At 42.6% G+C, this 71,637-nt stretch overlaps 5 protein-coding genes across 5 annotated transcripts; all 5 read right to left on the reverse strand.

Moving 5' to 3' along the window:
• Nucleotides 1-10,160: 10,160 nt before the first annotated feature.
• Nucleotides 10,161-11,048, reverse strand: LOC311180654 (olfactory receptor 7A5-like; the record flags this gene model as incomplete). Its single annotated transcript, XM_084248568.1, has 1 exon — nucleotides 10,161-11,048. One exon carries the CDS (start codon nucleotides 11,046-11,048, stop codon nucleotides 10,161-10,163), a length of 888 nt encoding a protein of 295 aa, XP_084104694.1.
• Nucleotides 11,049-23,128: 12,080 nt separating this feature from the next.
• Nucleotides 23,129-24,004, reverse strand: LOC311182562 (olfactory receptor 7A10-like; the record flags this gene model as incomplete). The annotated part of the gene is made up of 1 exon (XM_084251431.1): nucleotides 23,129-24,004. The coding sequence occupies exon 1, from the start codon at nucleotides 23,948-23,950 to the stop codon at nucleotides 23,129-23,131; it is 822 nt and encodes a 273-aa protein (XP_084107557.1). The 5' UTR covers nucleotides 23,951-24,004.
• Nucleotides 24,005-37,789: 13,785 nt separating this feature from the next.
• Nucleotides 37,790-38,626, reverse strand: LOC311180655 (olfactory receptor 7C1-like; the record flags this gene model as incomplete). Its single annotated transcript, XM_084248569.1, has 1 exon — nucleotides 37,790-38,626. The coding sequence occupies one exon, from the start codon at nucleotides 38,624-38,626 to the stop codon at nucleotides 37,790-37,792; it is 837 nt and encodes a 278-aa protein (XP_084104695.1).
• Nucleotides 38,627-53,429: 14,803 nt separating this feature from the next.
• LOC311182551 (olfactory receptor 7A10-like) lies at nucleotides 53,430-54,200 on the reverse strand (the record flags this gene model as incomplete). Its single annotated transcript, XM_084251421.1, has 1 exon — nucleotides 53,430-54,200. One exon carries the CDS (start codon nucleotides 54,198-54,200, stop codon nucleotides 53,430-53,432), a length of 771 nt encoding a protein of 256 aa, XP_084107547.1.
• Nucleotides 54,201-66,231: 12,031 nt separating this feature from the next.
• LOC311180656 (olfactory receptor 7A10-like) lies at nucleotides 66,232-67,429 on the reverse strand (the record flags this gene model as incomplete). Its single annotated transcript, XM_084248570.1, has 1 exon — nucleotides 66,232-67,429. The coding sequence occupies exon 1, from the start codon at nucleotides 67,069-67,071 to the stop codon at nucleotides 66,232-66,234; it is 840 nt and encodes a 279-aa protein (XP_084104696.1). The 5' UTR covers nucleotides 67,072-67,429.
• Nucleotides 67,430-71,637: the final 4,208 nt, after the last annotated feature.

Consider the following 71,637-nt stretch of genomic DNA (forward strand, 5'->3'; position numbering starts at 1 on the left):
TGGTGCAGCAGACCTCTCCTTTTCACCAACTGCTCCCCTACAGTGTATTTCAGTAGATCTGACTGTCCTGCTCCACGCTATGTATCCTGTGAGTCCTCTTAACCCCACACCTCTGGCCTGTACCCCAGTTGTTCTATGCATACATAAATAAATAAATCCTTTAAAAAAAAAAAAAGAAAAAGAAAAATCCTAGCCCCAAACATGTTTTCTTCTTAGTATATATGTGGTCTTGGTAAATAATATTTCATATGGTGATTATTTTGTTAAGTAAAGTAATGCAGTTGGACAAAGAGGTGGATTCTAGAGGAAACGTGATAATCACTTCCTATTATGAGTCTTTGAACAAAATTTTGAAGTCAACAGGATCTTTTTATATAAAGGAGCCATCTTGTGGTAACAATATATGCATGAGGACATTGGGCTTGGGGACATAGCCAGTGTTCCTGGCATAGTTACAGAACCAGAAGTAGGGGTGTGACAGGAGGGGCACTCCAGGTAGGGGGTGAGATGAGAGGTTGGCAGGAGGCCCTAACATCCTGTTGCTGTGCAAGTTCCTGCCTGTCACATTGTACATTTGCTGATCTTCTAGTGTGTAGGTTGTGTTACATGTGCTGTGCCAAACTGTAATGTCTTTCCCTCACATTTCATCTAAATTCCAAATGCTGGATTGTAGAAGACAGCTTCATTGGAACAGATGTCCAATCTGTGCTTCCTTTACCTGTAATAAGGATTATTTCCCTTATTTCAGCCACACACACACTTTCTGATCCACTTTTAGGGCATTTTGTCCTGTGCACTGAAGCACAGCTGAGAATTGTAAATCAAATCACTGAGGACAACGAAAATAGGAAGTGTTTACTTTTCAAAGAATCAGCCTTCCAGAAATGTTGTAAAGAAAGTTGTTATTTACCTCTGCATTTTAACACACTGGATACCTAAACACACGGAAACTCGCCCTGTATCCTTATTTATTTATTCATTTACTTTTTGTAACTGAGGTAGTATTGGGGAACCCCCACCAGGTATTGCCACCATAGTGCACCCACCCCCACTCACCCATGTTCCACCACTGCAGACCATTGTGCTTCTATCTCTCTTTGTTCTTCCCCTTCCCCCAGTATCACCCCTTTGTGTCTCAGCTCTGTAGTCAGCCAACAAGGGTTAGTTTTTCACATTGTATTAATCTGTTAATTTATTTACTTTATATTCCACATATTAGTCACACCATCTTTTGCTTTTTCATGACTTATTTCACCTAACATTATTATTTCAAGCTCCATTCATGTTGCCACAAGTGGCATGGTTCATCTTTCAAGTTTCTTTCCAATTAGTTTTTTGAATATTGTAGACAGATGCCTAGGAGTGGAATGACTGGGTCAAAAAGCAGATCCATGTTTACTGTGTGAGATGCGTCCTCACTGCTCTCTGTGAGGGTTGGGCCAGGCTGTACTCCCACCAGTGAGTGTGGCCACTGCCCTGCATGTGAACAGCGTCCCGTCAGGGTCAGTTCCTTTGCACCATCTGCTTCTTGGCAGGCCCCAGTTACCCTCAACTCTGACTGGACTAAGCTGATTGGGAGATAAATGAATAGATGATGAATGCAGGTAGAGTTTAATAGTGACAGGGTCTCCCAATAAGTTTGGTGATGTATCAGAAATCTGCCATAGGAAATTTAATTCTTGTTTATATCCATGAACTTTATGATAAAATTGGTTTTGTGATATATCATTTCTCTTAAAGTGGCAGTTTCCAGGAATATATCCATGATATTAAGTGAGAAATTAATGTTTTAACTGTACTCTGACACCTCACCCTGATTTCCTTTAGTTGGGAATAGTAGATAAATAAATACATATTGCATGAGCTAGGTGAACAATATGGTCTCACAAAAATAATGACAAGTTGAGAAAGACAGACAGGGAAATGCTAAAATAGTTTGGAGAACACGCAAGAGGAATTTTCATATCCTGAGACTCACCTCCATTAGGGGGTCAGACTGGGTTTACATGAATGAAGTAGAATAGAACAAGTAAAGCTCGTAGGGAAATGTGTGAGTGCATTGTCTGAACACACTGTGGCCATTGATTAATAGTTCTCGTCCATCAGTTGTGTGTACCTGTGTACGTGTGTGTGTCATTTCTGTATGTATGTGTGGGTAGGTAAGCTTCATCACAGAGTAAAGACAGGTCTGACTGTAGGCCACAGTAAGAAGACTCTGGCATCCATTGCATACAGGAGACAATATTTGAAAGCTCATTTCTTGCTAATGAGGAAAGACCATGTGAGTGAGGCCCCAACTGAAGAGCCAGGCCGTGTGGAGTACAGTTACCTTGGACACCAGGGCCCCCAGGCCGACTGACCCCCTGTAACTCCACTCACTTGTAATGGGGTTGCTTTTTCATGTTGCAAGGAAGTCATTGCCTATGCTAATACCAGAGAGCTCCTAAATACGTGTTTTCCAGAGGAGACACCTAGAATGATCAGCAAGCGCATGAGGAAGAGCTCAGGATCACTCACCAGAGAAATGCAAATCCAAACCAGGAGCTGTCACCTCACAGCTGCTGACAGAGCTCCCAGGGAGATGACCAAAGGTCAGCACTGGGGTGGGGCGCAGAGAGCCTGGGGTGCTGTCAGTGGCTAATTCACCGCTGCAGCCAAGGAGGAAAAGAGAACAGTGGAGCCTCAAAATAGCAAAGTTAGGCCCCCCTGTTACAAAAGCCATGAAAACAGGACATCATAAAGCTCTCGACATCCCCTTGTTTATTGAGCCAAAATTTAGAAGTAACTTGCGAGTCCATCAGTGGACGAATATAACAAACAATGTGTACACGTCTAGATATAAAATATATAGACCTTCTATTCATATAGGATGGCCCTTAATTGTCCAAATAAATATACATGGATTATGTAAAACATATAATGTGTAATACACACTCAGGATATTGTTTTACTATAATACACATTCTATATAATAACATATCTATATAATAAACTATCCCGTCAAGAGAAGGAAGGACACCCTGCCTTGTGTGACAACCTGAGCATCTAAGAATGTCCTGCTCTGTGACAGAAATCAGAGAACTAGACATACTGCATATCACTTCTGTGTGCGCTCCTAAAACAGATTTATATTTGTTACCTGAAGCGGGGGATTTTGGAAGAAGTTGTTTCTGGATACAAACTTGAAGCTGGAGGATGAATAAGGTTCTGGAATCTCCTGCATTGTGACAGAGTCAACAGTACTTTCTTACAACTTTCTAAGTTGTCGAGAGATTATTGCTGAATCATTTTGTGACAAAAGTAAATATGCATTGTGTGTGTGGATGGAGGTGTTCGCTAGTGCTACAGTGATAATCGTATTGCAAAATGTAAATATATCAAATCAACATGTTTTTCTCCAACTTACACACTGTTTTAAATCAACTAAATCCCAGTGAAAATACGACAGATGACATCACAAAAGTGAGGAGACAGAGTAGGAGGAAAAGCAGATGTGACATGAACACAAGGTGTATGATAGGTTATTACTACTAAGAATGCAAGAAAACAGCTGATGTTTAAAATACATAGTGGGACACAATAGGATCACCGAGCCCCACACAAAATTGAAAACCTTCAACATTTTGTCCAACAATCTCCACATATGTGGGGGAATTGAGTGCAAAACACCTATTTTGAAAAACTCCAATTCTGTTTGAATATTTGAATCACAAACCAGAATAATCAGGACCTGTACATCAATGAACACTAAGAATGAGCACAATTTATGATTGAAAAAAGCAAAATTATAACAAGCAAAACTGTGAAGATTGGCCAGTGCTAGAGTGGTTGCAAAGTCAAACTCTTTAGTCTCCCCCAACTGACATTCAAGAAAAAGGATGACTTCTGTGAGCACCTGCTGTGAGGGACACTACACACTGTTCCTCTCCTCAGATGCCCTGTGAGGTTGTCCGGCCCCATTACTCTGGATCTCTCCAACACAGAGGCCCTGCTCATCACCCCGTCACCCCATCATCCCCTTCCCATTAAACACTTTATTTCCTGCTGCCTCAACTCCAGACCTTCCTGATTCTGTTCTAACTTTGCTGGAACCACGTTAAGCCCCCCACTCCCTCTTCAGTCTCATCCTAACAGATTTTCCTTCCTGTCTCTTCACTGTCAGCACCATCTCTGTATTGTTGAGAGCAGTGGGCAGTTTTGAGTCACAAATTAAGTAAATTAATTATAAATTGATGAACAGTCAAGCAAGAGAACAAGGGAACCTCTTGTGCCTGGGCCTGGTTTGATCTCTGTGACCTGAGGCAGAACTTCTCAGTTTGCATTTTCCCTGGATCTGTCCCAAGTGCCTGCTGGGCTCTGAGACTCACCTGGGTGGGGGCTGTGAGGGGGGCTTCTCCATGTAGCCGTCTGAGTCCCTCCTGGACGCTTGAGGATAGATCTGGGCTGTGTCACAGACAGGATCTCAGGAGGGCGCCAAGGTGTGGTCCCTGGGCAGAGGTCGGGCTCCACAGACAGGAATCATGTCCTCTCCGGTCCCGGGTTGGACAGTCTGAGGGACCGAGGGAGACAGGGTATTTACCGCCCTCCACGCGGTCTCATTAGCCACACCTCACTCTCCTGCTACAAGCTCTGAGCTCATAATTTCCCTGTGGACATTGGACTGGACAAAAGGAAACTTCCTTAATGATTCTCTGATCCCAAGGGACTAGATTAGATGTCAAGTGAATCCTATTTTGGTTACTCCTTTATCATGAACTCCTGCACCTTCCTGAGCTGTAGCAACCCAGCACCTTATTCTCACTCTGTGTTCAAGTTTTCCAAATGTCTGTGCCTAAGGAACCCATCTTGACTTGATGCCCTGGATCATCAAGGCACAAATATTTGGGGGCACAGACTCCCCCCATATGTGCAATAGTGCTATTCCACTCTAAGCAGAGAACTGAGTTTCTTTATATAAAACCTTAGACACCACACTCCTTGTTTTCATGGCACTTTTGCAAAAGCAAGTGGGAATTTTTTGTTTTTGTTTTTATTGTGAAGTGACTGTAGCAGCCTTATGTTTGAAACTCCAGAAGGAAATGCCTGTGTTCCTAAACAGCTAATATGCAGGGCCAAAGAGCAAAGATTTTTGTAACTGCCAACTCACTCTGAAGCCCGTGCACCTCATCAGCCCCCCAAATAGTAAGCAGGTGTCCTGCTTAGCAGCACAGGGAAGGGCTAAATGCTGTACTGCTGGCAACAGGGTGCACTGCCCACTCCTGACACTGGGCATCACCGTCCTCACAGGTCACTATCGTCATCCCGAGCAGCCGTTGTCTGAGCAACCTGTAAATTGGGCCCAGACTTCACTGCCAGAGCATGTTCCGTGACAGCTCAGTGGGCAGGAGCAGGCGTGACAACGAACTCCATGACAACGAACTCCAAGTGAGGGTCTCCAGTTGCTTTTCTAGCAGCCAGAGGAAGGGCTTGTAGTGAACTTTGACGGACTCGTCTCAGTACTGAAAATTATTCTTTTGGAGATGATCGATTTTTCTTCACTTTCTTGTCCTTAATGTCCACTTCACTGCCACACAACTCAACAGGGATATTTTCGCACTCAGTACCTGGTCTCTATGCAAGTTAGGCAGGTTCTGGGAAATAACTCGATGTTACATCAAACAATCTAATGGCACATGGGTTTGCACCAATAGCCTCTCTCCGTCCACCAGATGTGTCCTAACCAGCGGGTCACCTCATGTTGAGCTTGGCACGTCTCTGTGGGTGTGGAACAGGAGAGGATGGACCTCAACACCCAGGTTCTTTATGTGTCTTTATTTGTCAGAATTATGCTGTGCAAATACATCCTCCCTTCAGTAGTCTGAGTGAGTGTTACCCTGCTGTTTTCATGAACCATAACACAGCATTTTGGTTGATATAGTCCCAATTATTTATGTTCTCCTTTGTTTCCTTTGCTGCTGGGGAGGATCCCACAAACACATCTGAAATTTATATTCTAGAGTGTTTTGCCCAAATTTTCTTCTATGGGTGCTCTAGTTGGAGGTCTTACATCAAAGACTTTTATTTATTTTGAATTGATTTTTGTGTGTTTTGAGATAGAGAAATCTAGTTTCATTCTTTTGCTCGTGCGCCCAGTTTTCCCAATATCATTTCCTGACGAGGCTTTCCTTGCTCCAGTGTACATTCTTGGCTCAAATTTGTAGATTAAATGTTCCTATAAGTCTGGTTTTGTTCTAGGGTCTTGTTTCTATCCCACTGGTCTCTGTGTCTGATAAAATTCCCGTATCATTTTAATTATGCAGTATTTTAATTATTACAACTTTATAATACAGTTTGAAGTCTGGTATTGTAATAATGAAGTTATCCCTTTTTTGTCAGAATTTCTTTGCTTTCCAGGGTCTTTTGTGGTTCTGTATAAATTTCGGTCATGTATATTTTATATTTTAAAGTGTGTCATTGATAATTCCAGGTGATTGTGTTGACGCTGTGTACTGATTTGTGGAGGATGGTCATTGTGGCCACGTTGATTCTTCCAGTCCGTGAGCAAGAAATAAATTTCCATTTCTTTGTGTCTTTTTGTATCTCTTTTGACAGAGTCTTATAGTTTCTTTATTCAGGCCCTTTTCATTCTTTGTTAAGTTTACTAACTAGGTATTTAACTTTTATTTATTTTGGTGTGATTGTAAGAGGGATCATTTTCTTGATTTTTTTCTCACCTAACTCATTGTTTATATAGGAAGGCAGCTGATTTTTTTTAAGATTTATGTATTTATTTATACAAGCACTGGGTATAGTCAGAATCACGGGAGGATGAGAGGATTCACCAGAGCCAGAAAGGGGAGCAGAACAGGCAGACTGACAAAATACACTGCTGAGGGGAGCAGCGGGAGCTACAGGAGAGGTCTGCGACGCCATGTGGGACCCTCTCGGGCTGGCCGGGGATCAAACGGGTGCTGCAGAGGCTGAGGGCAGCTTGATAGCCCAGCACTCAACTGCTGCGGAAAAGCAGCTGATTTTGTTTGTGTTTATATCTTCCCACTTAAACTGCACTGGTTTATTGTTTCAGTTAGATCCAACCAACATCCATGTAGCCTGAAAACCCTAAAAGCTGGACATAAATGAAACTCATCCTAAAATAATAAACACTATTTCAGACACTTATTTCTTAAAACATCCATCTGAATATTGGTTTATTATTCCCACAATATTATACACAAGAAAACAGACTTCGGACTATCTTTTTTAAAAATAATTTAAGAAAGCCGTTGAAGCTTGTGTAATCTTTTGTGTTTTATGTATAAAATACCATACAGTATGGATGCCTAATTTCTTATAGCTCCTCTCATTCACTATTTATACATTTTATTTTATACTATAAGTTTATTATTCACTTTGAAACATAAGTTAATTTTAATGCAAAGCTATTTATTAAATGAGACACTCCCATTAAATTCTTTTCCATTTCCTTTGAGTTTGGATTTTAATTTTTTAAATTGAAGTAACCTTGCATTATAACATTATATAAATATCAGATATGCATGATTATTCATCAACAGGTTTATGCGGCATTATTCACTGCTAAAATTTCCAATTTATCTTTCATTATACCATTTCCCTCTGATTCTGATTTAAACCCCCATTCCCACATGTTTCTGTGAGCCACTAATTGTTCTTACATAGTCCAAAAGTATATTTTGTTTTATTGACATGACTTGCTTATTTGTTTTCTTTATCACATATGAGTGAAATCATATGTCATTTGGCTTTCTCTGTTTGGCTTATTTCAGTAAGGATCATTCTGTTGTTATCCTCTGTTGCTGCAAATGGTGCAATTTCATCTTTTAATACCTAAATTGTATTTCATTATCTACATATACCACCTCTTGTGTCCATTTGTCCATCAGTGGACACTTGGATAGTTTTTGCCTCTTGACTATTGTAAATTCCACTGCAGTGAACATGGGTGGTGCACACCTCTTTGAATTAGTGGTTTTTGTGTGTATTTTACAATGACATACTCAGAAGTGAGACAATTGGATCATAGGGAACTTATATTCTTCAGTTTTTGAGGAATTTCCATACTGCTTCCAGAACAGATGCACAAGTTTACATTCCACCAACATTACATAAGTGTTTCCTCTTCTGGTCTGAGACCCTGTGAGCTCAGTGACCAGTCCAGGAATGGGAATCCCCAGCCTCTACCAGAGTTAAGAAATCAGAGTTTTCAGGCAGAGTCCAGATGGCTTCATAATGGATCCCAGAGCAGAGGAAGGACAGTGGGACAGAGAACACAGCACTCCTTTGTAAAGTATCAAGCAGACTTGCAGCATTTGCAACGCGGGTCACTCAGTGGACAGCAGGGCTAGTGGTTGTGGTGTCATGGCCTGTGGAAAGTGCCTGTGCCAAGCTGTGCAATGGGCAAACAGCCCACAAAGGTGCCCCCTTCATAGCCAGGCCAGCTGAGTCCAGAGATGGAACCCTGTGCATTAGACCCAACTTCAGTCACCAGGAGACTCAATCCATGGCAGGAACGACCAGAGGGAGGTGGGTGGAAGGTTCCGACAACTGAAGACCAATTGGACCTTGCCGTGGAGAGAGAGGGGAGGAGGTGGAGGTGACAGAGTTCACTTCTCAACAAACTTAGACAACACTTCAGCCCCAGACTCCCCACCGCCCACCTCACCCCAAGGTAAACTAGAAGAGAAACAATCAAACTGACCCCCAGCACCTTAGCTGTACACCTGGAAATGAGGTGACATCAATACTTAGAAACCAAGGAACATCTGAGTGCAGGAAGGAAAAACAGGAGCAGAACAGAAGTTCTGGCTCATAAATACAGGAGAGAGAAGCAGAGGAGTCTCAGCGACGTGGAGCAACAACATTAAATACACCCGTGAGTTATGGGAGGTGACTCAGGGCAGACAGGCAGCTGCGAGACCTGAGAAAGTAGATAAAAGAAACGGAGGGTCTTCACCAAAGAGATGGACAATGTTAAGACACACAAAAGTGTCTGAATGTAAATGAACCCAAATATAGAAAATGTTTTAAGTAGAATTAAACTGGCAAACAAAATAACTTGAGAAATAGAGGATCCAAATGTATAAATCACCCAATAAGAAAAACAGAAATGAGAATTAGACACAGGAAAAATAAGGCAACACTACAAACAATGTCAAACTCCATTAGAAGTGGAAACATAGGGATAGTGGATGAAGGGAGAAGGGAGGAGTTTTGCCTTTCAAAAAAATCGTAGCTGAGAGTTTTCCAAACCTAGAGATTGAAATAACCGTGAATATTCTGGAAGTAGAGATAACGCCCAAACTTCAAAGTGAAAATGACCTACCCTTGACACCCCACTATTTAAATGTTAAAAATCAGAAAAAAAGGAAAAAGTTTTACAGGATGCATGAATAAAAGAGGATTTGCAAAGGCATCCAAGGGAGGCTTCCTCAGATTTTTCCCCAGTCACCCTCCAGGACAGGAGAGGAAGGAAGAGCTCATGATCCTAAACACAAGGACTTCCCGCCAAGAATCCTCCACCCTGCAGAATTATTCAAATATAAATGTGAATAAAAGCTTCCCCAGGCAGAGAAGTCAATGGATTTTATCACTGTCAGATCTGCCTGCCTGACACTAAGCTGACAAGAGTTCTTCCACAAGAAAGAAAAAAATGAAAAAAAAAAAAACCTGAGCAAAATGACATGAACAGGAATATTATGGGTCAACAACAAAGCATCAAAAGGAAGAAAGTAAAGGACAGAATTAGGTACAACGGAGTATTAGCCCTGGACACTCATGGATACTTTGATATGACAAGATCTTTCTCTAGATAATTCATAAGTTGCTTGTTTTTACCTGAAACAGATGTACATATTTTTCCTTCATATCTTGTAAGGACCCAATTGATTATTATTGTAAGTACCCAATGTTTTGTACTTATTTTGTAAGTACCCAATTTTCTGTTTTAAACGTTTGACTAAAGGAAACTTCATTGAGACGATGCTTTACTTAATACTGAGCCCAGTTTTCAGACCAGTTAAACATAATTAAGGAAATACAGAAAACATATTTATAATGCAAAAAACACAGATATAAGCTCAATACATAAGACAAACAGATTATCTCTGACTGAGTGATGACAGGATCATGACTTAGTCCGTGGATCATGAGCCCTGCTGCTCCCGACCAGACAATCTGAGGATGCGGCTCCCGTCACATTGGGCTGCTCTGCAGCTGAAGAGCCTCCCCAGGGCCTGCTTTATGTCCTTGTTTCTGAGACTGTAGATGAAGGGGTTCAGCATGGGGGTGACCACCGTGTATATCACCGAGGCGATTGCTCTGTCCCTGGAGTCTTCTGTAGCAGCAGAGCTAAGGTACACGCCGAACCCCGTCCCGTAGAACAGGGAGACCACAGAGAGGTGAGACCCGCAGGTGGAGAAGGCTTTGTACCTGCCGCTCGCTGAGGAGATTTTCAAAACAGAGGACACAATCTTAGAGTACGAGAAAAGGATGCCACTGAGAGGAATCATTGCCACAACCCCCGCTGCTAAATATATCACCAGCTCATTGAGGAAGGTGTCAGAACAGGCAAGCTGGACCACCTGGTTCAGTTCGCAGAAGAAGTGAGAGATTTGCAGCTGTGAGCAAAAGGACAATCGCAAAACCAGTAAGCTGTGTAATAGAGAATATAGAAGACTTAACACCCAGGATGCAAGGAGCAGGAGGCTGCAGAACTGGGGGTTCATGATGACCATGTAGTGCAGGGGATGGCAGATGGCCACAAACCGGTCATAGGCCATGGCTGTCAAGAGGAAGGTGTCCACTCCTGCAAAGAATATGTAGAAAAACACCTGGCTGAGGCAGCCCGCGTAGGTGATGGCTTTGTTCTGTGTCTGAATGTTCAGCAGCATCTTGGGGACGGTGGTGGAGGTGAAGCCGATGTCCGAAAAGGACAGGTTGGCGAGGAAGAAGTACATGGGGGTGTGCAGGTGAGGGTCCGTGACGATGGCCAGGATGATGAGGAGATTCCCAGTGACCGTGACCAAGTACATGGCCAAGAATGCCCAGAAGAGGAGGGGCTGCAGCGAGGCCTCTTCTGAGAGCCCCAGGAGGGTGAACGCTGTGGGGTGGGTTTGGTTTCCTGGCGCCAGGTCGCTGGTGAGCCTGGGGGATGGAGACAGAAGTGATGTCAACTTAACCACAGCAGAGCAGTCAAGCAATGAGTTTAAATGGGGTGATTTCATTTTAAATACATTCAGTGAATCAATTCCATGTTACTGAGCTAGTGCCTGTTCCCTGTTGCTGAAAATAATGAGCCATGGGTACATCTAAAAAAACATTTTTCCAAGTCGAAATTTTCTTTGAAAATTTCCTGAGTTCTTCTTTTCAATATGTTTGACCAATTATATTATCCAAATATTGCTGGAATCATGGAGGAAAAGCAGTGAGATCGACTTTGAAATATCCTAGCTCTGGGGCCCCCCTGATGGCCTAGGGGTTATGTCTCACGGCTTCCCCCGGGACAGTCTGTGTTTGATCCCCGGCCAGGGAGCTGACCCCGGCGCAGACCTCTCCTGATTTGCCAACTGCTTCCCTCAGGAGTGTCCTTCAGTAGATCGGCCTGTCCTGCTTCCCACTCATGTCTCTAGCGAGTCTTCTCACTCCCTGCACCTCTAGCCTGCACTCCAGTTCTATGCGCACGGAATTAGTTTACAAATTTTTTTTCCAGGAAAGAAGAAAAAGGAAAATCCTAGCCCCAAACAAGTTTTCTTCTAAGTATGTGTGTGGTCTCGGTAAATGATATTTCATCTGGTGATTATTATTGTTAAGTAAAAGAATGCAGTTGGATGAAGAGGTGGATTCTAGAGGAAACTTGATAATCACTTCTGATTATGAGACTTTGAACAAAAAAATCTGACGTCAATGGAATTTTTTATATAAACGTCATATCACGTGGCAACTATATATCCACGAGAAGAACATTCGGGTTTGGGGAAATAGCCAGGAAAAGATGTCAGTACAGGAGCCTTCCTGGCACAGTTACAGAACCAGAAGTAGGGGTGTGACAGGAGGGGGCGCTCCAGGTTGAGGTGAGATGAGAGAGGTTGGCAGGACGTCCCGACTTCCTGAGGCCTTGGAAGTTCCCGCACATGACATTGTACATTTGCTGATCTTCTAATGTGTAGATTGTGTTACATGTGCTGTGCCTAAGTGTGTGTATTATGTATCACATATATAAATTATCTGTAATTGAATCCCTCAATAAACTATAATTTGTTTCTCTCCCATTTCATCTAAATTCTGAATGCTAGATTAGAGAGGACATCTTTCACTTTGGGATAGATGTCTACTCTGTGCTTCCTCTACCTCTCCTCAGGATTATTTTCCTTCTTTCTGCCGCACACACTTTCTGATCCACACTTAGGGCATTTTGTCCTGTGCCTTGAGGCAGAGCTGACAACTGGAAATGGCTATGGACAGCGAAAATGGGGAGTGTTTTACTTTGCAAAGAATCAGCTGTGCAGAATTGTTGTGAAGAAAGTTGCTATTTCTTCTGCATTTTAAAACACTGGATACCAAAACAAACAGAACCTTGGCTGTTGTCTCCTTATTTATTTATTCATTTTTTTTTTTTTTGTATCCCAGGGAATATCGGGGATCCCCCCAGCAGGTATTGCCACCATAGTGCGCCCACACCCACTCACCCATATTCACCACTGCAGGCCATTGTGCTTCCCCCCCCCCCGCCTTGTTCTTCCCCTTCCCCCAGCCTCCCCCTTTGGTGTCTCAGCTCTGTAGTCAACTGTCAAGGGTTAAGCCCAGCTTGTCTTAATCTGTTAATTTAGTTACTTTATATTCCACATTATCAGTCACACCATCTGATATTTATCTTTCCCATGACTTAGTTCAGCTAGCTTCATGATTTCAAGCTCCATCCATGTGCCACAAATGGCATAGGTTTGTCTTTTTGATTGCTGAGTAGTATTCCATTGTGTCTATATACTACATCTTCTTGATCGACTCATATGTTAGGATATTTCAACAATAATAAATAGTGCTGCAATAAATATGAGAGTGCAAGTTTTTTTCAAATTAGTTTTTTGAATTTTTTGAACAGATGCCAAGGAATGGAATGACTGGGTCCAATGGCAGATCCATGTTTACTGTGTGAGACGCGTCCTCACTGCTCTCTGTAAGGGCTGGACCAGGCTGCACTCCCACCCGCGGTGAGTGTGGCCCACTGCCCTGCATGTGAACAGCATCCTGTCAGCGTCAGTTCCTTTGTACCATCTGCTTCTTGGCAGGCCCCAGTTACCCTCAACGCTGACTGGAATAAGCTGATTGGGAGATAAATGAGTAGATGATGAATGCAGGTAGAGTTTAATAGTAACAGTGACGGGGTCTTCACAACAAGTTTGGTGATGTATCAGTGACCATAAATCTGCCATAGGAAATTTAATTCGTGTTTATATTGATGAACTTTATGATAAAATTGGTTTTGTGATATATCATTTCTCTTAAAGTTGCAGTTTCCAGGAATATATCCATGATAGTAAGTGAGAAATTAATGTATTCACTATACTCTGACACCTCACCCTGATTTCCTTTAGTTGGGAATAGCAGATAAATAAATGCATATTGCATGAGCTAGATGAAGAATATGGTCTCACCAAAAATAATGACAAGTTGAGAAAGACAGACAGGGAAATGCTAAAATAGTTTGGAGAACACACAAGAGGAATTTTCATATCCTGAGACTCACATCCATTACGGGGTCAGACCTGGGTTTACATGAATGAAGTAGAATAAAACAAGTAAAGCCCGCAGGAAAATGTCTGACTGCATTGTCTGAACACACCGTGGCCATTGATTAACAGTTCTCGTCCATCAGTTGTGTGTACCTGTGTACGTGTGTGTGTCATTTCTCTATGTATGTATGGGTAGGTAAACTTCATCACAGAGTAAAGACAGGTCTGACTTTAGGCCACAGTAAGAAGAATCTGGCATCATCGCATACAGGAGAGAAGTATTTGAAAGGTCAGTTCTTGCTAATGAGGGAAAGACCATGTGAGTGAGGCCCCAACTGAAGGGCCAGGCTGGGTAGAGAACAGTTACCTTGGACACCAGGGGCCCCAGGCCGACTAACCCGCTGTCACTCCACTCGCCTGTGGTGGGGTTGACAGTGGGATCCTGATCTGAGTGTTGTTTTTGTACCTGTTCCCACTTATGTGACCACACACTGTGACATGATGCAGTAGTGAGTGAGATTGTCCCTTCTCTGGTTTTTCATTTTTGTAGAATTGATTCTTTTCTTTTTCTTGGGCTTTTATATGCATACAAGAGCTGAGGTACAGGCCAGGTTTGGGGGGAGAGAGGATTCACCAGAGACACAACAGCTAGATGTACTGAAATACACTGCTGAGGGGAGGAGCAGCAGGAGAGACAGAAGAGGTCTGCCACGCCATGTGGGTTTCTCCCTGGCCAGCCGGGAATTGAACTTGGGAATCAAACTCATGCTGCAGAGGCTGCAGATTGCTTCATAGTGTGGTGCTTAACCCCTTGCGCCACCAGGGAGACCCTTAGACTTTGGGTTTTGATCTCTCTTTGACACAGATAAACTGGTCCTTGTTTTGCTCCTCGTCCAACAAGCAGTGTCCTCCCCAGACAATATTCCATAAAATCCTGCTCATGCCCCAACAGTCTGTCCCTTTCCTCCGTGTTGTTTATTCCTGAGACCATCATATCCCACATGCGCTATTTCCTTGTGCTCAACCCTCTCTAGCATAATGAAACATCCACATGAGCAGGGATGTCAGCTAGTTTCTCCACTTTTGTTATTTGATTGTATAGAGACTATGTCAAGGAATTTAATTCATAAAATAAATGAAACAGCAGGAAAAATAAAGTCTGGTTAAATATAGCAGATCAGCATGAATGCATTAAGCACAATGGAGCACAAGACCTTGTGAAGAAAAGATATTAACAAGACTTAATCACACCCACTGGTTCTCTAAAACATAAATTGGCAAAGACTTAAAATGAAAAATAGTAAATCACACTCTTTCCAAGCAGTGAAAAATGCAGATCCAAGATTATTTCTACCTAGATAAACAAAAATGGATTCCAATATGCTTGAGGAAAATATCATTTGTCATTTGAATACAGAAGAATGTGATCCAGGAGATGGAAGGTGGGGGCTGTTTTTATGAACAAATTGTCTACCCCTTTGTCCCTTTGTCTCTCTTGTCTGCAGAAGCTTTTCAGTTTATGTAGCACCACCTGTGGCTTCCTGATTTTTCAAGTTACTCAGGAAGTCATTGCCTATGCAAATACCAGAGAGCGCCTACATATGTGTTTTCCAGAGAAGACACCTAGATGGGCAGCAAGCATGTGAGGGGATTCTCAGGATCGCTCACCAGGGAAATGCAAATCCGAACCAGGAGCTGTCACCACACAGCTGCTGACGGAGCTCCCAGGGAGATGACCAAAGATCAGCACTGGAAGTGGGGTGCAGAGAACCCTGGGGTGCTGTTGGTGGCTAATACACCCCTTCAGCCATGGTGGAAAAGAGAATAGAGGTGCCTCAAATAGCAAAGTTAGACCCCCCCATGTTCTGTTCATACATGTACAAAGGCGATGAAAACATGACACCAAAAGCTATCCACACCCCTTGTTTATTGAGCCAAAATTTAGAAATAACCTATGAGGCCATCAGTGGATAAATAAAGAAAATAATGTGTACACATATAGATATAAAATATATATATGGGGTCTCTCTCTATATATATATATATAAATATATGTAATATTGATCTTAATTTTCCACATAAATATACATAGATTTTGTAAAACTTATAATGTGTAATACACACACAGGATTTTGTGTGGTTATAACACACATTCTTTGTAATAATATATGAGCTACTACTATTCAGTCAAGAAAAAGGACACCCTGTCTTTTGCGACAACACAAGCACCTAAGAACATTCTGCTCCATGACAGAAGCCAGAGAGCTACCAATTCTGGATGTCACTTCTGCGTGTGGTCCTTACACAGACTTGAATTGGTTACGTGGATGGTGATGGGGAATTTGGTAGGAGTTGTTTCAGGATACACACTTGAAGCTGCTGGATGAATACGGTTCTGGAATCTACTGCATAGTGCCATCATCAACAGTACTTTCTTATAACCCTCCAAGGGGCCGAGAGATTATTTCTGAATTGTTTTGTGACAAAAATGAATATGAAACGCATGTAGTGATGGAGGGGTAGCAAGTCCTACAGTGGTAATCATATTGCAATATAGAAATATATCAAATCAAAATTTTTTTCTCAACTTGCATACTGTTTCGTTTCAATTAAATCTCAATGAAAATACATCAGATCAAATCAAAATGTGAGATGTAGTAATGAGGAAAAGCAGATGTGACATGAACACAAGGTGTATAATAGGTTATTACTACTAGGAATGCAAGAAAACAGCTGATGTTTAAAATACATAATGGGACACAATAGGATCTATCGAGCCCCACACAAAATTGAAAACCTTCAACATTTTGTCCAACAATCTCCACGTATGTGGGGGAATTGAGTGCAAAACACTTATTTTGAAAAACTCCAATTCTGTTTGAATATTTGAATCACAAACCAGAATAAAAAATCAGAACCTGTACATCAATGAACACTAAGAATGAGCACAAATTGAAGTTGAAAAAAGCAAAATTCTAACAAGAAAAACTGCAGATTTGCCAGTGCTAGAGTGGTTGCAGAGTAAAACTCTTAGTCTCCCCCAACTGACATTCAAGAAAAAGGATGACTTCTGTGAGCACCTGCTGTGAGGGAACACTACACACTGTTCCTCTCCTCAGCTGCCCTGTGAGGCCATCCGCCCCCATTACCCTGGATCTCTCCAACACAGAGGCCCTGCTCATCACCCCGCCACCCCGTCATCCCCTTCGTATTTAATACTTTCTTTCCTGCTGCCTCAACTCCACACCTTCTTGGCTGTGTCCTAACTTTACTGGAACCACGTTAAGCCTCCCTCTCTTCCTTCAGTCTCATCCTAACAGATTTTCCTTCCTGTCTCTTCACTGTCAGCAACATCTCTGTATTGTTGAGAGCAGTGGACAGTTCTGAATCACAAAATAATTAATTATAAATTGGTGAGTCAGTCAAGCAAGAGAACAAGGGAACCTCTTGTGCCTGGGCCTGGTTTGATCTCCGTGACCTGAGGCAGAACTTCTCAGTTTGCATTTTCTCTGTATCTGTCACAAGAGCCTGCTGGGCTCTGAGACTCACCTGGGTGGGGGCTGTGAGGGGGGCTTCTCCATGTAGCCGTGTGAGACCCTCCTGGACGCTTGAGGATGGATCTGGGCTGTGTCACAGGCAGGATTTCAGGAGGGCGCCAAGGGCTGGTCCCTGGGCAGAGGTCAGGCTCCACAGACAGGAATCATGTCCTCTCCGGGCCCGGGTTGGACAGTCTGAGGGACCGAGGGAGACAGGGTATTTACCGCCCTCCACGCGGTCTCATTAGCCACACCTCACTCTCCTGCTCCAAGCTCTGAGCTCATGATTTCCCTGTGGACACTGGACTGAACAAAAGGAAAGTTCCTTAATGATTCTCTGATCCCAAGAGACTAGATTAGATGTCAAGTGCATCCAGTTTTTGTTACTCTTTTTCATGAACTCCCGCACCTTCCAGTTCTGTGACCATCCAGCACCTTATTCTCACTCTGTGTTCAAGTTTTCCGAATGTCTGTGCCTGAGGAGCCTGTCTTGACTTGATGCCCTGGATCATCAAGGCACAAATGCGGTACAAGCACAGACCCCTGAGTATGTCCAATAGTGCTGTTCCTCTCTCATAAAACAGAGAATTGAGTTCCTCTATATAAAGCTTCAGCAACCACACTCCTTGTTGTCATGGCACTTTTGCAAAAGCAAATAGGAATTTCTTTTTTGTTTTTATTGTGATGTGACTGCAGCAGCCTTATGTTTGAAACTCCAGAAGGAAAGGACTGTGTTCCTAACCAGCTGATATGCAGGTCTAAAGAGCAAAGATTTTTGTAGCGGCCACACTCACTCTGAAGCCCGTGGACCTCCTCAGCGCCCCAAAGAGTAGGCAGGGGTCCTGCTTAGCAGCACAGGGAAGTGCTAACGTGCTGTGCCACTGCCAGCACTGGGGGCTGCCCACAAATTCCACTCCTCACAGTGGGCGTCACCATCCTCACAGGTCACCATCCTCATCCCCAGCAGCAGTTGTCTGAGCAACCTCTAAATCATGCCCAGGCTTCCCTGCCAATGCAGGGTCCATGACAGCCCCTGGTGAGGCAGGAGCAGGCATGACCGCGAACTCCAGTGAGGGTCTCCCTTTGCTTTTCCAGCAGCCAGAGGAACGGCTTGTAGTTCCTTTTGATGGACTCCTGTCAGTACTGAAAGTTCTTCTTTTGGAGACAATCAATTTTCCTTAACTTTTCTCTCCTTAATGTCCACTTTATTGCCACAAAACACAGTAGGGATGTTTTTATACCCCGTACCAGGGCTCTGTGCAAGTCAGGCACGCTTTTGAAAATAACTTGTTACGTCTGACAAACTAACGGCACACTCGCTTGGACTAACAGCCTCTCTCCGTCCACCAGACGTCTCCCAACCAGCTGGGTAGCTCTTGTTGAACTTGACACGTCTCTGTGGGTGTGGAACAGGAGAGGATGGACCTCAACACCCCAGGTCCTTTGTATGACTTAGTCAGAATTGTGCTGTGCAAATATATCCTCCATTTAGGAGGCTGTCTCAGTGTTGTAGTGATGTTTTCTTTTACTGTACAGAATCATTTTGGTAGATATTGTCCCAATTATTTATATTTGCTTTTATTTCCCTTGCTGCTGCAGATGAATCTACAAAACCATCTGAAATTTATATTGTACAGTGTTTTGTCCATGTTTTCTTCTATGTGTGTTATGGTTTGGAGTCTTACATGAAAGACTTTTATATTCATTTTGAATTGATTTTTGTGTGTGTGGGGATGGAGTCATCTAGTTTCATGCTTCTGCATGTGTGTCCAGTTTTCCCAATACCATTTCCTGAAGAGGCTTCTTGCTCCAGTGTATGTTCTTGGCTCCTATTTTTTGAGTAACTGTTCCTATAAGTCTGGTTTGCTTCTGGGTCTTGATTCTATCCCATTGTTCCAGACCATTTTAATCATCCAGTATTGTTTTTCTTATTAAACCTTTATAGCATAGTTTGAAGTCTGGTATCAGTCTGGTTTAATAATGACGTTTTCCCTTTTTTGGTCAGATTTGCTTTGCTGTCCAGGGTGTTTTGTGGTTCTATATGAATTTCAGTAATGTATGTTTTATTCCTTAAAGTGTGTCACTGATAATTCCATGTGACTGTGTTGACTCTGTGTAGTGCTTTGTGGAGGATGTTCATTGTGGCCACATTGATTCTTCCAATCCATGAACAAGAAATAACTTTACATTTCTTTCTGTCTTTTTGTATCTCTTTTGACAGTCTTATAGTTTTCTTTATACAGGCCCTCCCCATCCTTTCTTAAGTTTACTAACTTAAGAATACTTTAAGAATACTAATTTAAGAATACCTTAAATACTTAAGGTATTTAACTTTTATTTATTTTGGTTTGATTGTAAGTGGGATCACTTTCTTGATTTTTTTCTCACCTAACTCATTGTTTATATATAGGAAGGGAGCTGATTTTGTGTTTATATCTTGCCACCTTAACTGAACTGGTTTAATATATCGTTAGATCCAAATCCAGGTATGCTGAAAACCCTAAAATCTGGACATAAATGGAACTCATCCTAAAATACTAACCACTATTTACAAGCACTTGTCTCAAAATATCCATATGAATATTGGTTTATTATTCCCACACTATTAGATAAGAGAAAACTGACTTAGGGCCATCTTTTAAAAAAATAATTTAAGAAAGATATTCAATCTTGTGTAACCTTATGTGTATTATGTATAAAGGGACCCATGTAGTATGTGTGCCTAATTTTTTATGGCTATTCCAATTCAGTAATTTCACATTTTATTTTATACTGCAAAACAACTTTATTATTCACTTTGAAACATAAGTTAATTTTAATATAAAGCTATTTATTAAAGGAGACACTCCCATTGAATTCTTTCCATTTCCTTTGAGTTTAGCTTTCAACTTATTACGCTGAAGTAACCTTGCATTATAACATTATATACATTTCAGATATGCATGATTATTAATCAACATAGGTATATGCGACATTTAGTTCACTGCTAAAAGTTCAAATTTGGGCCTCTCCTGGTGGCGCAGGTGGTTGAGCACAGCGCTGTGAAGCTGACTGCAGCCTGGCAGTGCCGGTTTGATCCCGCCTGGCCAGCGAGGGACCCACATGGTGCAGCAGACCTCTCCTGTCTCTCCCGCTGCTCCCCTCAGCAGTGTCTGTCATCAGTCTGCCTGTTCTGTTCCCTGATTTGTCTCTGGTGAATCCCCTCACCCTCCCGCGCATCTGGCCTGTACCCCGGTTCTTGTATAAATAAATTTAAAAAAATAAAGAAAAATATTTTTTTTAAAAAGTTCAAATTTATCTTTCATTACACCATTGTCCTCAGTTTCTGATTTAAACACATCCCTTACCCCATCTTTCTGTTAGCCACTCATTGTTCTTATTTTGTTTTATTCTTATCATCTGTTTATTTGTTTCCTTTATCACACATGAGTGAAATCATAGTATTTGACTTTCTCAGCTTGGCTTATTTCAGTAAGGATAATTCTGTTGTTTCCCTTCTGTTGTTGCAAATGGCACACTGTCATCTTTTTAATATCTAAATAAATAAATAGTTTTCCATTATCTACACATACCACATCATTATTGCCATTTGTCGATCAGTGGATTCTTGGATAGTTTCTGCCTCTTGACTATTGTAAATTCCACTGCAGTGAACATGGGTGACACACACCTCTTTGAATTAGGAGTTTTTGTGTATATTTTCCAGCTACATACTCAGAAGTAGGCAACTGGATTATAGGGAACTCATATTCCTCCATTGTTGAGGAATTTCCATACAGCTTCCAGAACAGATGCACAAGTTTCCCTTCCATCAACATTACAGAAGTGTTCCCTCTTCCGGCGGGGACCCTGTGAGCTCAGTGACCAGCACAGGAAAGGAAATCTGCACACTCTACCAGAATGAGGAAATCACAGTTTTTAGGCAGAGCCCAGATGGCTTCATAATGGATCCCAGAGCAGAAAAAGGAACAGAGCACTTCTTTACAAAGTAGCAAGCTGACTTGCAGCATTTGCAAACTGGGTCCCTCAATGGACGGCAGGGCTGGTGGCTGTGTTGTGGCCACAGCTGTGCAATGGGCACACACCCACGTAGGTGCCCCCTTCATGTCCAGGCCAGCCGAGTCCAAAGATTGAACCCTGTGGACTAGACCCAGCTCCAGTCACCAGGAGACTCAATCCACGGCAGGAACAACTATAGGGAGGTGGGGAGAGAAGTTACGACAACTGAAGACAAATTGGAGCTTCTGTGGACAGAGGGGAGGATGTGGAGGTGACAGAGTTCACTTCTCAACAAACTGATACAAATCTTAAGTCCCAGAGTCCCCACTGCCCACCTCACCCCAAGGTGAGCTAGAAGAGAAACAATCAAACTGACCCCCAGGACCCCAGCTGTACACCTGGAAATGAGGTGACATCAATACATAGAAATCAAGGAACATCCGAGCACAAGAAGGGAAAAAAGTAGCAGAACAGAAGTTCTCTTTCCTAAATACAGGAGAGAGAAGCAGAGGAGTCTCAGTGACATGGAACAACAACATTAAATACACCCATGAGCTATGGGAGGTGACTCAGGGCAGACAGGCAGCTGTGAGACCTTGGAAAGTAGATAAAAGAACCGGAGGGTCTTCACCAAAGAGATGGACAATATTAAGACACACAAAAGTATCTGAATGTAAATAAACATGATACAGAAAATGTTTTAAATAGAATTAAACTGGCAAACAAATTAACTTCAGAAATAGAGGATCCAAATATATAAATCACCCAGTTAACAAAACAGAGAGAAATGATACAAGGACACAGGAAAAATAAGGAAATGCTACAAACAATGTCAGAAGCAATTAGAAGTGGAAAAGTAAGGATCGTGGATAATCCAGAAGATGAAGAAAGAAGCGAGGCGGGAGGCTTTTCCAAAAAATCACAGCTGAGAATTATCCAACCTAAAGAATGAAATAAGCAGGAATGTCCAGGATGTAGAGATGACACCCGAATTTCAAATTGAAAATGACCTGCACCTGACACCGCAATGTTAAGTTATAAAAAATCGCCAAAAAGAGAAGAATTTACAGGCGGCCTGAGTAAAAGATAATTTGCAAAGGCCCCAAAAGAGGCTCTCCTCTGATTTTCCCCTGTCCATCTCCAGGAAAGAAGAGGAATGAATGCCAGGGCTTCCAGCCAAGAATACTCTATCCTGCAGAATTATTCAAATGTAAATGTCAATAAAAGCTTCCTGGACAGAGAAGCCCTTGGAGTTTATCACTGTCTGGGCTGCCTGCCTGACAATAAAAGCTGACAAGAGTTCTTCTGTAAGGAAGGAAAACTGAGCCTTAGCTCACAAAGCCCTGAGCAAAATGACATGAACAGAAATATTACGGGTCTACACAAAATCACCGAAGGAATGGAAGTAAAGGACAGAAATCAGGGACAGCTGAATATTAATGCTGAACACGCCTGGATACTGTGATAAGACAGGATTTTTCTGGAAATCATCAGTAATTTGCTCGTTTTTACCTGACACAGTTGTACATATTTTTCCTCCATTTGTTTATATTATTAGGTAAATGCCAACTTTTTGTTTTACACATTTTCCTGAAGAAAAATTCAAGTACACTATGCTTTTCTTAGTACTGACTCCAGTATTCAGAGCAGTTAAAAATAATTAAGGAAATACAGAAAGCATATTTATAACGTATAAAAAAACTGATATCAAACTCTGTACATAAGACAAACACAGATTATCTCTGACTAACTGATGACAGGCTCATGACTTAATCCATGGAATGTGAGCCCTGCTGCTCTCGACCAGACAATCTGAGGGCAGAAACACCATCACGTTGGGGCTGCTCTTCAGCTGAAGAGTCTCCCCAGGGCCTGCTTTATGTCCTTGTTTCTGAGACTGTAGATGAAGGGGTTCAGCATGGGGGTGACCACCGTGTACATCACCGAAGCGATTGCACTGTCCCTGGAGTCGTGTGTAGCAGCAGAGCTGAGGTACACGCCGAGCGCCGTCCCGTAGAACAGGGAGACCACGGAGACATGAGACCCGCAGGTGGAGAAGGCTTTGTACCTGCCGCTCGCTGATGAAATTTTCAAAACAGAGGACACAATCTTAGAGTAAGAGTAAAGGATGCCACTGAGAGGAATGGCCCCCAGAACCCCCGCTGCTAAATATATCACCAGCTCATTGAGGAAGGTGTCAGAACAGGCAAGCTGGATCACCTGGTCCAGGTCACAGAAGAAGTGAGGGATTTGCAGCTGTGAGCAAAAGGACAGTCGCAAAACTAGTAAGCTGTGTAACAGAGATTGCAGAAGACTTAACACCCAGGATGCAAGAAGCAGGAGGCCGCAGAACTGGGGGTTCATGATGACCATGTAGTGCAGGGGGTGGCAGATGGCCACAAACCGGTCATAGGCCATCGCTGTCAAGAGGAAAGTGTCCCCTCCTACAAAGAGTAAGAAGAAAAACGTCTGGCTGAGACAGCCCGCATAGGTTATGGCTTTGTTCTGTGTCTGAATGTTCAGCAGCATCTTGGGGACGGTGGTGGAGGTGAAGCAGATGTCGGCAAAGGACAGGTTGGCGAGGAAGAAGTACATGGGGGTGTGCAGGCGGGGGTCCGTGACGATGGCCAGGATGATGAGGAGATTCCCAGTGACCGTGACCAAGTACATGGCCAAGAAGGCCCAGAAGAGGAGGGGCTGCAGCGAGGCCTCTTCTGAGAGCCCCAGGAGGGTGAAGGCTGTGGGGTGGGTTTGGTTTCCTGGCGCCAGGTCGCTGGTGAGCCTGGGGGATGGGAACAGAAGTGATAAACTTAACCACAGCAGAGCAATCATGAAATGAGTTTAAATGGTGTGAATTTATTTTAAATACAATCAGTTAATAAATTTCATGTTATGGAGCTTGTGCCTTTTACCTGAAATTTTCAAGGCTGTTAATGACCCAACTTCTCTTGATGCTGAAAATAATTAGCCATTCTTACATCTAAGGCAAACATATTCCAAGTCCAAATTTTCTTTAAAAATTTCCTGAGATTTTCATTTTTCTTTTTAAAAAGAACAGGCAGATTGACTGAAACACACTGCTGAGGGGAGCAGCGGGGAGACAGGAGAAGTCTGCTGCGCCATATGAGTGGGTAGCTCCCTGGCCAGGGATCAAACTCGTGCTGCAATGGCTGTGGTTAGCTTCTTAAGTTACATGTTAACCCCTTGCGCCATCATGGAGGCCGTGAGATTTTCTTTTTTTTTTTTTTTTAATTTTTTTTTTTTATTAAGGCATGTTTTATTTATTTATTTATGTGTTTGTTTGTTTGTTTGTTTTATACATGCACTGGGTACAGTCAGAAGTGCAGGAGGGTGAGAGAATTCACCAGAGCCAGAGCGGGGAGCAGAGCAGGCAGAAGGACCGAAGGACACTGCTGAGGGGAGCAGCGGGCGGCAGGAGAGGTCTGCGCGCCATGTGGGACCCTCCTCCGGTGGCCGGGGAGCAGCTGGGGATCAAACTGGCACCGCAGAGGCCGCGGGCAGCTTCGCAACCCAGCGCTCAACCGCTGCGCCACCGGGGAGGCCCTGAGATTTTCTTTTAAATACGTTCGACCAGTTATGTTATCCAAATATTGTTGGAATCATGCAGAAAAAGCAGTGAGACCAACTTTGAAAAATCCTAGCTGTGGGTCCTCCCTGATGGCCTAGGGGTTATGTCTCAGGGCTTCCACCCAGACAGCCTGTATTCCATCCCCGGCCAGGTTTCTGACCCACATGGTGTAACAGACCTCTCCCGTTTTGCCAGGTGCTCCCCTCAGCAGTGTATCTCAGTTGATCTGCTGTCCAGCTCCCCAACTTTGTCTCTGGTGAGTCCTCTCATCCTCTGCACCTCTGGCCTACACGCCAGAATTCTATGCATAAATAATAAAAAAATAAATCTTTTTTTAAAAGAAATAAAATCCTATTCCCAAACAAGTTTTCTTTAAATATGTGTGTGGTTTCCATAAATAATATTTAGTATGGTGATTATTATTGTTAAGTAAAATAATGCAGTTGGATGAAGAGGTAGAATCTAGAGGAAACTTGTATAACCATTTCCAATTAGGAGACTTTGAACAAAAAATATGAAGTCATCGGGATTTTTTATGAAGGGGATATCACATGGTAACAATATATGCATGAGAAAAACATTTGGGTTTGGGGAAATAGCCAGAAAAAGATGTCAGTACAGGAGTGTTCCTGGCACATTTACAGATCCCAGAAGTATGCTGTGACAAGAGGGGGCGCTCCAGGTTGGGGGTGAGATGAGAGAGTGGGCAGGAGGCCTGGACATCCTGCTGCCTCATGACATTGTACATTTGCTGATCTTCTGGTGTGTAGATTGTGTTACCTGCGCTGTGCCTAAGTGTGAGCAGTAGTCCTACATGTATAAATTATCTGTAATTCAAATCCCTCTGTAAACTATCATTTCTATCTCTCACATTTAATCTAAATTCTGATTGTTTGATTACAGAAGACAGCTTCGACTTGGGATAGATGTCCAATCTGCGTCTCTTTACCTGTAATAAGGCCTATTCCCCTTATTTTAGCCACACACACACATTTTCGGATCCACACTTAGGGCATTTTGTCCTGTGCACTGAGGCAGAGCTGAGAATTGGAAATCAAATCACTAAGGTCAAGGAAAATAGGAAGTGGTTTGCCTTTCAAAGAATCAGCTGTCCAGAAATGTTGTAAAGAAAGTTGCTATTTTCTTCTGCATTTTGTTAAAGATTTATTTTATTTATATAAGAGCCAGGGTACAGGCCAGATGTGCAGGAGGGTGAGAGGATTCACCAGAGACAGAGCAGGGAACAGAACAGGCAGAATGATGAAATACACAGTGCTGAGTGAGCAGCGGTGAGACAGGAGAGGTCTGCTCACCATGTGGCTTGCTCTGAGGCCGGTGGGAATCGAGCCAGCACTGCAGAGGCTGCGGACAGCTTCACAGCGCTGCGCTCAACCGCCTGCGCCACCAGGGAGGCCCTTCTGCATTTTAAGACCCTGGATACCTAAAAACGAAGAACCTTGGTTTTTGTGTCCTTATTTATTCATTTATTGTTTTGTAACTGAGGTAGTACCAGGGAAACCCCAGCAGGTATTGCCACCATAGTGCACCCACACCCTCTCACCCATGTTCCACCACTGCAGACCATTGTGCTTCACTCCCAATCGTTCTTCCCCTTCCCCCAGCCTCCCCTGTTGTTGTCTCAGCTCTATAGTCAGTTAGCAAGTGTTAGTTTCTAACCTTGTCTTAATCTGTTAATTTAGTTTCTTTATATTCCACACATCAGTCACACCGTCAGATATCTATCTTTCTCGTGACTTATTTCAGCTAGCTTCATGATTTCAAGCTCCGTCCATGTGCCACAAATGGCTAAAGTTTGTCTTTTTGATTGCTGAGTAGTATTCCATGGTGTGCATATACTACATCTTCTTGATCTGCTCATATGTCAGGATGTGTCAGCTATAATGTATAAGGCTGCAATAAACAAGGCAGTGCAAGTTTTCTTTGCAGTTAGCTTTTTGAATATGGTAGACAGATGCCTAGGAGTGGAATGACTGGGTCCAATGGCAGATCCATGTTTACTGTTTGAGACACGTCCTCACTGCTTTCTGTGAGGGCTGGACCAGGCTGCATTCCTACCCGCAGTGAGTGTGGCCCACTGCCCTGCATGTGAACAGCATCCTGTCAGGGTCTGTTCCTTTGTACCATCTGCTTCTTGGCAGGACCCAGTTACCCTCAACTCTGACTGGAAAAAGCTAATTGGGAGATAAACCTAGATAAACAAAATGGATTCCAATATGCTTGAGGAAAATATCAATTGTCACTTGAATACAGAAGAATGTGATCCAGGAGAGGGAAGGTGGGGGCTGTTTTTAGGAACAAATTGGCCGCCCAGTGTCCCTTTTGTCTCTCTTGTATGCAGAAGCTTTTCAGTTTTGTAGCACCACATGTGGCTTCTTGCTTTTTCATGTCACAAGGAAGTCATGGCTATGCAAATACCATTGCCTAATATGTCATTGCCTAAATATGTGTTTTCCAGAGGAGACACCTAGATGGTCAGCAAACACATGAGGGGGTGCTCAGGATCACTCACCAGGGAAATGCAAATCCAAACCAGGAGCTGTCACCCCACAGCTGCTGACAGAGCTCCCAGGGAGATGACCAAAGGTCAGCAGTAGGAGTGGGGTTCAGTAACCCTGGGGTGCTGTCGGTGGGATTTTAAACCATGTTAGCCACAGTGGATAAGCAAACAGAGGTGCCTCAAAATAGCAAAGATAGACTCCCCCGTGATGTGTTCATACATGTACAAAGGCAATGAAAACAGGACTTGGAATAGCTATCCGCACCCCATGTTTGTTGAGCCAAAATCTAGAAATAAACTATGAGTCCATCAGTGGATAAATAAATAAAATAATGTGTACATGTATAGATATAAAGTATATATGTGCTATATATATATATATATATATGTCTATAGTATTGCTCTTAATTGTCCAAATCAATATACATGGATTAGGTAAAACATATAATGTGTAATACATGCACAGGATATTGTGTTATTATAATACACATTCTATATAATAAAATATCAAATAATATTAGTCAAGAGAAAGAAGGACACACTGCCTTTTGTGACAACATGAGCACCTCAGAACATCCTGCTCCTTGATAGAAGTCAGAGAAATACAAATACTGGATATCACTTGTGTGTGCGCATCTAAACAGACTGAAATTGCTTACACGGACTAGGGTGGGAAATTGGGAAGAGGTTGTTTGAGGATACACACTTGAAGCTGCTGGATGAATAAGGTTCTGGAATCTACTACAGTGTGACATAGTCAACAGTCATTCCTTGTAACCTTCAAAATTGCCGAGAGATTATTTCTGAATCATTTTGTTTCAAAAATAAATATCGATTGTGTGTATTGATAGAGTGTTACCTGTGCTAACTGGAATCATACTGCAATATAAATATATCGAATCAACATGTTTTTCTCCAACGTACACACTGTTTCATATCAGTGAAATCTCAATGAAAATACAACAGATCACATCACAGTGTGAGGAGACACAGTAATGACTAAAAACAGATGTGACACATGAACACAGTATGTACAATAGCTTATCACTGCTAAGAATGCAAGAAAACAGCCGATGTTTAAAATCCATGGTGGGACACAATAGAACCAAATGAGGATCAAACAAAATTTAAAACTTTAGAACATTTTGCTCAACAATCTATACATATGTGGGAGAATGGAGTGCAAAACATTTATCTTGAGAACTTCCAAATCTGTTTGAGTATTTGAATCACACACCAGAATAAATACTGAGCCCTAGTAAGTAAGTAAACTGTAAGAATGAGCACAATTATAATTTTTTTTCAAATAACCAGTCCTGTATTTTAAAATAAAAGATTTATTTATTTATGCATACAAGAGCTGGGGTGTAGGCCAGAGGTGTGTGCCATGTGGGTTAGTTCCCTGGCCGGGAATCAAACTTGGGCTGCAGTAGCTGCGAATTGCTTCATAGTGCCGTGCTTAATCACTTGCACCACTAGGAAGGCCCAGAAATCCTCTTTCAGCCACATCTAATTTGCTGTTAACCCAAACCATCCATGGGATCTATGGATGCAAGCATCGTAGAGGTCTAAAGGCCCACTGCTTCTGGTAAGAATCTTAAAAGTTGGGTAGCTATCCACCCACATCCTGCATTGCTCAAGACAGTCTGGGAGTTGAGGGCTCCCTCCTGATTGTGTGGCTCTATGTCAGGAGTGAGGTTTATTGTGAGAGTGTGTCTCAGCCTTAAGAAAATGCCTACATGTTCTGATATGGGTGTTTTCTCATCTACGAGTCATTCAGCTACTTTCTAGATTTCGCTCAGGGAGAGACGTTTGATCCCTAGCTATACAGTCAGTATATCCATGGTAAGATGGAAATTCAGGAGCCTCCTATAATGCTACCTTGCTCCCTTCCTTCATCATATTTTCTGTATTTTTTTTGTTTTTTTTTTCATTTTTATTTTTTTTAAATTCTTAATCATTGCTCATTTTTAAACAATAGAACAATTTATAATTAAAAAATTAAATACTAACAAGCAAAACTATGCAGATTTGACTACTGGAGTGGTTGCAAAGGAAAACTCTTTAGATCCCCAATTGAAATTAAATAATAAGTATAACTTATGTGAGCACCTACTATGAGGGAATACTGTTCATCTCCTGTTCATCTCCTGCACACTGTTCATCTCCTCAGCTGCTCTGTGAGGTCATCTGCCTTCATTAGTCTAGAGCTCTCTGACACACATCACCTTCACACACTCCATCCACCACCATGCTTCCCCTTCCCATTTCATACTTTATTTCCTGCTGCCTCAACCCCAGACCTTCCTGGATCTGTCCTAACTTTGCTGGAACTACGTTAAGCCTCCCACTCCCCCTTCAGTCTCATCCTAACAGATTTTCCTTCCTGTCTCTTCACTGTCAGCACCATCTCTGTATTGTTGAGAGCAGTGGACAGTTTTGAGTCACAAATTAAGTAAATTAATTATAAATTGACGAGCCAGTCAAGCAAGAGAACAAGGGAACCTCTTGTCCCTGGGCCTGGTTTGATCTCTGTGACCTGAGGCAGAACTTCTCAGTTTGCATTTTCCCTGGATCTGTCCCAAGTGCCTGCTGGGCTCTGAGACTCACTTGGGTGGATGCTGTGAGGGGGGCTTCTCCATGTAGCCGTCTGAGTCCCTCCTGGACGCTTGAGGATGGATCTGGTCTGTGTCACAGACAGGATCTCAGGAGGGCGCCAAGGGCTGGTCCCTGGGCAGAGGTCGGGCTCCACAGACAGGAATCATGTCCTCTCCGGTCCCGGGTTGGACAGTCTGAGGGACCGAGGGAGACAGGGTATTTACCGCCCTCCACGTGGTCTCATTAGACACACCTCACTCTCCTGCCCCAAGCTCTGAGCTCATGAGTTCCCTGTGGACACTGGATTGGGCAAAAGGAAAGTTTCTTAATGATTCTCTGATCCTGAGAGACTAGATTAGATGTCAAGTGCATCCAGTTTTGTTACTCCCCGGCCTTCATGTTGTAACCACGCAGCACCTGTTCTAATTCTGTGTTCAGGTTTTCAAAATGTGCTGGGAATTGCATGGGGACTGTAATCAAGATGAAAATGCAAACATTGCGCAAGAAAGGAAAAATGATGTAAAAAAATAGAGAAAATAAAAAAATTAAAAATCTGTGCTGAGGATCCCAACTTGACTCGGTGCCCTGGATCATCAAGGCACAAATATGTTGGGGGCACAGACTCCCATCATTTGTCCGGTAGTGCTGTTCCTCTCTCGTCAAGCTGAGAACCGAGCCCTCTATCTAAAACTTTAGCCACCACACTCCTTGTTGTCATGGCACTTTTGCAAAAGCAAATAGGAATTTCTTCTTTGCTTTTACCCTGATGTGACTGCAGCAGCCTTATGTTTGAAACTCCAGAAGGAAACGCCTGTGTTCCTCACCAGCCAAATGTGCAGGGCCCAAGAGTGAAGATTTTGGTAGCTGCCGCTCTCACTCTGAAGCCCGTGCGCCTCCTCTGACCCCCGAGACTAAGCACGTGTCCTGCTTAGAGCACAGGGAGCTGCTAACACGCTTCACTGCTGCCAGCGTGAAATGCTGCCCACAACAGCCCACTCCTGACACCGGGCGTCCCCATCCTCACAGGTCACCATGTCATCCGAGCAGCAGTTGACTGAGCAACCTCTGAATCGTGCCCAGACTTCACTGCCAAAGCAGGGTCCGAGAGAGCCCCGGGGAGGCAGGAGCAGGCCCCACAACGAACTCCTAGTGAGGGTCGCCCATTGCTCTTGTAGCAGCCAGAGGAAGGACTTGTAGTTACTTTTGATGGACTCCTCTCAGTACTGAAAATTTTCTTTGGAAGACTATAGAGTTTCCTTAACTTTCTTGTCCTCAGTGTCCACTTTGTTGCCTCACAACACAATAGGGATGTTTTCACACCCCAGCAGGTCTCCTTGCCAGTGAGACACATTCTGGGAAATAACTGGATGTGACATCAGACAATCCAGTGGCACACGGGGCTTGGCCTGACAGCCTCTCTCTCCGTACAGATGTCTCCCGACCAGCTGTGCACCTCACAGTGAACTGGACCCGTCTGTCTCTGTTGTTGTGGAACAGGAGAGGAAGGACTTCAACAGCCCAGGTTCTTCCTATGTCTTTATTTTTCAGAATTATGCTGTTCAGATACACCCTCCCCTTCAGCAGGTGTCTTGATGCTGTAGTGCCATTTTCTTGGACTGTACAGAGCATTCGGGTTGCTATAGGCCCAATTATTTATGTTCTCCTTTGTTTCCCTTGCTGCCGGGGATGATTCCACGAACACATCTGAAACTTATATTGCAGAGTTCTCTTCTGTGTGTGTTATGGTTTTCGGTCTTACCACAAAGTCTTTTTGTTTTATTTTCAATTGATTTTTGGGTGTTTTGAGAGAGAGTCATCTAGCTTCCTCCTTTTGCATGCGTGTCCAGTCTTCCCAATCCCATTTACTGAAGAGGCTCCTTGCTCCAGTCTATGTTCTTGGCTCCCGTATTGTAGATTAACTGTTCCTATGTGTCTGATGGTTTCTGGGGTCTTGATTCTATCCATTGGTCTCTGTGTCATCATCCCGTACCATTATAATTATCCAGTGTTATTTTAATCATTATAGCTTTAAATTATAGTTTGAAGTCTGCTATTGTAATTATAACTTTTTTTTCCTTTTATTGTCAGATTTGGTTTGCTCTGAGGGGTCTTTTGTGGTTCCTTATGAAAATTGGTAATGTTTGTTTTACTTAAAATACACTCAATCTTTTTTTTAATGCGTATTGTACTGTTATTATTTTTTTACACTGATGTCTTATTTGGTTCCCCTATATTCCTGCTATAAGGGAAACCATCCGATATTTTTCTTTTTCCTTCTGGTTTATTTCACTGAGCAAAATTCCTTCTAGCTCCATCCACATTGCTGCAAATGGCCTGAGCTTATCTTTTTTTGATTGCTGAATATTATTCCATTGTGTATATGTACCACATCTTCTTGATGCTGTCATCTATTTTTGGGCATTTATGTTGTTTCCAGGTTTCACCTATTGTAAATAGTGCTACAATAAACATAGGGGTTCAAGTGGTCTTTTGAATCAATGTTTTTGTGTCCTTTGGGTAGATCCCTAGATCAGTGGGGTGTCTCTCTGTTTTGGTTAATGTCTCTTTGGCTGTAGAGAAGCTTTTCAGTTTGATGTAATCCCAGGTGTTTATCTTTGCCTTCACTATCACTGCTTTGGGTGATGAGTGTTTAAAGATGTTTCTGAGACGTATGTCTTGTAGTGTTTTACCTATATTTTCTTCTACATATATTATAGTTTCAGGTGTTGTGTCCAGTTCTTTTATCCATTTTGAGTTGATTTTTGTGCAGGGTGAGAGGTAGTGGTCTAGTTACATTTTTTTGCATGTGCAAGTGCAGTTTTCCCAGCACCATTTATTGAACAGACTGTGTTCCATTGCATATCCTTTACTCCTTTGTCAAAGATTAGTTGTTCATATAATTGGGGCTTTATTTCTGGGCTCTCTATTCGGTTCATTGGTCTGTGTGTCTGTTTTGGTTCCGGTACCAAACTTTTTCAATTATTATGGCTTTGTAGTATAGCTTGCAGTTTGGAAGTGCGATGCCACCTTTCTCCTTTGCTTTCATCAGTAGGGCTTTGGCTATTCTGTTTTTTGTGGTTCCATATGAATTTCACCAGTATTTGTTCTATTTCTTTTTTTTTTTAAAGATTTTTTTTTTTTATTTTTATACAAGAACTCGGGTACAGGCCAGATGCCCGGAAGGGTAAGAGGATTCACCAGAGACAGAGCAGGGATCAGAACAGGCAAACTGATGAAATACACTGCTGAGGGGAGCAGAAGGCGAGACAGGAGAGATCTGCCGCACCATGTGGGACCCTCGCTGGCTGGCCAGGATCGAACTGGTGCTGCAGAGGCTGTGGAAAATTTCACAGCACGGCACTCAACCGCCTGTGCCACCAGTCGGAGGCCCAGTATTTGCTTTATTTCTTTGAAGAATGTCATTGAGATTTTTATTGGAATAGCATTCAATCTGTATATTTCTTTAGGGAGGATGACCATTTTAATAATGTTGATTCTTCTAATCCATGAGCAGGGGATTTCTTTCCATTTCTTTGTGTCTACTTCAATTTCTTTTAACAGTGTTTTCTAATTTCCTCTGTAAAGCTCTTTCACCTCTTGTTAAGTTTATTCCCAAGTATTTGATTTTTTGTTGTTGCAATTATAAAAGAGATGGTTTTCTGATTTCTTCTTCAGACTGACTGTGTATAGGAAGGCTACTGATTTTTGCATGTTGATTTTGTATCCTGCTACTTTACTGAACTGGTTGATTATTTTGAGTAGTTTTTCTGCGGAGTTTTTAGGGTTCTCTATGTATATTATCATATCATCTGCAAATAGTGATAGTTTTACTTGTTCTTTCCCTATCTGGATTCCTTGTATGTCTTTCTCTTGTCTTATTGCCCTGGCTAGACCTCCAGTATTATATTGAAGAGCAAGGGTGAGAGAGGACATCCTTGTCTTGTTCCTGATTTTAAAGGAAAGGCCTTCAGCTTTTCGCCATTGAGAATAATATTGGCAGTGGGTTTGTCGTATATGGCTTTTATCATGTTAAGGTATGTTCCTTCTAAATCCCGAGAATTTCAAGGGCCATCATCATAAATGGATGTTGGACTTTGTGGAATACTTTCTCAGCATCTGTTAATATGATCATATGGTTCTTATTTTCCTTTTTGTTGATGTGTTGGATTACACTGATCGATTTTCGTATGTTGAACTATCCTTGTGCCCCTGGGTTGAATCCCACTTGAACATGGTGTACTATCCCTTTAATTCATTGTTGGATTCTGCTGGTAAGGATTTTGTTGAGGATTTTTGCATCAGTGTTCATTAAGGAGATTGGCCTGTAATTTTCTTTTTTGGGGGCTGTCTTTGTTGGGTTTTGGTATTAGTGTAATTTGGCTTCATAGAATGTATTTGGTAGTATTCCTTCTTTCTCAATTTTTTGAAAGAGTGTGTGTAGGATAGGCACTAATTCACTGCTGAACATTTGGTAGAATTCATTTGTGAAGCTGTCTGGGCCCAGGCTTTTGTTTTTGGGGAGTGCTTTCATTACTGCCTCAATTTGGCTACTTGTAATTGGTCTGTTTAGTTGTTCTATTTCTTCTTTGTTCAGCTTTGGATGATTATATCATTTTGGGAATTTGTCCATCTCTTCTAGGTTGTTGAGTTTGTTTGTATGTAAGTGTTCATAGTAATCTCTGATTAGTCTCTTGATTTCTACTGAGTCTGTTGTGATTTCTCCTCTTTTATTTATAATCCAATTTCTATGTGTTTTCTCCCGTGAAACATGTTAATTTTAATACAAAGCTATTTATTAAAGGAGGTACTCCCATGAAATTCTTTCCATTTCCTGTGAGTTTACCTTTCTACTTATTGCACTAAGTAACCTTGCATTATAACGTTATATAAATTTCAGGTATGCATGATTATTAATCAACATATGTGTATGCGACATTAAGTTCACTACTAAAAGTTTACATTTATCTTTCATTATACCATTATCCTCATTTCTGATTGAACCACCTCCCTTCTCCCATCTTTGTGTTACCCACTAATTGCTCTTATCTAGTCAAAAGCATATTTTGTTTTATTGACATGATCGGTTTATTTATTTTCTTTATTACACATGAGTGAAATCACATGGTATTTGACTTTCTCTGTTTGGCTTGTTTCAGAAAGGATCATTCCGTTGTTATCCTTTTGTTCTTCCAAATATAAATAGTATTCCGCTGTCTACATATACTGAATCTTTTTGGACATTTGTTGATCAGTGGAGACTTGGATTTTTCCTACCTCTTGGCTATTGCAGTGAACAGGGATGGAAAACACCTCTTGGAATTAGTGATTTTTATGTGTAGGTAGCAGCTAAATACTCAGAAGTAATGCATTTGCATCATAGGAAACTTATATTCTTCAATGTTTGAGGTATTTCTTTACAGCTTTCCATAATAGATGCACAAGTTGACATTCCATCAACACTATATAAGTGTTTCCGTTTCTGCCCTGGGACCCTGTGAGCTCAGTGACCAACACAGGAAAGGAAATCTCTGCCCTCTACCAGAGTTAAGAAATCAGAGTTTTCAGGCAGAGCCCAGATGGCTTCATAATGGATCCCAGAGCAGAGAAAAGGATGGGTGGGACAGAGAACACAGCATTTCTTTGCAACGTATCAAGCAGACTTGTAGCATTTGCAACCCGGGTCCCTCAGTGGACAGCAGACCTGCTGGCTGTGGTGGTCATTGCATGTGGTCACTGCCCACGTAGGTGCCTCCAACATACCAGTGCCTGTTGATTCCACAGCTTGAACCCTATGGACTAGACCCTACTCCAATCAACAGGAGACTCAATCCGTGGCAGGAAGTACCAGACAGAGGTGGGGTGGGAGGTGAGGACAACTGAAGACCAATTGGAGCTTACTGTGAGAGAGAGGGGAGTAGGTGGAGGTGACAGAGTTCACACTTCTCAAAAAACTGAGACTATACTTAAGACCCAGACTCCCCACCGCCTCCACCAGAAACCAAGGAAAACTAGAAGAGGAACAATCTCACCAACAGCACCCCAGCTACAAACCTGGAAAAGAGGTGACATAATTACTTAGATCAAGGAACACCTGAGCACAAGAGGAAAAAAAAAGTAGCAGAACAGAAGTTCTGGTTCATTAATACAGGAGAGAGAAGCCGAGGAGTTGTCAGTGACGTGGAGCAACAACAGTAAATACACCCCTGAGTTATGGGAAAATAACTCAAATGCAGAGAGGCATCTGCAGGACCTTTGAAAGAAGATAAAAGAACCAGAGAGTCTTCACCAAAGAGATGGACAAGATTAAGAGAGCACGAAAGACTGTCTGAATGTGAATGAACACAAATATAGGAAGTGTGTTCAATAGAATTAAACGGGCCAATAAAATAACTTCAGAAATGGAGGATCCCAGTATATACATGACCCAATTAGGAAAACAGAGAGAAATGAGACTCAGACACAGGAAAATAAGGAAACGCTACAAAAATGTCAGACTCCACAGACGTGGATAATCCAGAAGGTAAACAGAGAAGAGCGGAGTGACGCTTTTCAAAAAACCACAGCTGAGAATTTTCCAAACCGAGAGTGAAATAAGCACAAATGTCCAGGAACTCAACTTTCAACTTGAGTTGAACACTCAACTTTCAAAGTGAAAATGACCTACGCCATGACACCCCACTGTTAAATCATAAAATATCAGAAAAAAAGAGAAGGTGTACAGGAGGCCTGAATGGAAGAGGATTTGCAAAGGCGTCCAAGTTAGGCTTTCCTCTGATTTTCCCCAGTCACCCTCCTGGAAAGGAGAGGAAGTGTTAGGGGGAAAAGGATGTCCTAAAGCTAATTCCATACAGGGCTCCCTAACAGAAGGAAGTGCTCATAATCCTAAACACAAAGACTTCAGGCACAGAGCACTTTTTGCTGCAAAATTATTCAATTTGAATGTGAATAAAGGCTTCCTAGACAGAGAAGCCAATGAGTTTGTCACCATCAGGTCTGCCTGCCTCACCATAACAACTGACAGGAGTTCATGTACTAGAAAGAAAAAATGAAACACAAACCCTGAGCAAAATGACATGAACAGGAATATTATGAGTCAACAATAAAGCATCAAAAGGAAGGAAGTAAAGGAGAGCAGTAGGGACAGTGAATATTAGCCCTGGACACACATGGGTACTGTGATATCACAAGATTTTTCTGCAGATAATCCATAAATTGCTTATTTTTTCCTGATCGAGTTGTATCTATTTTCCTCCATCTTTCTATTATTTTGTAAGTACCCAATTTCCTGTTTTCAACATTTCACTAAAGAAAAAGGCACACAGATTGTTTTTTAACACTTCCCAATGTTCATACCAGTTCAAAATAATTTAGAACGGGCCTCCCATGGTGGCACAGCGGTTGAGTACAGGGCTGCAAAGCTACCCGCAGCCTCTGCAGCGCCGGTTGGATCCCCGGCTGCCAGCGAGGGTCCCACATGGTGCGCAGACCCCTGCTGCTCCCCTCAGCAGGGTATTTCAATCAGTCTGCCCGTTCTGTTCCCCGCTCTGTCTCTGGTGAATTTTCTTGCCCTCCACGCTTCTGATTGTACCCAGTGCTTCTATAAATAAACAAATAAATATTTTTAAAAAATACTTTAGGAAATGCAGAAAAAATATTTATAATATATAAAAAAAACTGACGTTAAACTGTGTACATAAGACAAAGCACTGATCATCTCTGACTGACAGAGGAAAGGATCATGACTTAGTCCATGGTCTGTCAGGCCTGCTGCTCCCGACCAGACAATCTGAGGAAGCGGCCCCCGTCATGTTGGGGTTGCTCTGCAGCTGAAGAGCCTCCCCAGGGCCTGCTTTATGTCCTTGTTTCTGAGACTGTAGATGAAGGGGTTCAGCATGGGGGTGACCACCGTGTACATCACCGAGGCAACTGCACTGTCCCTGGAGTCGTGGGTAGCAGCAGAGCTGAGGTACACGCCGAGCGACGTCCCATAGAACAAGGAGACCACGGAGAGGTGAGACCCACAAGTGGAGAAGGCTTTGTACCTGCCGCTCACTGAGATTTTCAAAACAGAGGACACAATCTTAGAGTAGGAGAAAAGGATGCCACTGAGAGGAATCATCACCACAACCCCCGCTGCTACATATATCACCAGCTCATTGAGGAAGGTGTCAGAACAGGCAAGCTGGACCACCTGGTCCAGTTCACAGAAGAAGTGAGGGATTTGCAGCTGTGAGCAAAAGGACAGTCGCAAAACCATTAAGCTGTGTAATAGAGAATTCAGAAGACTTAACACCCAGGATGCAAGAAGCAGGAGGCCACAGAACTGGGGGTTCATGATGACCGTGTAGTGCAGGGGATGGCAAATGGCCACAAACCGGTCGTAGGCCATGGCTGTCAAGAGCAAGTTGTCCACTCCTCCAAAGAGTAAGAAGAAAAACACCTGGCTGAGGCAGCCCGCATAGGTGATGGCTTTGTTCTGTGTCTGGATGTTGAGCAGCATCTTGGGGACGGTGGTGGAGGTGAAGCCGATGTCGGCAAAGGACAACTTGGCGAGGAAGAAGTACATGGGGGTGTGCAGGTGGGGGTCCGTGACGATGGCCAGCATGATGAGGAAATTCCCAGTGACCGTGACCAAGTACATGGCCAAGAATGCCCAGAAGAGGAGGGGCTGCAGCGAGGCCTCTTCTGAGAGCCCCAGGAGGGTGAACGCTGTGGGGTGGGTTTGGTTCCCTGGCGCCAGGTCGCTGGTGAGCCTGGGGGATGGAGACAGAAGTGATGGAAACTTTACCACAGCAGAGCAATCAAGGAATGAGGTTAAATGGGGTGATTTTATTTTTAAATACATGCAGTTAATCATTTCTTAGAGCTATTACCTGTTACCCGAAATTTTCAAGGCTGTTAAGTGACTCACCTTCTCCTGATGCTGAAAATAATTAGCCATTCTTACATCTAATGTAAACACATAGCCAAGTCAAAATTTTCTTTGAAAATGTCCTAATAATTTCTTTTAAATACATTTGACCAATTGCATTATACAAATATTGTTGGAATCATGGATAAAAAACAGTGAGACTGACTTTGAAAAATCCTAGCCCTCGGGTGTCTCTGGTGGCACAGGGGCTAAGTCTCAGGGCTACCACTGGGACTGCCTGAATATGATCCCCGGCCAGGGAGTGACCCACATGGTGCAGCAGACCTCTCCTTTCTCCCCACTGCTCCCCCTCAGCAGTGCATTTCAGTAGATCTGCCCTGTCCTGCCCCCCACTCTGTCTCTGGTGAGTGCCTCACCCACTGCATCTTTGGCCTGCTTCCTTGTTCTTCGGTGCATGCGCAATTAATAAATATTTTTTTTTAAAAAGGAAAAATCCAAGTCCCAAGGAAGTTTTCTTCTAAGTATGTGTGTGGTCTCGGGAAAATAATATTTCATATGGTGATTACTATTGTTAGGTAAAATAATGTAGTGGGATGAAGAGTTAGAATCAAGAGGAATCTTGTATAATCACTTCCAATGAACAGACTTTGAACAAAAATATCTGAAGGCAGCAGGATTTATCTATGAAGGAGACATCACGTGGCAACAATATACGCATGAGAAGAACATTTGGGTTTGGGAAAATAGCCAGAAAAAGATGCAACATAGGAGTGTTTTTGGCACAGTTACAGATCCACGAAGTAGGGATGTGACCGGAGTGGGTGCTTTAGGTTGGGGGTGAGTTGAGAGAGAGGGCAGGAGGCCCCGACATCCTGCTGCCGTGTGAAGTTCCTGCTCATAACATTGTACATTTGCTGATCCTCTAGTGTGTAGATTGTGTTACGTGTGCTGTGCCTAGTGTGAGCATTTTGTGTTACATGCATAAATGATCCCTCATTTAATCCCGCCATAGACTATAATTTCTTTCCCTCATATTTCTTCTGAATTCTGAATGTTTGATTATGGGAGACAGCTTCAACTTGGGAGAGGTGTGCAATCTGTGTTTCCCTTACCTGTAATAAGGCTTATTTCCCTTATTTCCTCCACTCACACACTTTCTGATCCACACTTAGGGCATTTTGACTTGTGCGTTGAGGCAGAGCTGAGAATTGGAATCAAATCTCTAAGGACAAGGAAAATAGGAAGCGTTTTACTTTGCAAAGAGCCACCTATCCAGAATTGTTGTAAAGAAAGTTATTTCCTCTGCATTTTGAGACACTAGATACCTAAGATCAAAGAACCTTTTCCTGTGTCCATATTTATTGATTCATGTATTCATTTGTAACTGAGGTAGTATTGGGGAGCCCCCACCAGATAGTGGCACCATAGTGCACCCACCCCCGCTCACCCATATTCCACCACCCCAGACCCTTGTGCTTCCTTCCTGCCTTGTTCTTCCCCTTCCCCCCTCCCCACCTCCCCCTTTGGTGGTTCAGTTCTGTAATCAGCTGTCAAAGGTCAGTTTCCCAGCCTCTCTTACTCTGTAAATTTAGTTACTTTGTATCCCTGACTGGAAAAAGCTGATTGGCAGATAAATGAAAAGATGATGAATAAAAATAGTGTTTAATTTTAGAAGCATCAGGGTCTTTATTTAAAAGTTTGGTGATGTATCTGTGACCAGAAGTCTGCCATAGGAAATTTAATTCATGTTCATTTTGATGAACTAACAATAGTTTGCTTTGCAGTATATCATTTCACTTAAACTTGTAGTTTCCAAGAATCTATGCATGATATTTAAGTGTGAAATTAATGTATTCACTATACTGTGACACCCCACCCTGACTTACTTTATTTGGGAATAGTAGGAAAATAAATGCATATTGCATGAGCTCTGTGAAGAATATGGTCTCACAAAAATAATGACAAGTTGAGAAAGACAGACAGGAAAATGCTAAACTAGTTGTGGAGAACGCGTAAGAGGAATTTTGAATCCTGAGACTCACCTCCATTAGGGGGTCAGATCTGAGTTTACATGAGTGATTTAGAATAGAACAAGTAAAGCCCTTAGGAAAATGTCCAGTGCATTGCTGAACACACCATGGACATTGATTGACTGTTCTGTTCCATCAGTTGTGTGTACGCGTGTACGTGTGTGTGTCATTTCTTTGTGCGAGTGGGTAGGTAAGGTTCATCACAGAGTAAAGGCAGGTCCTACTTTAGGCCACAGTAAGAAGAATCTGGCATCATCGCATACAGGAGAGAAGTATTTGAAAGGTCAGTTCTTGCTAATGAGGGAGAGACCATGTGAGGAGGCCCCAACTGAAGAGCCAGGCCGGGTGGAGAACAGTTCCTTGGACACCAGGGCCCCCAGGCCGACGGACCCGCTGTCACTCCACTCGCCTGTAGTGGGGTTGACAGTGGGCTCCTGATCTGAGTGTTGGTTTTCTACCTGTTCCCACTTATGTGACCACACGCTGTGACATGATGCAGAGTGAGTGAGATTGTCCCTCCTCTGGTTTTTCATTTTTGTGGAATCACTTCATTTGCTTTCCTTGGGTTTATGTTTTGATCTCTCTTTGACGCACATAAACTGGTCCTTGTTTTGCTCCTTGTCCAACAAGCAGTGGCCTCCCCAGACAATATTCCATAAAATCCTGCTCGTGCCCCAACAGTCTGTCCCTTTCCTCCGTGTTGTTTATTCCTGAGACCATCATATCCAACATGCGCTATTCTTGTGCTCAACCCTCTCTGTCATCATGTAACATCCACATGAGCAGGGACTGCAGCTAGTTTGCTCACTTTTGTGACTTCATCATATAGAAACTATGTCAAGGAATTGTAATCCATACAATAAATGGAATAGTGGGAAAAATAAAGCCTGGTTAAATATAACGGGATCAACAAAATGCATGAAGCACAATGGAGCAGAATCTAAGACTTTGGAGGAATAGTTATAACAAGAATTTAATCACATCCACAGGTTCTCTAAAAAGTAAATTGGCAAAGACTTGAAAATGAAAAGAGGAAATCACACTCTTTCCAAAGCAGTGGAAACTGGAGATCCAAAGCTCTCATTTCTCCCTAGAGAAGCAACAATGGATTCCATATGCTTGAGGAATAGATCGAGATTGTCCTTTGAATACAGAAGAATGTGATCCAGGAGATGGGAAGGTAGAGGCTGTATTTATGAATAAATTGGCTGCCCAGTGTCCCTTTGACTCTCTTGTATGCAGAAGCTTTTCAGTTTATGTAGCACCACGTGTGGCTTCCTGCTTTTCCATGTCACAAGGAAGTCATTGCCTATGCAAATACCAGAGAGCACCTAAATATGTATTTTCCAGAGGAGACATCTAGATGGTCAGCAAGCACATGAAGGGGTGCTCGGAATCACTCACCAGGGAAATGCAAATCCGAACCAGGAGCTGTCACCCCACAGCTGCTGACAGAGCTCCCAGGGAGATGACCAAAGGTCAGCAGTAGGAGTGGGATACAGAGAACCCTGGGGTGCTGTTGATGGGCTCATACACCGCTTCAGTCACAGTGGGTAAGAGAACAGAGGTGCTCAAAATAGCAAAGTTAGACGCCCCCATGATCTGTTCATACATGTACAAAGGAAATAAACACAGGACATTGAAAAGCTATCTGCACCCCCTTGCTTAGTGAGCAAAACATAGAAATAACCTATAAGTCCATCATGGACAAATAAAGGACATAATGTGTACATATGTTGATATAAAAAATAGAGGTGCTGTATTATATGTGTACATGATTGCTCTTACTGTCCAAATGAATATACATGGATTATGTAAAACATGTAATGAGTAATACACACACAGGATATGGTGTTGTTATAATACACATTCTATATAGTTAAATATCACATGATATCCAGTCAAGAGAAAGAAGGCAACTGTGCTTTTGCCACCCCACAGGCACCTAAGAACATTCTGCTACGTGATAGAGGTCGAGGAACTACAGATACTGCTATCACTTCTGGGTGCGCTCCTGAAACAGACTTGAATTGGTGACAGGGACCGGGATGGGACTTTGTAAAAAGTTGTTTCAGGACACACATTGGAAGCTGCTGAATGAACAAGGTTCTACAAATCCACTGCATGTGACAGTCAGCAGTGCTTTCCTGCAACCTTCCCAGTTGTGAAGAGATTATTTCTGAAATGTTTTGTGACAAAAATAAATATTAATTTGTGTATTGAGGAGGTGTCAGCTAGTGCTGCAGTGGACAGCATATTAGAGTAGATTACTATATCCAATCAACATGTTTGTCTCCAACTTTCACACTGTTGCATGTCAACTAAATATCAATAAAAATACAACAGATCACATCACACATGTGAAGAGACACAGTAATGAGGAAACACAGATGTGACATGAACACAATGTGTATGAGAGCTTAGTACTACTAAGACTGCAAGAACAGCCTGTGTTTAACACACATCATGGGACACAAAGGATCGACTGAGGCCCAAACACAAATTGGAAACTTTCAAACATTTTGTACAACAATCTCTACATATATGGGAGAATTAACTGCCAAGTATTCATTGTGAAAAGCTCCCATTCTATTTCAGTATTTGAAAGAAAACCAATAAAAGCTCAGGCTGTAAGTAAATAAACTTTAAGAATGAGCACAATTTGTAATTGAAAAAAGCAAAATTCTAACAAGCAAAGCTATGGGATTTGCCAGTACCAGAGTGGTTGCAAAGTTAAACTCTTTAGTCTCCCCCAACAGACATTAAAGAAAAAGGATGACTTCTGTGAGCACCTGCTGTGAGGGACACTACACACTGTTCCTCTCCTCAGCTGCCCTGTGAGGTCATCTGCCTCCATTACTCTGGATCTCTCCAACACAGATGCCCTGCTCATCACCCCGTCCACTCCTGTCATCCCCTTCATATTTAACACTTTATTTCCTGCTGCCTCAACTCCAAACCTTCTTGGCTCTGCCCTAACTTTGCTGGAACCACATTAAGCCTCCCACTTCCCCTTCAGTGTTAACCGAACAGATTTTCCTTCCTGTCTCTTCACTGTCAGCACCATCTCTGTATTGTTGAGTGCAATGGATAGTTCTTAGTCACAAATTAAGTAAATTAATTATAAATTGGTGAGTCAGTCAAGCAAGAGAACAAGGGAACCTCTTCTCCCTGGGCCTGGTTTGATCTCTGTGACCTGAGGCAGAACTTCTCAGTTTGCATTTTCCCTGGATCTTTCCCAAGTGCCTGCTGGGCTCTGAGACTCACCTGGGTGGGGGCTGTGAGGGGGGCTTCTCCATGTAGCCGTCTGAGTCCCTCCTGGACGCTTGAGGATGGATCTGGGCTGTGTCACAGACAGGATCTCAGGAGGGTGCCAAGGGCTGGTCCCTGGGCAGAGGTCGGGCTCCACAGACAGGAATCATGTCCTCTCCGGTCCCGGGTTGGACAGTCTGAGGGACCGAGGGAGACAGGGTATTTACCGCCCTCCACGCGGTCTCATTAGCCACACCTCACTCTCCTGCTCCAAGCTCTGAGCTCATGATTTCCCTGTGGACACTGGATTCGGCAAAAGGAAAGTTTGTTAATGATTCTCTGATCCCGAGAGACTAGAATAGATGTCAAGTGCATCCAGTTTTGTTACTCTCCGTCCTTCATGTTGTAACCACCCAGCACCTGTTCTAATTCCGTGTTCAAGTTTTCAAAATGTGCTGGGAATTGCATGGGGACTATAATCAAGATAAAAATGCAAACATTGTGCAAAAAAAGAAAAATGATGTAAAAAATAGTAAAATAAAAATTTTTTTCAAAAATCTGTGCTGAGGAACCCAACTTGACTCGGTGCCTGGATCATCAAGGCACAAATGTGTTGGGGGCACAGACCCCCCAACATATGTCCAGTAGTGCTATTTCCCTCTCATAAAGCAGCGAACTGAGCCCTCTATATAATACCTTAGACTCCACACTCCTTCTTTTCATGGCACTTTTGCAAAAGCAAATAGGAATTTCTTTTTTTTTTTTTTTACTGTGATGTGACTGCAGCAGCCTTATGTTTGACACTCCAGAAGGAAACGCCTGTGTTCCTAACCAGCTAAATGTGCAGGGCCAAAGAGTAAAGATTTTGGTCACTGCCGCCCTCACTCTGAAGCCCGTGCGCCTCCTCTGACCCCCGAGACTAAGCACGTGTCCTGCTTAGCAGCACAGGGAGCTGCTGACACGCTTCACTGCTTCCAGCGTGAGGTGCTGCCCACAACAGTCCACTCCTGACACCGGGCGACCCATCCTCACAGGTCACCACGTCATCCGAGCAGCAGTTGACTGAGCAACCTCTGAGTGTTGACCAGAGTTCACTGCCAAAGCAGGGCCCGTGACAGCCCCGGGGAGGCTGGAGCAGGCGCCACAACTACCTCCAAGTGAGGGTCGCCTGTTGCTCTTCTAGCATCCAGAGGAAGGGCTTGTGGTGACCTGTGACAACTCGCCTCAGTACTGAAAATCTCCTTGGAAGACAATAGACTTACCGTAACTTACTTGTCCTCAGTGTCCACTTTGTTGCCACACAACACAATAGGGATGTTTTCACACCCCAGCAGGTCTCCTTGCCAGTTAGGCACGTTCTGGGAAATAACTCGATGTGACATCAGACAATCCAGTGGCACACTGGGCTTGGCCTGACAGCCTCTCTCTCCGTACAGATGTCTCCCAACCAGCTGTGCACCTCACAGTGAACTGGACCCGCCTGTCTCTGCTGTTGTGGAACAGGAGAGGAAGGACCTCAACAGCCCAGGTTCTTCCTATGTCTTTATTTTTCAGATTATGCTGTTCAGATACACCCTCCCCTTCAGCAGGTGTCTTGTTGCTGTAGCGCTCTTTTCTTGGACTGTACAGAGCATTTGGGTGATAAAGTCCCAATTATTTATGTTCTCCTTTGTTTCCCTTGCTGCTGGAGATGATTCCACGAACACATCTGAAATTTATGTTGCAGAGTTTTCTTCTATGCATGTTATGGTTTTGGGACTTACCACAAAGTCTTTTTTTTTCATTTTCTAGATAATGCTTTGTGTAGGATGTTGATTGTGACCTCACTGATTTTTCCAATCCATGAGCAAGAAAGAACTTACTATTTCTTTGTGTCTTACTCTATTTATTTTAACCGAGTCTTATAATTTTCATGATACAGGCCCTTCATATCCTTCGTTAAGTTTATTAGCTAGATATTTAACTTTTATTTATTTTGGTGTGATTGTAAATGAGATCTATTCCTTAATTTTTCATCTTCTCATTTAAAAAAAATATTTATTTATTTATGCATACAAGAGTTTGGTACAGGCCAGTAGTGTAGCGGGTGAGAGGATTCACCAGAGGCAGAGTGGGGAACAGAACAGACCGATTGCCGAAGTACGCTGCAGAGAGGAGCAGAGGGCTTGCCAGGAGAGATCTGCTGCACCATGTGGGTTGCTCCCTGGCCGGCCAGGGATCAGACGCATGCTGCAGTGGCTGCAGACAGCTTCATAGGTTGCGTCTTAACCCCTTGTGCCACCAGGGAGGTCCCTAATTTTTCTTCTTCTAACTCAAAATTGGACATAAATGAAACTCATCCTAAAATAATAAAAACTATTTCTAAGCATTTAATTTTCAAAACACCCAGTTGAATATTGGTTTATTCTTCCCACACTAATGGACACAAGAAAACAGATTCAGGGGCATCTTTTATAAAAATAATATAAGAAAGCAGTTGAAGCTTGTGTCATGTTTTGTGTATTATGTATAAAGGGACCCATGCAGTATGTGTGCCTAATTTTTTATGAGTCCTATAATTCAGTAATTTAACATTTCATTTTATAATGCAAAATATCTTCATTATTCACTTTGAAACATTAGTTAATTTTAAGGTAATATTTTTAATTTTTTAAATAAAATTTGGACAGAAAACCAGCTAATAGCTAGTTAGTAAACTTAACAAAGGATGTGAAGGGCGGGTTTAATGAGATGTATGTCTTTTGTATTTTCCCTGTATTTCTTCTATATATTTTATGGTGTCAGATCTTATGTCCAGTTCTTTTATCCATTTTGAGTTGATTTTTGTGCGCAGTGAGAGGTAGAGGTCTAGGTACATTTTTTTTTTTTACATGTGTAGGTCCAGTTTTCCCAGCACCATTTATGTTACCAAACCATAGCCAGGTTGCCTGTCCACTGGGAAAAAAAATCAGCATTCTCTAGAATACTTAAAATGGACTCAGAGGGCCTCCCCAGTGGTGCAGCGGTTGAACGCTGGGTTGCGAAGCTGCCCGCAGCCTCTTCAGCACTGGTTCAATCCCCGGCTGTTCCCCGGCCACCCAAGGAGGGTCCCACATGGCGCGCAGACCTCTCCTGCCGCCTGCTGCTCCCCTCAGCAGTGTACATTGGTCCTTCTGCCTGCTCTGCTCCCTGCTCTGGCTCTGGTGAATTATCTCACCCTCCTGCGCTTCTGACTGTACCCAGTGCTTGTATAAATAAATAAAAATAAATCTTTAAAAAATAAATAAAATAAAATGGACTCAATCTTTTTTTTTAATGTCTTATATAGGAATTTTATTTCATTTTTTTACAATACATTTTTTTATTTTTAAACAGTATTTGCTTCTCCCCGATCCCCTCAGGTGTAGTCCCCATAGAATTTCCTTCCCTAAGACACCCGTGCACCATCACCACAGTCCCCTGTGCTCCTCCCTCCCTCCCTCTCACTCCTCTCTCTCCTCCTCCCCTGCCGCATGTTTCTGATTTATAATTGTCTGTTTTTGCTTTGTTGTGTTTCGTAATGTTATTATTTTTTACACACTGATGTCTTATTTGGGTCCCCTATATTCCTGTAATAAGTGAAACCATCGCATACTTTTCTTTTTTCTTCTGGCTTATTTCACTGAGCATCATTCCTTCTAGCTCCATCCACATTGCTGTGAATGGCATGAATTTATCTTCTTTGATTGCTGAATAATATTCCATGGTGTATATGTACCACATCTGCTTGATCCAGTCATCTATTTTTGGGCATTTGGGTCATTTCCAAAGCTTAGCTATTGTAAATAGTGCTGCTATAAACATAGGGGTGCAGGTGGTTTTTTGAATCAATGTTTTTGTGTCCTTTGGGTAGATCCCTAGGAGTGGAATTGCCTGTCATATGGTAGCTCCATTTTTAGTAGATTGAGGAGCCTCCACACAGCTCTCCACAGTGGTTGGACCAGTTTGCACTCCCACCAGCAGTGCAGGAGAGTTCCTTTTTCTCCACACCCTCGCCAACATTTGTTGTTGCATGTGTTTTTGATCTGTGCTATTCTCACTGGTGTAAGGTGGTATCTCAGTGTGGTTTTGATTTTGATTTCCCTGATGATAAGAGATGTTGAACATTTTTTCATATGCCAGTTGGCCATTTGCATATCCTCTTTGGAGAAATGCCTTTAAGTTCTTCTGTCCATTTCTTGACTGGATTGTTTATTTTGTTTTTGTTGAGCGGTGTGAGTTCTTTGTATATATTTGTGATCAGTCCCTTATCAGTTGCATGGAGTGCAAAGATTTTTTCCCAATCAGTGGGGTGTCTCTCTGTTTTGGTTAATGTCTCCTTGGCTGTACAGAAGCTTTTCAGTTTGATGTAATCCTAGTTGTTTATCTTTTCCTTCACTATCACTGCTTTGAGTGATGAGTCTTTAAAGATGTTTCTGAGATGTATGTCTTGTAGTGTTTTCCCTATATTTCCTTCTATATATTTTATGGTTTCAGGTTTTATGTCCAGTTCTTTTATCCATTTTGAGCTGATTTTTGTGCACGGTGAGAGGTAGTGGTCTAGCTACATTTTCTTTTGCATGTGGAGGTGCAGTTTTCCCAACAGCATTTATTGACCAAACTGTCTGTGTTCCATTGCATATTCTTTGCTCCTTTGTCAAAGATTAGTTGTTCATATAATTGTGGCTTTATTTCTGGGCTCTCTATTTGGTTCCATTGGTCTTTGTGTTTGCTTTTGTTCCAGTACCAAACTGTTTTAATTATTATGGCTTTGTAGTATAGCTTCAAGTTTAGAAGCGTGATACCTCCTTTCTCCTTTGTTTTCATCATTAAGACTTTGGTTATTTGTGTTTTTTTTTTTGTGGTTCCATATGAATTTCATCAGTATTTGTTCTATTTCTTTGAAGAATGTCATTGAGATTTTTATTGGAATAGCATTGAATCTGTATATTGCTTTTGGGAGGATGGCCATTTTAATAATGTTAATTCTCCCAATCCATGAGCATTTCTTTCCATTTCTTTTTTTTTTTTTTTAAAGATTTGTTTTTATTTATACAAGTGCTGGGTACAGGCCAGATGCACGGGAGCGTGTGAGAATTCCCTAGCGCCACAGCAGGGAGCAGAACAGGCAGACGGAGAAAAGCACTGCTAAGGGGAGCAGCGGGCGAGACAGGACAGGTCTGCTCACCATATGGATGCTCCAAGGCCAGCAGGGATCGGACCAGCATTGCAGAGGCTGCAGATAGCTTCACAGCGCTGCGCTCAACTGCCTGTGCCACCAGGGAGGCCCTGTCTTTCCATTTCTTTGTGTCTTCTTCAATTTCTTTTAACAGTGTTTTATAATTTTCTTTCTATAGGACTTTCACCTCTTTTGTTAGGTTTATTCCCAAGTATTTGATTTTTTTTTTGTTTCAGTTATAAAAGTCATGGTTTTCTTGATTTCTTCTTCAGACTGATTGTGTATAGGAAGGCTACTGATTTTTGCGTGTTGATTTTGTATCCTACTACTTTACTGAACTGGTTGAGTATTTTGAGTAGTTTTTCTGCGGAGTTTTTAGGGTTCTCTATATATATATTATCATATAGTCTTCAAATAATGATAGTTTTACTTCTTCTTTCCCTATCTGGATTCCTTGTATATCTTTCTCTTGTCTTATTGCCCTGGCTAGACCTCCAGTATTATATGGAAGAGCTGTGGTGAGAGAGGACGTCCTTGTCTTATTCCTGATCCTAAAGGAAAGGCCTTCAGCTTTTCGCCATTGAGAATAATATTGGCAGTGGGTTTGTCGTCTATGGCTTTTATCATCTTAAAGTATGTTCCTTCTATCCTGAGAATTTTCAAGGGCCGTCATCATAAATGGATGTTGGACTTTGTCGAATGCTTTCTCAGCATCCATTGATATGATCATATGGTTCTTATTTTCCTTTTTGTTGAGGTGTTGGATTACACTGATCGATTTTCGTATGTTAAACCATCCCTGTGCACTTGGGATGAATCCCACTTGATTGTGGTGTACTATCCCTTTAATGCATTGTTGGATTCTGTTGGCAAGGATTTTGTTGAGGATTTTTGCATCAGTATTCATTAGGGAGATTGGCCTGTAATTTTCTTTTTTTTTTTTGTGCTGTCTCTGTTTGGTTTTAGTATTAGTGTAATTTGGCTTTGTGGTACGTATTTGGTAGTATTCCTTCTTTTTCAAATTTTTGAAAGAGTTTGTGTAGTATAGACAATAATTTACTGCTGAACGTTTGTTAGAATTCATTTGTGAAGCCGTCTGGGACTGGACTTTTGTTTTTGGGGAGTGCTTTCATACTGCCTCAGTTTGGCTGCTTGTAATTGTTCTGTTTAGTTGTTCTATTTCTTCTTTGTTTAGCTTTGGATGATTATATCATTCTGGGAATTTGTCCATCTCTTCTAGGTTGTTGAGTTTGTTTGCGTATAAGTGTTCATAGTAATCTCTGATTATTCTGTTGATTTCTACTAAGTCTGTTGTGATTTCTCCTCTTTCATTTATAATCCAATTTACATGTGTTTTTCTCCCTTGAAAGGTAGGTTAATTTTAATACAAAGCCATTTATTAAAGGAGACATTCCCATGAAATTCTTTCCATTTCCTGTGATTTTACCTTTCCATTTATTACACTGAAGTAACCTTACATTATAACGTTATATAAATTTCAGGTATGCATGATTATTAGTCAACGTATGTATATGCCACATTAAATTCACTACTAAAAGTTTAAATTTATCTTTCATTATACCATTGTCCTCATCTGATTGAACCACCTTCCTTCTCCCATCTTTCTGTTAGCCACTAATTGTTCTTATATAGTCCAAAAGAATATTTTGTTTTATTGACATGATCTGCTAATTTGTTTTCTTTATTACATATGAGTGAAATCACATGGTATTTGACTTTCTCTGTTTGGCTTGTTTCAGGAAGGATCATTCTGTTCTTATCCTTTTGTTCTTCCAAATATAAATAGTATTCCGCTATCTACATATACCACATCTTTTTGGACATTTTTTGATCAGTGGAGACTTGCATTTTTTCTACCTCTTGGCTATTGCAGTGAACATGGATGGAAAACACCTCTTGGAATTAGTGCTTTTTATGTGTAATTAGCAGCTAAATACTCAGAAGTAAGACATTTGTGTCATAGGAAACTTATATTCTTCAATGTTTGAGGAATTTCCATACAGCTTTCCATAACTGATGCACAAGTTTACATTCCATCAACACTGTATAAGTGTTTCCTCTTCTGCCCTGGGACCCTGTGAGCTCAGTGACAGCACAGGAAAGGAAATCTCCACCCTCTTCCAGAATTAAGAGATCAGGGTTTTCAGGCAGAGCCCAGATGGCTTCATAATGGATCCCAGAGCAGAGCAAAGGACAGGTGGGACAGAGAACACAGCACTTCTTTGCAACGTATCAAGCAGACTTGCAGCATTTGCAACCCGGGTCCCTCAGTGGACAGCAGGGCTGGTGCCTGTGGTGGTCATTGCCTGTTTCCACATGTGTGCAGTGGGCACAAGCCCACATAGGTGCCTCCTACATATCAGGGTCAGCTGACTCCACAGTTTGAACCCTTTGGACTAGACCCTGCTCCAGTCACCAGGAAACTCAATCAGTGGCAGGAAGTACCCGACAGAGGTGGGGAGGGAGGGGAGGACAACTAAAGACAAATTGGACCTTGCTGTGAGAGAGAGGGAGGAGGTGGAGGTGACAGAGTTCACTTCTCAACAAACTGAGACAACATTTAAGTCCCAGACTCCCCAGTACCTACCTAACCCCAAGGTAAACTAGAAGAGAAACAATCAAACTGACCCCCAGCACCCCAGCTCTTAAACTGGAATTCAGGTGACATAAATACTTAGAAATCAAGGAACATCAAGCACAGAAGGAAGAAAAAGTAGCAGAACAGAAGTTCTGGCTCATAAATACAGGAGAGAGAAGCAGAGGAGTCCCAGCAACGTGGAGCAACAACATTAAATACACCCGTGAGTGATGGGAGGTGACTCAGGGCAGACGGGCAGCTGCGAGACCTTGGAAAGTAGATCAAAGCACCAGCGAGTCTTCACCAAAGAACTGGACAATATTAAGAGAACACAAATCACCTCAGAAATATGGGGTCCAAGTGTAGAAATCAGCCAATTAGGAAAACAGCGAGAAATAAGACAGACATAGGACAAATAAGGAAATGCTACAAAGAATGTCAGACTCAGAGAAGAGTGGACACGTAAGAATAGTGGATGACCCAGAAGATGAAGAGGCAAGAGAGGAGGGATGCTTTTCAAAATAATCACAGATGAGATTTTTCCAGACCTAAAGAATTAAATAAGCATGAATGTGCAGGATGTAGTGATAACACCCAAATTTCAAAGTGAAGATGAACTACACCATAACACCTCACTGTTGAATTATACAAAATCAGGAATAAGAAGAAGAATTTTAAAAAGGCCTGAAAATAAGAGAATTTGCAAAGGCATCGAAAGTAGGATTTCCTCAGATTTTTCCCCAGTCACTCTCGAGGACAGGAGAGAAGTGAAGTGCTCATAATCTAAACACAAGGACTTCCAGCCAAGAATATTCTATCCTGCAGAATTATTCAATTATGAAAGTGAATAAAAAAAAAAAAGCTTCCCAAAGAAGCGAATGGAGTTTATCACTGTCAGGTGCCTGCCTGACCTTAAAGCCAAAAAGGGTTCTTCCACAATAAAAAAAAAAAAAAGAAACACAAACCCTGAGCAAAATGACATGAACAGGAGTATGATGGGTCAACAACGAAGCACTGAAAGGAAGGAAGGAAGTTACAGAAGTAGGGACAGCTGAGGATTTGCCATGGACGCTCATGGATAGTTTGATATGACAAGAGTTTTCTGCAGATAATTTTAAGTTGCTTGTTTGTACATGATGCAGTTGTACATTTTTTCCTCCATTTCTTTCTATTATTTTTTAGGTACCCAATTTCCTCTTTTAAACATTTTACTAAAGGAAAATTTGCTCTCACGATGTTTTTGGTAACACTGAACCCAGTACACAGAACAGTAAAAAAAAAATTAAGGAAATACAGAAAACATAAATATAATGTATAAAAAACTAATATCAAACTGCACAAAAGACAAATGACAGGTTATGACTACCTGAGGACAGGATCATGACTCAGTTAATGGACTGTGAGCCCTGCTGCTCCCGACCAGACAATCTGAGGAAGCGGCCCCCGTCACGTTGGGGTTGCTCTGCAGCTAAAGAGACTCACCAGGGCCTGCTTTATGTCCTTGTTTCTGAGACTTTAGATGAAGGGGTTCAGCATGGGGGTGACCACCGTGTACATCACCGAGGCTGTTGCACTGTCCCTGGAGTCGTGGGTAGTGGTGGAGCTGAGGTACACGCCGAGGGCCGTCCCGTAGAACAGGGAGACCACGGAGAGGTGAGACCCGCAGGTGGAGAAGGCTTTGTACCTGCCGCTCGCTGAGGAGATTTTCAAAACAGAGGACACAATCTTAGAGTAAGAGTAAAGGATGCCACTGAGAGGAATCATCCCCACAACCCCCGCTGCTAAATATATCACCAGCTCATTGAGGAAGGTGTCAGAACAGGCAAGCTGGACCACCTGGTCCAGTTCACAGAAGAAGTGAGGGATTTGCAGCTGTGAGCAAAAGGACAGTCGCAAAACCATTAAGCTGTGTAACAGAGCATGCAGAAGACTTAACACCCAGCATGCAAGAAGCAGGAGGCTACAGAACTGGGGGTTCATGATGACCATGTAGTGCAGGGGATGGCAGATGGCCACAAACCGGTCGTAGGCCATGGCTGTCAGGAGGAAGTTGTCCACTCCTCCAAAGTGCAAGGAGAAAAACACCTGGCTGAGACAGCCCGCGTAGGTTATGGCTTTGTTCTGCGTCTGGATGTTCAGCAGCATCTTGGGGACGGTGGTGGAGGTGAAGCAGATGTCGGCAAAGGACAAGTTGGAAAGGAAGAAGTACATGGGGGTGTGCAGGTGGGGGTCCGTGACGATGGCCAGGATGATGAGGAGATTCCCAGTGACCGTGACCAAGTACATGGCCAAGAATGCCCAGAAGAGGAGGGGCTGCAGCGAGGCCTCTTCTGAGAGCCCCAGGAGGGTGAACACTGTGGGGTGGGTTTGGTTTCCTGGCGCCAGGTCGCTGGTGAGCCTGGGGGATGGAGACAGAGTGATGGAAACTTCACCACAGCAGAGCCATCAAGAATGGAGTTTAAATGGTGTGATTTCATTTAAATACATTAGTTAATCAATTTCATTTCTTAGAGCTCGTACCTGTTACCCGAAATTTTCAATGCTGTTAAGTGACTCACCTTTTCCTGATACTGAAAATAATTAGCCATTCTTACATCTAATGTAAACATATATCCAAGTAAAAATTTTCTTTGAAAATGACCTAATACTTTCTTTTAAATATATTTCACCAATTGCATTATACAAATATTGTTGGAATCATGGAGAAAAAACAGTAAGACTGACTATGAAATATCCTAGCCCTCAGGTGTCCCTGGTGGCACCGGGGCTAAGTCTCAGGGCCACCACTGGGACTGCCTGAGTATGATCCCCGGCCAGGGAGTGACCCACAGGGCGCAGCAGACCTCTCCTGTCTCCACACTCATCCCCTCAGCAGTGCATTTCAGGAGATCTGCCTGTCCTGCCCCCCACTCTGTCTCTGGTGAGTGCATCACCCACTGCATCTTTGGCCTGCACCCTAGTTCTTCTGTGCATGCGTAATAAATAAATATTTTTTTAAAAAGGAAAAATCCAAGCCCCAAGGAAGTTTTCTTCTAAGTATGTGTGTGGTCTCAGGAAAATAATATTTCATATGGTGATTACTGTTGTTAGGTAAAATAATGTAGTTGGATGAAGAGTTAGAATCAAGAGGAATCTTGTATAATCACTTCCAATTAACAGACTTTGAACAAAAATATCTGAAGGCAGCAGGATTTATCTATGAAGGAGACATCACATGGCAACAATATACGCATGAGAAGAACATTTGGGTTTGGGAAAATAGCCAGAAAAAGATGCAACATAGGAGTGTTTTTGGCACAGTTACAGATCCACGAAGTAGGGATGTGACTGGAGCGGGTGCTTTAGGTTGGGGGTGAGATGAGAGAGAGGGCAGGAGGCCCCGACATCCTGCTGCTGTGTGAAGTTCATGCACATGACATTGTACATTTGATCCTCTAGTGTGTAGATTGTGTTACGTGTGCTCTGCCTAAGTGTGAGCATAATGTGTTACATGCATAAATGATCCCTCATTTAATCCCGCCATAGACTATAGTTTCTTTCCCTCATATTTCTTTGAATTCTGAATGTTTGATTATGGGAGACAGCTTCAACTTGGGAGAGGTGTACAATCTGTGTTTCCCTTACCTGTAATAAGGCTTATTTCCCTTATTTCCTCCACTCACACACTTTCTGATCCACGCTTAGGGCATTTTGACCTGTGCATTGAGGCAGAGCTGAGAATTGGAATCAAATCTCTAAGGACAAGGAAAATAGGAAGCGTTTTACTTTGCAAAGAACCACCCGCCCAGAACTGTTGTAAAGAAAGTTATTTCCTCTGCATTTTAAGACACTAGATACCTAAGATCAAAGAACCTTTTCCTGTGTCCATAATTATTTATTCATGTATTCATTTGTAACTGAGGTAGTATTGGGGAGCCCCCACCAGAAATTGGCACCATAGTGCACCCACCCCCACTCACCCATATTCCACCACCCCAGACCCTTGTGCTTCCTTCCTGCCTTGTTCTTCCCCTTCCCCCCTCCCCGGCTCCCCCTTTGATGGTTCAGTTCTGTAGTCAGCTGTCAAGGGTAAGTTTCCCAGCTTCTCTTACTCTGTTAATTTAGTTACTTTGTATTCCTGGCTGGAAAAAGCTGATTGGCAGATAAATGAAAAGATGATGAATAAAGATAGTGTTTAATATTAGAAGCATCAGGGTCTTTATTTAGAAATTTGGTGGATTCCGTATGTTTGAGGAATAGATTGAGATTTTCCTTTGAATACAGAAGAATTGATCCAGGAGAGGTGAAGTTGGGGGCTGTTTTTAGGAACAAATTGGCTGCCCAGTGTCCCTTTGTCTCTCTTGTATGCAGAAGCTTTTCAGTTTATGTAGCACCACGTGTGGCTTCTTGCTTTTCCATGTCACAAGGAAGTCATTGCCTATGCAAATACCAGAGAGCTCCTAATAGGTGTTTTCCAGAGGAGACACCTAGATGATCAGCAAGCACATGATGGGGTGCTCAGGATCACTCACCAGGATCCAAACCAGGGGCTGTCACCTCACAACTGCTAACAGAGCTCCCAGGGTGATGACCAAACTTCAGCAGTGGGAGTCGGGCACAGAGAACCCTGGGGTGCTGTCAGGGGGCTAATACACCACTTCAGGCACAGTGGGTAAGAGAACAGAGGTGCCTCAAAATAGCAAAGTTAGACTCACCTGTTATCTGTTCATACATGTGCAAAGGAAATGAACACGGGACATTGAAAAGCTATCCGCACCCCCTTGCTTAGTGAGCAAAACATAGAAATAACCTATAAGTCCATCATGGACAAATAAAAGACACAGTGTGTACATATGTGGATATAAAAAATATATGCGCTGTATTATGTATGTATACGATTGCTCTTGTCCAAATGAATATACATGGATTATGTAAAACATATAATGAGTAACACACACACAGGACATGGTGTTGTTACAATACACATTCTATATAGTAAAATATCACACGATATCCAGTCAAGAGAAAGAAGGCACCACACAGGCACCTAAGAACATTCTGCTACGTGATAGAGTTCGAGGAACTACAGAAACTGCTATCACTTCTGGGTGTGGTCCTGAAACAGACTTGAATTGGTGACAGGGACCGGGGTGGGACAGATGTATAAAGTTGTTTCAGGACACACATTGGAAGCTGCTGAATGAACAAGGTTCTGCACATCTACTGCATGTGACAGTCAGCAGTGCTTTCCTGCAACCTTCCCAGTTGTGAAGAGATTATTTCTGAAACGTTTTGTGACAAAAATAAATATTAATTTGTGTATTGAGAAGGGGTCAGCTAGTGCTGCAGTGGTCATCATATTGCAGTAGATTAATATATCCACTCAACATGTTTATCTCCAACTTTCACACTGTTTCATGTCAACTAATATCAATGAAAATACAACAGATCCCATCACAAATGTGAAGAGACACAGTAATGAGGAAATACAGATGTGACATGAACACAATGTGTATGAGAGCTTAGTACTACCAAGACTTCAAGAACAGCCTGTGTTTAACACACATCATGGGACACAAAGGATCGACTGAGGCCCACACGCAAATTGAAAACTTTCAAACATTTTGTACAACAATCTCTACATATATGGGAGAATTAACTGCCAAGTATTTATTGTGAAAGGCTCCCATTCTATTTCAATATTGGAAAGAAAACCAATAAAAGCTCAGACTGTAAGTAAATAAACTGTAAGAATGAGAACTATTTGTAATTGAAAAAAGCAAAGTTCTAACAAGCAAAGCTATGCGAATTTGCCAGTACTAGAGTGGATGCAAAGTCAAACTCTTTAGTCTCCCCCAACTGACATTAAAGAAAAAGGATTCCTTCTGTGAGCACCTGCTATGAGGGACACTACACACTGTTCCTCTCCTCAGCCCCCATTACCCTGGATCTCTCCAACACAGATGCCCTGCTCATCACCCGTAGACTCCCGTCATCCCCTTCCCATTAAACTCTTTATTTCTTGCTGCCTGAACTCCAGACATTCTTGGCTGTGTCCTGACTTTGCTGGAACCACGTTAAGCCCCCATTCCCCCTTCAGTCTCATCCAAACAGATTTTCCTTCCTGTCCCTTCACTGTCAGCACCATCTCTGTATTGTTGAGAGCAGTGGACAGTTTTGAGTCACAAATTAAGTAAATTAATTATGAATTGACGAGCCAGTCAAGCAAGAGAACAAGGGAACCTCTTGTCCCTGGGCCTGGTTTGATCTCTGTGACCTGAGGCAGAACTTCTCAGTTTGCATTTTCCCTGGATCTGTCCCAAGTGCCTGCTGGGCTCTGAGACTCACCTGGGTGGGGGCTGTGAGGGGGGCTTCTCCATTTAGCATCTGAGTCCCTCCTGGACGCTTGAGGATGGATCTGGGCTGTGTCACAGACAGGATTTCAGGAGGGCGCCAAGGGCTGGTCCCTGGGCAGAGGTCGTGCTCCACAGACAGGAATCATGTCCTCTCCGGGCCCGGGTTGGACAGTCTGAGGGACCGAGGGAGACAGGGTATTTACTGCCCTCCACGCGGTCTCATTAGCCACACCTCACTCTCCTGCTCCAAGCTCTAAGCTCATGATTTCCCTGTGGACACTGGATTTGGCAAAAGGAAAGTTTGTTAATGATTCTCTGATCCCGAGAGACTAGATTAGATGTCAAGTGCATCCAGTTTTGTTACTCCCCGGCCTTCATTTGTAACCACCCAGCACCCTGTTCTAATTCCGTGTTCAAGTTTTCAAAATGTGCTGAGAATTGCATGGGGACTATAATCAAGATGAAAATGCAAACAATGTGCAAGAAAGGAAAAATGATGTAAAAAATACATAAAATAAAAAAAAAATAAAATTTCTGTGCTGAGGATCCCAACTTGACACAATGCTCTGGATCATCAAGGCACAAATATGTTGGGGGCACAGACTCCCATCATTTGTCGGGTAGTGCTGTTCCTCTCTCGTCAAGCTGAGAATCGAGCCCTCTATATAAAACTTTGGCCACCACACTCCTTGTTTTCATGGCACTTTTGCAAAAGCAAATAGGAATTTCTTTTTTGTTTTACTGTGATGTGACTGCAGCAGCCTTATGTTTGAAACTCCAGAAGGAAACTCCTGTGTTCCTAACCAGCCAAATGTGCAGGGCCCAAGAATGAAGATTTTGGTTCCTGCCACACTCACTCTGAAGCCCGTGTGCCTCCTCTGACCCCCGAGACTAAGCACGTGTCCTGCTTAGAGCACAGGGAGCTGCTAACACGCTTCCCTGCTGCCAGCGTGAGGTGCTGCCCACAACAGTCCACTCCTGACACCGGGTGTCCCATCATCACAGGTCACCACGTCATCCGAGCAGTAGTTGACTGAGCAACCTCTAAATCCTGACCAGTCTTCGCTGCCAAAGCAGGGTCCGAGAGAGCCCTGAGGAGGCAGGAGCAGGCCCCACAACGAACTCCAAGTGAGGGTCGCCCGTTGCTCTTCTAGCAGCCAGAGGAAGGGCTTGTGGTGACCTGTGAAGACTCGCCTCAGTACTGAAAATCTCCTTGGAAGACAATAGACTTACCGCAACTTTCTTGTCCTCAGTGTCCACTTTGTTGCCACACAACACAGTAGGGATGTTTTCACACCCCAGCAGGTCTCCTTGCAAGTTAGGCACGTTCTGGGAAATAACTGGATGTGACATCAGACAATCCAGTGGCACCCTGGGCTCGGCCTGACAGCCTCTCTCTCCGTACAGATGTCTCCCAACCAGCTGTGCACCTCACAGTGAACTGGACCCGTCTGTCTCTGTTGTTGTGGAACAGGGGAGGAAGGACCTCAACAGCCCAGGTTCTTCCTGTGTCTTTAATTTTCAGAATTATGCTGTTCAGATACACCCTCCCCTTCAGCAGGTGTCTTGTTGCTGTGGTGCTGTTTTCTTGGGCTGTACAGAGCATTCGGGTTGCTATAGGCCCAATTATTTATGTTCTCCTTTGTTTCCCTTGCTGCTGGGAATATTCCACAAACACATCTGAAATTTCTATTGCAGAGTTCTCTTCTATGTGTGTTATGGTTTTTGGTCTTACCACAAAGTCTTTCTTTCATTTTCAGTTTATTTTTGTGTTTTGAGAGAGAGTCATCTAGCGTCATCCTTTTGCATGCGTGTCCAGTCTTTGCAATACCATTTACCAAATAGGCTCCTTGTTCCGGTGTATGTTCTTGGCTCCCGTTTTGTAGATTAACTGTTCCTATGTCTGATGATTTCTGGGGTCTTGATTCTATCCATTGGTCCCTGTGTCATTGTCCCGTACCATTATAATTATCCGGTGTTATTTTAATCATTATAGCTTTATAGTATTGTTTGAAGTCGGTTATTGTAATTAGGACTTTTTCCTTTTATTTTCAGATTTGGTTTGCTCTGAGGGGTCTTTTGTGGTTCCTTATGAAAATTGGTAATGTTTGTTTTCCTTAAAATGGACTCAATCTTTTTTTTAATGTGTATTGTACTGTTATTATTTTTTTTACACTGATGTCTTATTTGGTTCCCCTATATTCCTGCTATAAGGGAAACCATCTGATATTTTTCTTTTTCCTTCTGGTTTATTTCACTGAGCAAAATTCCTTCTAGCTCCATCCACATTGCTGCAAATGGCCTGAGCTTATCTTTTTTTGATTGCTGAATATTATTCCATTGTGTATATGGACCACATCTTCTTGATGCTGTCATCTATTTTTGGGCATTTATGTTGTTTCCAGGTTTCACCTATTGTAAATAGTGCTACAATAAACATAGGGGTTCAAGTGGTCTTTTGAATCAATGTTTTTGTGTCCTTTGGGTAGATCCCTAGGAGTGGAATTACCTGTCCTATGGTAGCTCCTTTTTTAGTAGATTGAGGAACCTCCAGACAGCTTTCCACAGTGGTTGGACCAGTTTGCACTCCCACCAGCAGTGCAAGAGAGTTCCTTTTTCACCACATCCCAGCCAACATTTGTTGTTGCTTGTTTTTTTGACCTGTGCCATTCTCACTGGTGTAAGGTGGTATCTCAGTGTGGTTTTGATTTGCATTTCCCTGATGATAAGGGATGTTGTACATTTTTTCATATGCCTGTTGGCCGTTTGCATTTCCTCTTTGGAGAAATGTCTTTTAAGTTCTTCTGTCCATTTCTCCACTGGATTGTTTATTTTGCTTTTGGTTGAGCCTAGTGAGTTCTCTGTGTATCTTTGTAATATCAGTCCCTTATCAGTTGCATGGAGTGCAAAGATTTTTTTCCCAATCAGTGGGGTGTCTCTCTGTTTTGGTTAATGTCTGGCTGTAGAGAAGCTTTTCAGTTTGATGTAATCCCAAGTGTTTATCTTTTCCTTCACTATCACTGCTTTGGGTGATGAGTCTTTAAAGATGTTTCTGAGACGTCGTATGTCTTATAGTGTTTTACCTATATTTTCTTCTACATATATTATAGTTTCAGGTGTTGTGTCCAGTTCTTTAATCAATTTTGAGTTGATTTTTCTGCACGGTGAGAGGTAGAGGTCTAGTTACATTTTTTTGCATGTGGAGGTGCAGTTTTCCCAGCACCATTTATTGAACAACTGTGTTCCATTTCATATCCTTTGCTCCTTTGTCAAAGATTGGTTGTTCATGTAATTGGGGCTTTATTTCTGGGCTCTCTATTTGGTTCATTGGTCTGTGTGTCTGTTTTTGTTCCAGTACCAAACTTTTTTAGTTATTATGGCTTTGTAGTATAGCTTGCAGTTTGGAAGTGTGATACTACCTTTCTCTTCTGTTTTCATCAGTAGGACTTTGGCTATTCATAGTTTTTTGTGGTTCCATATGAATTTCATCAGTATTTGTTCTATTTCTTTTTTTTTTTTTTAGATTTATTTATTTTATTTTTATACAAGAACTCGGGTACAGGCCAGATGCACGGAAGGATAAGAGGATTCACCAGAGACAGAGCGGGGAACAGAACTGGAAGATTTATGAAATACACTGCTGAAGGGAGCAGCAGGCGAGACGGGAGAGTTATGCCGCAACAGGTGGGACCCTCGCTGGCTGGCCAGGATCGAACTGGCACTGCAGAGGCTGCGGAAAGCTCACAGCTCGGTGTTCAACTGCCTGTGCCACTAATGGGAGGCCCAGTATTTGTTCTATTTCTTTGAAGAATGTCATTGAGATTTTTATTGGAATAGCATTGTTTCTGCATTTTTCTTTAGGGAGGATGACCATTTTAATAATGTTGATTCTTCCAATCCATGAGCAGGGGATTTCTTTCCATTTCTTTGTGTCTACTTCAATTTCTTTTAACAGTGTTTTATAATTTGCTTTGTAAAGGTCTTTCACCTCTTTTGTTAGGTTTATTAACAAGTATTTGATTTTTTTTTTGTTTCAGTTATAAAAGGGATGGTTTTCTTGATTTCTTCTTCAGACTGACTGTGTATAGGAAGGCTACTGATTTTTGCATGTTGATTTTGTATTCTGCTAAGTTACTGAACTGGTTGATTATTTTGAATAGTTTTTCTGTGGAGTTTTTAAGGTTCTCTATGTATATTATGATATCATCAGCAAATAGTGATAGTTTTATTTCTTCTTTCCCTATCTGGATTCCTTGTATATCTTTCTTTTGTCCTATTGCCCTGACTAGGACCTCCAGTATTATATTGAAGAGTAGTGGTGAGAGAGGACATCCTTATCTTGTTCCTGATCCTAAAGGAAAGGCCTTCAGCTTTTCACCATTGAGACTAATATTGGCAGTGGGTTTGTCCTATATGGCTTTTATCATGTTAATGTATGTTCCTTCTATCCCGAGAATTTCAAGGGCCTTCATCATAAATGGATGTTGGTCTTTGTCAAATGCTTTCCTAGCATCTATTGATATGATCGTATGGTTTTTATTTTTCTTTTTGTTGATGTGTTGGATTACACTGATCGATTTTCATGTGTTGAACTATCCTTGTGCCCCTGGGATGAATCCCACTTGAGCATGGTGTACGATCCCTTTGATGCATTGTTGGATTCTGTTGGCAAGGATTTTTGCATCAGTGTTCATTAGGGAGATTGGCCTATAATTATCTTTTTTTGTGCTGTCTTTGTTTGGTTTGTATTAGTGTAATGTTCGCTTCATAGAACACATTTGGTAGTATTCCTTCTTTTTCAATTTTTTGAAAGATTTTGTGCAGGATAGGCACTAATTCATTGCTGAACATTTGGTGGAATTCATTTGTGAAGCTGTCTGGGCCCGGGCTTTTGTTTTTGGGGAGGACTTTCATTACTTCCTCAATTCCGCTGTTTGTGATTGCTCTGTTTAGTTGTTCTATTACTTCTTTGTTCAGCTTTGGATGATTATATTGTCTAGTAATTTGTCCATCTCTTATAGATTGTTGAGTTTGTTTGCATATAAGTGTTCATAGTAATCTCTGATTATTCTCTTGATTTCTGCTGAGTCTGTTGTGATTTCTCCTCTTTCATTCATAATACAATTTATATATTTTTCTCCCTTGAAACAGATGTTAATTTTAATACAAAGCTATTTATTAAAGGAGACACTTGCATTAAATTCTTTCCATTTCCTGTGAATTACCTTTCCACTTATTACACTGAAGTAACCTTGCATTATAATGTTATATCAATTTTAGGTTTGAATAATTATTACTAATATATATGCAATATTAAGTTCACTTCTAAAAGTTTAAATTTATCTTTCATTATACCATCGTCCTCATTTCTGATTGAACCACCTCCCTTCTCCAATCTTCCTGTGAGCCACTAATTGCTCTTATATATTCCAAAAGTGTATATTGTTTTATGGACATGATCGGTTTATTTGTTTTCTTTATTACATACAAGTGAAATCACATGGTATTTGACTTTCTCTGTTGGGCTTGTTTCAGAAAGGATCATTCTGTTGATATCCTTTTGTTCTTCCAAATATAAATAGTATTCCGCTAGATACATATACCACATCTTTTTGGACATTTGTCAATCAGTGGACACTTGGGTTTTTTCTACCTCTTGCCTATTGTAAATACCATTGCAGTGAACATGAATGGAAAACACCTTGGAATTAGTGCGTTTTGTGTGTATTTTCCAGCTAAACTCTCAGAAGTAAGACATTTGCATCATAGGAGACTTATATTCTTCAATGTTTAAGGAATTTCCTTATAGCTTTCCATAACAGATGCACAAGTTTATATCCATCAACACTATATAAGTGTTTCCTCTTCGGGCCGGGACCCTGTAAGCTCTGTGGCCAGCACAGGGAAAGAAATCACCACCCTCTACCAGTGTGAGTTTTCAAGCAGAGTTTTCAGTCAGATCCCAGATGGCTTCTTAATGGATCCCAGAGCAGAGAAAGGACAGTGGGACAGAGAACACAGCACTTCTTTGCAACGTATCAAGCAGACTTGAAGCATTTGCAACCCGGATCCCTCAAGGACAGCAGGGCTGGTGGCTGTGGTGTCATTGCATGTGGCCACAGCTCTGCAATGGGCACACAGCCCACGCTGTTGCCTCTTACATATCAGGGCCACCTGATTCCACAGATTGAACCCTTGGACTAGACACATCTCCAGGCAACCAGAGACTCAGCCTGTGGCAGGAAGTACCAGACAGTGGTGGAATGAGAGGTGAGGACAATTGAAGACCAATTGGAACTTGCTGTTTGACAGAGGGGTGGAGGTGGAGGTGACAGATTTCATGTCTCAGCAAACTGAGACAATATTTAAGTCCCAGACTCCCCATTGCCTCCACCTGAAACCAAGGAAAACTAGAAGAGAAACAATCTGACCACAGCACCCCAGCTACAAACCTGGAAATGAGGTGACATAATTACTTAGAATTCAAGGAACATCTGAGCACAAGAGGAAAAAAAAGCAGCAGAACAGAAGTTCTGGTTCATTAATACAGGAGAGAGAAGCCGAGGAGTGTCAGTGACGTGGAGCAACAACAGTAAATACAACCGTGAGTTATGGGAAAACAACTGAAATGCGGAGAGGCATCTGCAGGACCTTTGAAAGAAGATAAAAGAACCAGAGAGTCTTCACCAAAGAGCTGGACAAGATTAAGAGAACACGAAAGACTGAATGTGAATGAACACAAATATAGGAAGTGTGTTAAATAGAATTAAACTGACCAATACAATAACTTCAGAAATGGAAGATCCCAGTATATACACGACCCAATTAGGAAAACAGAGAGAAATGAGACTCAGATACAGGAAAAAAAAGGAAACGCTACAAAAATGTCAGACTCCATAGACGTGGGTAATCCGGAAGGTGAACAGAGAAGAGCGGAGTGACGCTTTTCAAAAAACCACAGCTGAGAATTTTCCAAACTGAGAATGAAATAAGCACAAATGTCCCGGAAGTACAGACAACACTCAACTTTCAAAGTGAAAATGACCTACACCACGACACCCCACTGTTAAATCATAAAAAAAAAATCAGAAAAAAAGAGAAGATGTACAGGAGGCCTGAATGAAAGAGGATTTGCAAAGGCGTCCAAGGTAGGCTTTCCTCTGATGTTTCCCAGTCACCCTCCAGGAAAGGAGAGGAAGGAAGTGCTCATAATCCTAAACACAAAGACTTCCCGCCAAGAATGCTCTATGCTGCAAAATTATTCAATTATGAATGTGAATAAAAGCTTCCCCAGAGAAGCCAATGGAGTTGATCCCCATCAGGTCTGCCTGCCTCACCATAAAAACTGACAGGAGTTCTTCTACAAGAAAGAAAAAATGAAACACAAACCCTGAGCAAAATAACATGAACAGGAGTATTATGGGTCAACAACAAAGCACTGAAAGGAAGGAAGTAAAGGACAGGAGTAGGGACAGCTGAGTTTTAGCCCTGGACACCCATGGATACTGTGATATCACAAGATTTTTCTGCAGATAATCCATAAATTGCTTATTTTTCCCAATAGAGTTGTATATATTTTCCTCCATCTTTCTATTATTTTGTAAGTACCCAATTTCCTGTTTTAAACATTTCAATAAAGAAAAAGTCATGCAGATTTTTTTTTGAATACTTCCCAGTATTCATACCAGTTAAAAATAATTAAGCAAATAGGGCCTCCCCTGGTGGTGCAGCCATTGAGTGTTGGGTTGTGAGGCTGCCCCAGCCTCTGCAGCGCAAGTTCAATCCCCGGCCACCGGCAAGGGTTCCACCCAAAATAAATAAATAAATAATATTTATTATATATTTAAAAAAACTGACGTTAAACTGTGTACATAAAACAAAGCACAGATTATCTCTGACTGACTGATGACAGGATCATGACTCAGTCAATGGACTGTGAACCCTGCTGCTCCCGACCAGACAATCTGAGGAAATGGCACCCTTCACCTTGGGGTTGCTGTGCAGCTGAAGAGCCTCACCAGGGCCTGCTTTATGTCCTTGTTTCTGAGACTGTAGATGAAGGGGTTCAGCATGGGGGTGACCACTGTGTACATCACCGAGGCGATTGCATTGCCCCTGGAGTCGAGGGTAGTAGTGGAGCTGAGGTACACGCCGAGCGCCGTCCCATAGAACAGGGAAACCACGGAGAGGTGAGACCCGCAGGTGGAGAAGGCTTTGTACCTGCCGCTCGCTGAGGAGATTTTCAAAACAGAGGATACAATCTTAGAGTAAGAGAAAAGGATGCCACTGAGAGGAATGAATGCCAGAACCCCCGCTGTTAAATATATCATCAGCTCATTGAGGAAGGTGTCAGAACAGGCAAGCTGGATCACCTGGTCCAGGTCACAGAAGAAGTGAGGGATTTGCACCTTTGAGCAAAAGGACAGTCGCAAAACCATTAAGCTGTGTAACAGAGAATCCAGAAGACTTAACACCCAGCATGCAAGAAGCAGGAGGCTACAGAACTGGGGGTTCATGATGACCATGTAGTGCAGGGGATGGCAGATGGCCACAAACCGGTCGTAGGCCATGGCTGTCAGGAGGAAGTTGTCCACTCCTACAAAAATTATGGAGAAAAACACCTGGCTGAGACAGCCCGCGTAGGTTATGGCTTTGTTCTGTGTCTGGATGTTCAGCAGCATCTTGGGGACGGTGGTGGAGGTGAAGCAGATGTCGGCAAAGGACAGGTTGGCAAGGAAGAAGTACATGGGGGTGTGCAGGTGGGGGTCCGTGACGATGGCCAGGATGATGAGGAGATTCCCAGTGAAAGTGACCAAATACATGGACAAGAATGCCCAGAAGAGGAGGGGCTGCAGCGAGGCCTCTTCTGAGAGCCCCAGAAGGGTGAACGCTGTGGCATGGGTTTGGTTTCCTGGTGCCAGGTTGCTGGTGAGCCTGGGGGATGGAGACAGAAGTGATGTCAACTTAACCACAGCAGAGCAATCAGGAAATGAGTTTATCTCCACATCCTTGCCAATATTTGTTGTTGCTTGTTTGTTTTTTTTTTTTTTTTTTTTATTGTGCCATTCTCACTGGTGTAAGATGGTATCTCATTGTGGTTTGATTTATATTTCCCTGATTACAAGTAATGTTCAATATTTTTTCAATGCCTGCTGGCTATTTGCATTTCCTCTCTGGAAAAGTCTCTTTCTAGCTCTTCTGCCCATTTTTTGACTGGGTTGTTTACTCTATTTTTTGTTGAGTTTCCTCACCTCTTTGTAGATCTTTGTGTTCTCTCCCTTATCATTCGTATTGTGTGCAAAAATTTTCTCCCAATCTGTAGGCCTTCTCTTTGTTTTTGTTAAAGGAACTCTCCTGCACTGCTGGTGGGAGTGAAAACTGGGCCAATCACTATGGAAAGCTGTGTGGAGGTTCCTCAACCTGCTAAAGATGGAGCTTCCATATCATGCGGCAATTACTCCTAGGTATCTACCCAAAGGACACAAAAAAGTTATTCCAAAGTTCACATGCACCCCTATGTTTTTGGCAGCACTATTTACAGTATGTAAGCTATGGAAAGAACCCAAATGCCCCAAAATAGACAACGGAATCAAGAAGCTGTCATTCATAAACACAATGTAATAATACTCAGCAATCAAAAAAGATAAACTCGTGCCATTTGTAGCAAAATGGATGGAGCTGGAAAGGGTCATGCTCTTGAAATAAGCAAGAAAGAAAAAGAAAACTACGGGATGGTCTCACTTACAGGAGGAATGTAGAGGATACAAATAAGGGATCAGGGACAAAATTTACTATAATAAAGTGAAAATCAAAATGAACAGGCAACTATAACTAGAGACATTCTGCAGGAGGGAAGATGGTAGTTGGATCAAAATGAGTGGGAAGAGCACAAGGACTAAGGTGATGGGACATGGGTGAATTGATGGTGGGAATTTCATGGGGACTATAACTAAGATGAGAAAGCATACATTGAAAAAAATGAAGGACGATGTAAAAATATATTTAAAATAAATTAAAATTTTAAAATATAAAAAATGAGTTTAAATGGCATGATTTTATTTTGAATACATTCAGTTAATGTATTTCATCTTATAGAGATTGTGCCTGTTATCTGAAATTTTCTTTCTTTTTTTTTAAAGATTTATTTATTTATACAAGAACAGGGGTACAGGCCAAATGCACAGGAGGGTGAGAGGATTCACTAGAGACAGAGAGGGGAACAGAACAGGCAGACACAAAACACACTGCTTAGGGGAGCAGCAGGCATAACAGGAGAGGTCTGCTGTGCCATGTGGGACCCTTGACGACCGGCCAGGATCGAACCGGTGCTGCAGAGGCTGCGGACAGCATCAAAGTGCATCTCTCAACCTCCTGCGCCACCAGGGGAGGCCCTAAATTTTTCTTTTTTTTAAAGATTCATATATTTATACATACAAGTGCTAGGGTACAGGCCAGACATGTGGGGGGTGAGAGGATTCACCAGAGAGAGAGCGGGGAACAGAACAGGCATACTGACTGAAATACACTGCTGAGGGGAGCAGTGGGAGAGACAGGAGAGGTCTGTTGTGCCATGTGGTTAGCTCCCTGGCCAGGGATTAAACTCATCCTGAAGAGGTGGATCAAAATGGCGGTGAGGAAACGCTGCAAGTTAGATCTCCCATTAAAAAAGATGTGGTACATATATACCATGGAATATTACTCAGCATTCAAAAAAGATAAACACATGCAATTTGCAGCAACATGGATGGCACTGGAAGGGATCATGGTCAGCGAAATAAGCCAGAAAGAAAAAGAAAAATACCGGATGGTCTCACTCATAGCAGGAATCTAGAAAACTTAAATAAGGGACCAGGAAAATGAATAACTATAAGAAAGTGAAAATCAAAATCAACAAAAAACTATGAACCAGAGACACTTTTTGGGGGGTGGGGGGCAGGAGGGGAGGGATTGGGGTCAGAATGGGGGGTTACAATTGTATGGGGAATATAAAAATAAAATTTATTATTTAAAAAAAAAAAGAAGAAGAAGTTAATAGGGAGGAAAAGCAGCAGGACCCAGTGAGAACTGGGACACGGAAGATAAACGGACAGCTCCAGCAAACTACCAGAAGAAGAAAGTTGCCATAAAAGAGGACTAGAAGTGAGGAAAGCTCAAAAACCTGCTACCCTCCCCCTCCCACAAAGTCGGCACTCTCCAACCAACAGAAAGGAGGAAAAAATAAACAAACAAAAAAACCAAAACAACCAACAAGAACAAACTACGCATCAAGCGGGACTGTGAGTGGACAGGAACCATTTTAGCCACCACACACCGTGAAATGGAGCTGTGGAGAACCCTGCAGGATTCACTGCAGAGGTGAGCAAACGGCTTCAGGCGCCATTAGAGAAAAACAAAGACCCCCGGAGACCTACACACAGCCCCAGGCTAGCCGGTAAGCTTGTGCGTGCGGGAAAGCGATGCACTTGAAAATCAAACGCTGATCGCGGCTGCCCACGTCCCCACGCCTGCAACCTAGGCTTGCGGGGAGATGCACAAGGGCCCTCACTGAGGTGAAAGTCCCTCACTGAGTAATCAGAAACCAGGGACCCAGACACGGGAGCGGGGTGCAAAAGGCGCCATTTCTGTGGACACTGAACTGGGCTACAGCCTGCATCCTGGACCTGAGGGCTTTGGAACTGAGACCTGGGACACGAAATTTGGGGCGTGGGTTCCTGACAGTGGGGCACAAGGCAGACACAGCACCCCAAAGCCGTTGAGGTTTTCCCCACCATTCCTACTCTGTTTCCCGTCCCATGGGGTGAAAAAAACAGCTCCCCAAGGACACTAGGAGAGATCTCTGGCGCCACCTAGCGACCAGAAAAAAAATCACCAACACCTCATCGAAAAAGGACCTTTCTTCAGTAAAGACTGCTTGAAATCAGCAGAAGGCTCCCGGAGGAGCCAGTGGTGAGCTGGGAAGTTAGCCCACACCAGGCCCATTCTGACCAGCAGTCTGAGCCCAGAGGGGGAGTGGGCACCCACGGCCAGGGCAGACCGGGGGCGCAGAAGAGCGTACCTGAGACCGGACACGCAGGGAGTGCGTCCTGCATTGCCGTTTTAGAACAGGGAAATTTCTTCAATAAAGACTGCCTGAAACCAGCTCCCTGAAGAGTCAGAGGTGAGCTGGGTAGTTTGCCCACACCAGGCCCCTTCTGGCCTGCAGTCCAAGCCCAGAGGGGGAGCAGGAACCCACCACCGGGACAGACCAGGCACGCAGGGGAGTGTGTCCCTGCATTGGCATTTTAGAACAGGGACCTTTCTTCAGTAAAGACTGCTTGAAACTGACAGATGGCTCCCAGAGGAGCCAGAGGGGAGCAGAGAAGTTCACCCAAGATGCCAGCCAATCCCTGCAACACAGTGTCCCAATGCATATGGCAAATTAGAAAATAGACAGTAGGGAGTAGAAGAACCACATGCAACCTAGCAACTCCTCAGGAAAAAAGCACTCCACAAAAAGAAAACCACCCCCCAGATTGCAACGACAGTAACTTGGAAGAACTTCTGATCCTTCCAGAAAGAGAATTTAAAATTGCCGTGATTAAAAAAGTGACAGAACTCATAAAGGAAAACAATGATAAGGGAAAAATAATCAACGATCAGAAGAATGAAATTGAGTCCCTAAAGAGGGAAGTAAAAGAAATGCAGGAGATCAAAGAATTAATGGAGGCACTAAAGAACGCTGGGAAAAGCAATGCAAGCAGAATAGATGAAATGGAAGAACGAATAAGTACTCTTGAAGACACAGAAATAAAAAGAACCAAAACAGAAAAGGAAAGAGAAGTACGAAGGAAAAAGACCGAAGAAAGACTTCGGGAACTCTCTGACTCCATGAGGAAAGGAAATATAAGAGTTGTAGGAATACCAGAAGGAGAGGAGAGAGATGTAGGAACAGAGAAAATATTCAAGGAGATAATTGAAGAGAACTTCCCAAATGTGAAGAAGGAGCTGAAAATTGATATACAAGAAGCAAGAAGAACACCAAACTTCCACGATGAAAGGAAAAATACAGCAAGACACATAATAGTAAATCTTCCAAGAATCCAAGACAAGGAAAAAATAATGAAGCTGACAAGAGGGAAGAAACAGATAACATTCAAAGGAAAACCAATCAGGCTGACATCAGACTTCTCCGAAGAAACACTACGGGCAAGGAGAGAGTGGAGGGACATAGTCAACAGACTCCAAGAAAACAGATGCCAACCAAGAATACTCTATCCCGCAAAGATCTCCTTCCTCTATGAAGAAAGAATAAGGACCTTCCCAGACAAACAAACTCCAGAATTTCATTGCGAATAAACCCCCACTCCAAAAAATACTACAAGGAATCCTAAAGCCACAACCTCAGAGGG

This window comes from Talpa europaea (assembly GCF_964194135.1).
Source record: "Talpa europaea genome assembly, chromosome: 12".
In the NCBI taxonomy this organism is placed as follows: domain Eukaryota; kingdom Metazoa; phylum Chordata; class Mammalia; order Eulipotyphla; family Talpidae; genus Talpa; species Talpa europaea.